Here is a 72089-nt window from a genome sequence, read left to right as displayed (position 1 = left end):
AGTAACAGTCAGTATCTGGCGTGGCCACCAGCTGCATTAAGTACTGCAGTGCATCTCCTCCTCATGGACTGCACCAGATTTGCCAGTTCTTACTGTGTACTGCAGTAGTTACCCCACCAAGGCACCTGCAAGTTCCCGGACATTTCTGGGAGGGAATTGCCCTAGCCCTCACAATCCGTTCCAACAGGTCCCAGACGTGCTCAAGGAAATTGCTGGCCATCGCAGAACACTGACATTCCTGTCTTGCAGGAAATCACGCACAGAACAAGCAGTATGGCTGGTGGCATTGTCATGCTGAAGGGTCATGTCAGGATGAGCCTGCAGGAAGGGTACCACATTAGGGAGGAGGATGTCTTCCCAGTAACGCACAGTGTTAGGATTGCCTGCAATGACAACAAGCTCAGTCAGATGATGCTGTGACACACCACCCCAGACCATGACGGACACTCCACCTCCAAAACAATCCCGCTCCAGAGTACAGACCTCGGTGTAACACTCGTTCCTTCGACAATAAACGCAAATCCGACCATCACCGCTGGTGAGACAAAACCGCAGTTTGTCAATGAAGAGCACTTTTTTCCAGTCCTGTCTGGTCCAGCCACCATGGGTTTGTGCCCATTGGTGACGTTGTTGCCGGTGATGTCTTGTGAGGACCTGCCTTACAACAGGCCTACAAGCCCTCAGTCCAGCCTCTCTCAGCGCTGATGGAGGGATTGTGCGTTCCTGGTGTAACTCGGGCAGTTGTTGTTGCCGCCATCCTGTACCTGTCCCGCAGGTGTGATGTTCAGATGTACAGATCCTGTGCAGGTGTTGTTACACGTGGTTTGCCACTGCGAAGACAATCAGCTATCCTTCCTGTCTCCCTGTAACGCTTTCTTAGGCGTCTCACAGTACAGACATTGCAGTTTATTGCACACTGGCCACATCTGCAGTCCTCATGCCTCCTTGAAGCATGCCTAAGGCACGTTCACGCAGATGGGCAGGGACCCTGGGCATCTTTCTTTTGGTGTTTATCAGAGTCAGTAGAAAGGCCTGTTTAGTTTTCATAACTGTGACCTTTATTTTATTTTACGAGGCAAGTCAGTTAAGAACAAATTCTTATTTTCAATGACGGCCTAGGAACAGTGGGTTAACTGCCTGTTCAGGGGCAGAACGACATATTTTGTACCTTGTCAGCTCGGGGATTTGAACTTGCAACCTTTCGGTTATTAGTCCAATGCTCTAACCACTAGGCTACCTTGCCGCCCCACCGTAATTGCTGTTAGTGTCTTAACGACCGTTCCACAGGTGCATGTTCATTATTTGTTTATGGCTCATTGAACAAGCATGGGAAACAGTGTTTAAACCCTTTTCAATTAAGATCTGTAAAGTTAATTGGATTTTTACGAATTATCTTTGAAAGACAGGGTCCTGAAAAAGGGACGTTTCTTTTTTTGCTGAGTTTATATGCTAACTACAATGTTTATTGACTTGATAATTCACGTCATTCTTAGCTAAGTGGTATAGTCGTTGTATGCTCTCAATGGACATGGTTAATTCTGGCAATCTACTCTGATTTCAGAGTACTCTCGTCTGAGTGTGCCAGAGCGCAGAATAACTTGAGTTTACGAATGCTCAATGGTTTAATATAGCCGACGTCAATAAACGTTGGGGGGAAAAAATGTAATTAAATTGTTGCCAGGAGCAGTTACCAACGCTGTGGATAACATGAAAACAGCTCTGCTAGGGCAAGTAAAATGGTCAGAGTGAGGGGTGCGCTCATTTGTGTCTGGAACTAGTAAGCTAGCCAACGTTAGCTTAGGTGCTTGACTGCCGTTTTGAGGTCAGAACGCTCGGACAACCCTAAACCTCAGCCAGAGCGTCCAGTGTGGGCCCTCTGAACATTCCGAGAGCGAAACACTCTGGATTTATGAACGCCCAGAGTGCACTCTAGATTGAATTTATGAACACACCTGAAAACATAAAATGTCTAGCTAGTCATTTGTTATGCCAACAAGCGGTTGCATAGCAACAGCATCAACTTCCAGTATATAGGCAAAGCGCTAGTAAACTCAACTGAAAGGATACCCTTCGTTTACAGTATAGTAAAATAATCTAAAAGTATATAGTAAGTTAGTATGGGTATTCGAACACTGCTCAGGAGTAGCTAAATGTGTTTGTTAATTAACGGTCACTTACTGCGAGACCGGCAGTTATTTGCTTGACAATCACCGGCTAACAGAATTTCATGACCACCACAGCACTAAGTGGGCCAACATTCCACAGGCCACAATCAACAGCCTGATCAACTCTATACGGAAGATGTGTCAGGCTGCAATGAGGCAAATGGTGGCCACACCAGACACTAACTGGTCTTCTGATCCACGTCCCTACCTTTTCTTATGGCATCTGTGACCAACAGATGCATATCTGTATTCCCAAGTCATGTGAAATCCATAGATTAGTGTTTAAAATGTATTTCAATTGACCTTTTTCCATATATGAACTGTAACTCAGTAAAATCATTGAAAGTGTGGCATGTTGCAATTATTTTTGTTTAGTATCATTTGGACCATGCACAGGCTATACACTCATTTTGGAGTAGAATGTCATTTAAAAAAAAAAAAGACACCACCACCACCCCCCTCCAAGCGTGTGAAATTTAGGGTGTTTCAGATTTGGTCCAGACTAACAAAATGTGTTCGTTTGGGGGAGGAGCTCATTACAATAATAGCCAGTGTATATAATAATACCCAACTTTCCAGAAGGACAGGTCCACTGCCATAATTCTGTTACCGAATGTAAATCCACTTCACCTACTGTAGTTCAATAACCAAAATATATGCATTTTTTTCCAAGCTCAAGGTGTCATGTCATAGCTGACACCCAATTCTTTCTGCAGATATCTTTGAATCTTGATTCAGAGCAGATATTTGATATATTTTGGGAAAATGTGGTCAAATAAAAAAAAAATAAACTGAGGAAGATTTTACTATAATTCTGTTACCAAACTTCGCATCTGCAGTTCTTCCAGTAAATGTGTATTTGTAAAATGTTGTGTGTAAATTCTTCAAAGAAACTTTGAAAATCAACAGGTTTTGTTTGGCATACATTTCAAAGTGAAAAATCTGAATCAATGCGTAATGCAGCCATGTGTCACTCAAACACTAACAAAGTAGGCCCCATCTGTGAAAGATATCTGATCAACTTTTCAGTGTTAAGTGGAAGTGGTTTATTGGATTAGGCAGGCCATTTACAGTAAAGGAGGTTGAGCCTACCTGCTTGACGTCTTCCGCCTCTGGCCCAGTATCTGGTGTCTGTGTGGCTAGCATCGTGCCTCCAGGGATGAGTTTCTCTCACATCTCGCTGTGACATACACATAAGATATCCCCTGTGATTATACTGGCAAAAACAAGCTGAACCAAGAATAACTCGCTGAAAAATACATTGTCAGTCAGTTCTGCAATTCCCAGCACCCTTTCTTCTCAATGTAGGTGACACTTGACATACAGTGCTTTCAGAAAGTGTTCAGACCCCTTGACTTTTCCCACATTTTGTTGTTACAGCCTTATTCTAAAATGGATTACATCATTTCCCCCCCTCAATCTACACACAACACAATTGAAGCAAAAACAGGCTTAGACGTTTTCGCAAAATAAAATAAAATATCACATTTACATAAGTATTCAGACCCTTTACTCAGTACTTTGATGAAGCACCTTTGGTAGCATCAAGTCTTCTTGGGTATGGAACTACAAGCTTGGCACCTGTATTTGGGTAATTTCTCCCATTCTTCTCTGCAGATCCTCTCAAGTGCTGTCAGGTTGGATGGCAAGTGTTGCTACATAGCTATTTTCAGGTATTTCCAGAGATATTAGATCAGGTTCAAGTAAAGGCTCTGGCTGGGCCACTAAAGATCAATGAGACTTGTCCCGAAGCCACTCCTGGGATTTCTTGGCTGTGTGCTTAGGGTCGTTGTCCTGTTGGAAGGTGTACCTTTGATCCAGTCTAAGGTCCTGAGCACTCTGGAGCGGGTTTTCATCAATGATCTCTCTGTACTTTTCTCAGTTCAGTTATCCCTCAATCCTGACGAGTCTCAGTCCCTGCTGCTGAAAAACAACCCCACAGCATGATGCTGCCACCACCATGTTTCACCATAGGGATGGTATTGGCCAAGTGATGAGCAGTGCCTGGTTTCCTCCAGATGTGACACTTAGTATTCAGGCCAAAGAGTTCAATCTTGGTTTCATCAGACCAGAGAATATTGTTTCTCATGGTCAGTCTTTTAGGTGCCTTTTGGCAAACTCCAAGCGGGCTGTCATGTGCATTTTACTGAGGAGTGGCTTCCGTCTAGCCACTCTACCATAAGTGGAGTGCTGCAGAGATGGTTGTCCTCCTGGAAGGTTCTCCCATCTCCACAGAGGAACTCTGGAGCTTTGTCAGTGACCATCGAGTTCTTGGTCACCCCCTGACCAAGGCCCTTCTCCCCTGAATGTTCAGTTTGGCCAACTCTACGAAGAGTCTCGGTGGTTCCAAACTTCTTCCATTTAAGAATGATGGAGGCCACGGTGTTCTTGGGGACCTTCAATGCTGCATAATTGTTTTTGGTACCCTTCCCCAGATCGGTTCCTCGACACAATCCTGTCTCGGAGCGTAATGAACAATTCCTTCGACCTCATGGCTTGGTTTTGCTCTGACATGCACTGTCAACTGTGGGACCTTATATATAGACAGTGTGTGTTCCAAATCATGTTCAATCAATTTACCACAGGTGGACTCCAATCAAGTTGTAGAAACATCAAGGATGTTCAATGGAAACAGGATGCACCTGAGCTCAATTTCATAGTAAATGGTCTGAATACTTATGTAAATATATTTTATACATTCACAAAACTCTAAACCTGTTTTTGCTTTGTCATTATGGGGTACTGTAGATTGAGGGAAAACTTTTTTTTAGAATAAGGCTGTAATGTAACAAAATGTTGTAAAAGTGAATGGGCCTGAACACTTTCTGAACGCACTGTATTTAAAGTAAGCAAACAGACTAAAGGGCTGTGACATTTGTTGACATTAAAAATAATCTTACATCTGCATTTTCGGTTTAAACGGAAGTAGCCTATCAGTGAGTGGACACTTCAGAGTTTAGGCCTAGACATTAATCAGACGGTCTGCTGATGTTTTTGTTGATGGCAAGATATGTAGTCACAGAGCAAAATTGAGACGGGTTCACTTCCTGAAAGAACTGAAAAAACGGAACGTCCAGTAGTACTCGTACTCATGAGACCATTACCGTGTGTGTGCGCGTCAAAAGTTGTGGCTTGATCATTGGATTCCTTGCTGTGTCCATCTAGCTACGTTAACGACAGTAGTGCACAAAAACAACACTACTTTCTTATTCCTAAAACTCAATACCCAATGTTTACGTCTAGAAGTCAGCTTGAGAACGCCCGGTATTGTCGTCTTAAAAGGTATGTCAGTAAAAAGCTACACACACACACACACACACACACACACACACACACACACACACACACACACACACACACACACACACACACACACACACACACACACACACACACACACACACACACACACACACACATATTTGCCAAGAAATATAGATAAAACATAAGGAACATCGCGTATCTAAGTTAGCTACATACCGTGTGATTGAGTTGGGCTACCGGCGTCGTTAGTTAGTTATGTTTGAAAAGAAGCGATACAATACTTTTTCCCCCACCGCTTTGTTGTTCTTGTTTGACTCCTACATTCACAGCAACATTGTCTCATGCTGTCATTTCTTTCACACGTACATTCCCGAGTCTGACATGGAAAGAACAGTCGGCTCGGACGTGTCTTCGATCTTCAACCAACGTTAACTCAGATTCAGGTTCAACTCAATGAGATGCATCACGGGATATTCTTTTTTTTTTATTCTGTGGGTTTTATGGAGGACTACAACCCCAAAACGTGTATTGCCGCCACCAAATGGACGGGTTGAAACCAAAACAAGATAGAAAGAAAATTCATACGTAATAGTGAAACCAACTTAATCCAGCCAAATAAAAATAGTACACTAACAAAACTCCAATTTATTAATTCTTTCAAATCTTCATATCTTCTTTCTCAGGCTCTAGGACTTGAGGGAGTGGTATTCCTTGTGACAATATTCCATGTAAATCCTTCACCGAGGAATCTTTCAGCCCCAGGAACCTCTCCACCGCATCCACAATGATTTCTATCTTCTATCTTCCTTCTCTCCCCCTTGGCAGTGCCATTAATCCCCATACCTATAAAGACCACAAAATCCACCTTCTTAACCTTTAAAATATCAGGATCCTGCTGGTGAAAGGCAACCCCTGCAGCCTGCAGTGAAGGCCTGTCCACCACCATGGGCTTTTCAGGTGCATGATTCAAACCCTCAACCCATTTAACAGTTGCTGCATATGAAATGCTCTGGACAGCCCTGACTTTGGACTCCTCATTCTCTTTCATCCCTGTGGGGCATTTGAAAGATGTAGCTTCATGGTTCCCACCACAATTGCAACATGTCACATTTTCATCACTTTTATAACACATGATATGATCTTTTCCACAACTTGGACATCTCGACAGCTCCCTCCTGCAAACACTTGAAACACGACCAAATGCTTTACAATGATCACACTGCGTTGGTCTTTGGATACATGCTCTGACTCTGTAGTTAATATACCATAACTGCACATGAGTAGGGAGAGACTCCATATAAAAAAAAACTAAAGAACAGACAGACTCTTCACTTTTTCTTCATTCACCACATGATTCATCTATTCAACATCAACTTCTCACGATACGCCAGATATAATCACCTTGAGGGGTGCCCTGTTCCTAAGAGACACACACGACACTTCAAACTTATCGCAACACACATTTCTTCTGATCTCAAATGGATTCCTCAAGATTGGTAATTCGATCAGCTGATTCTCATTAACAAACCTTACTCCTACTAGATACCAAGTGACATTCTCATCACTGTATACTACTTTTCTCCATTTTATATTATTTTGGACAATTTTCCAATTCTCCTGGATTCTACCACCAATTCTCCTTGATTCTACCACCAATTCTCCTTGATTCTACCACCAATTCTCCTTGATTCTACCACCAATTCTCCTTGATTCTACCACCAATTCTCCTGGATTCTACCACCAATTTTCCTGGATTCTACCACCAATTCTCCTTGATTCTACCACCAATTCTCATTGATTCTACCACCAATTCTCCTTGATTCTACCACCAATTCTCCTTGATTCTAACATTCTCCTTGATTCAGAATCCACTTCATCATCCGCTTCCGCCATCTTTCGACACCTCAACAGGAATAATTTAATTCCGTCATGGGATGATCTACTGTACTTGTAGATCTTGCAGACTTGTTGCTGCAAAGATATCGGTGCTTGCAAGCAACTAGATGTGACTGACCGTCTACTGGACCAATAGTGCCCTATAAAATGCTTCTCATTCCTGTTCAGTGAGGTTTTGTTGGATAAATAGTCTGGTTGCAAAAGTCTTCCAGAACCACACATATGCGCTGGTAATTTCACTTGGCAATATAGGACAACTTTCTGCTCTAGCATACTCTTACCCCCAGTGGTGTAAACTACTTTGAAGTACTAGTAGTAGTTTTTTGGGGTATCTGAACATTCTACTACATTCCTAAAGAAAATATAGATTTTCCCTGACACCCAAAAGTATTTGTTATATTTTGAATGCACAGGCAGGAGAGAAATATGGTCAAATTCACACACCTATAAACATAATGCGTCGTCATCCCTACTGCCTCTGATCTGGCGGTCTCACTAAATACACATACTGTGTTTGTAAATGATGTCTAAGTGTTGGAGTGTGCCCCCTGGCTGTCTGTTAAAAACAGAAAATCATGCCATCTGATTTGCTTAATATAAGGAAATTGATGTATAGCATTTACTTGTACTTTTTACATTTACTCAAGTATGACAATTTAGAACTTTATCCACCACTACCTTTAAAACCAGATACTTTTAGACTTTTACTCAAGTAGTATTTTACTAGCCTTGGTACCAGTCTCTTTAGCTAAAATTTCACTCCCTGTAGTCCATATAATTTGGCAAGGACAAGGAGTGGAATGATAGCTAAAGAGACTGGTATCTTCTAAAGTATCTTTCCTTTTATTCAAGTATGACAACTGAGTACTTTTTCCACCCTTGTTTACCCCTTCAAATTCTTTAAAGGCTATATCTATCTGCCCAATAGGCCTAGACTAGGGCCCTATGCTATATGTATGTAATTTAATAAAGGATATGTCTGTCTGCCCAATAGGCCTAGACTAGGGCCCTATGCTATATGTATGTAATTTAATAAAGGCTATATCTGTCTGCCCAATAGGCCTAGACTAGGGCCCTATGCTATATGTATGTAATTTAATAAAGGCTATATCTGTCTGCCCAATAGGCCTAGACTAGGGCCCTATGCTATATGTATGTAATTTAATAAAGGCTATATCTGTCTGCCCAATAGGCCTAGACTAGGGCCCTATGCTATATGTATGTAATTTAATAAAGGATATGTCTGTCTGCCCAATAGGCCTAGACTAGGGCCCTATGCTATGTATGTCATTTAATAAAGGATATGTCTGTCTGCCCAATAGGCCTAGGCTAGGGCCCTATGCTATGTATGTCATTTAATAAAGGCTATATCTGTCTGCCCAATAGGCCTAGACTAGGGCCCTATGCTATATGTATGTCATTTAATAAAGGATATGTCTGTCTGCCCAATAGGCCTAGACTAGGGCCCTATGCTATATGTATGTCATTTAATAAAGGATATGTCTGTCTGCCCAATAGGCCTAGACTAGGGCCCTATGCTATGTATGTCATTTAATAAAGGATATGTCTGTCTGCCCAATAGGCCTAGGCTAGGGCCCTATGCTATATGTATGTCATTTAATAAAGGATATGTCTGTCTGCCCAATAGGCCTAGGCTAGGGCCCTATGCTATGTATGTCATTCAATAAAGGATATGTCTGTCTGCCCAATAGGCCTAGGCTAGGGCCCTATGCTATATGTATGTCATTCAATAAAGGATATGTCTGTCTGCCCAATAGGCCTAGACTAGGGCCCTATGCTATATGTAGGTAATTTAATAAAGGCTATATCTGTCTGCCCAATAGGCCTAGACTAGGGCCCTATGCTATATGTATGTCATTTAATAAAGGATATGTCTGTCTGCCCAATAGGCCTAGACTAGGGCCCTATGCTATATGTATGTCATTTAATAAAGGATATGTCTGTCTGCCCAATAGGCCTAGACTAGGGCCCTATGCTATGTATGTCATTTAATAAAGGATATGTCTGTCTGCCCAATAGGCCTAGGCTAGGGCCCTATGCTATGTATGTCATTTAATAAAGGATATGTCTGTCTGCCCAATAGGCCTAGGCTAGGGCCCTATGCTATGTATGTCATTCAATAAAGGATATGTCTGTCTGCCCAATAGGCCTAGGCTAGGGCCCTATGCTATATGTATGTCATTCAATAAAGGATATGTCTGTCTGCCCAATAGGCCTAGACTAGGGCCCTATGCTATATGTAGGTAATTTAATAAAGGCTATATCTGTCTGCCCAATAGGCCTAGACTAGGGCCCTATGCTATATGTATGTAATTTAATAAAGGCTATATCTGTCTGCCCAATAGGCCTAGACTAGGGCCCTATGCTATATGTATGTAATTTAATAAAGGATATGTCTGTCTGCCCAATAGGCCTAGACCAGGGCCCTATGCTATGTATGTCATTTAATAAAGGATATGTCTGTCTGCCCAATAGGCCTAGACTAGGGCCCTATGCTATGTAAGTCATTTAATAAAGGCTATGTCTGTCTGCCCAATAGGCCTAGGCTAGGGCCCTATGCTATGTATGTCATTTAATAAAGGCTATATCTGTCTGCCCAATAGGCCTAGGCTAGGGCCCTATGCTATGTATGTCATTTAATAAAGGATATGTCTGTCTGCCCAATAGGCCTAGGCTAGGGCCCTATGCTATATGTATGTCATTCAATAAAGGATATGTCTGTCTGCCCAATAGGCCTAGGCTAGGGCCCTATGCTATGTATGTCATTTAATAAAGGATATGTCTGTCTGCCCAATAGGCCTAGACTAGGGCCCTATGCTATGTATGTCATTTAATAAAGGATATGTCTGTCTGCCCAATAGGCCTAGGCTAGGGCCCTATGCTATGTATGTCATTTAATAAAGGATATGTCTGTCTGCCCAATAGGCCTAGGCTAGGGCCCTATGCTGTGTATGTCATTTAATAAAGGCTGTTTACCTTCTCCAAATGTTAGTTTCTTCACATTCTTTGGAGGTTAGCCTAATGCGTTGGTATTGTTCATGCTATCAGCAGCATCCAGGCCTACTTTTTTTGTTTTAGGTACAGCGTTACACATTGTCCTGTGTGTTTTTATTCTAAAGAAAGGATGTGTGTGCACTGTTCAGCAATAGAAAAATAGAGCATTAAGAATGCATGAGAGATAAATTAGATGGAGGGAATTCAAGTGATTTCTTTAACATGCTATTGTTCATCTGTACTCTAGGAAATGTGGCACAGCACTAGGATTTTTCTCTCTCTTGCTTTACCAAGGTTACTGCTGAATATACAGTTGAAGTCAGAAGTTTACATACACCTTGCCAAATACATTTAAACTCAGTTTTTCACAATTCCTGACATTTAATCCGAGTACAAATTCCCTGTCTTAGGTCAGTTAGGATCACCACTTTATTTTAAGAATGTGAAATGTCAGAATAATAGTAGAGAGAATGATTTATTTCAGCTTTTATTTCTTTCATCACATTCCCAGTGGGTCAGAAGTTAACATACACTCTTAGTATTTGGTAGCATTGACTTTAAATTGTTTAACTTGGGTCAAACATTTCAGGTAGCCTTCCACAAGCTTCCCACAATAAGTTGGGTCAATTTTGGCCCATTCCTCCTGACAGAGCTGGTGTAACTGAGTCAGGTATGTAGGCCTTCTTGCTTGCACACACTTCTTCAGTTCTGCCCACAACTTTTCTATAGGATTGAGGTCAGGGCTTTGTGATGGCCACTCCAATACCTTTGCTCTAGCCATTTTGCCACAACTTCAGAAGTATGCTTGGGGTCATTGTCCATTTGGACATAATTTTCCTCCCTCATGATGTCATCTATTTTGTGAAGTACACAAGTCCTTCCTGCAGCAAAGCACCACCACAACATGATGCTGCCACCCCCGTGCTTCACGGTTGGGATGGTGTTTTTCAGCTTGCAAGCCTCACCCTTTTTCCTCCAAACATAATGATGGTCAATATGGCCAGAGGACATTTCTCCAAAAAGTAAGATCTTTGTCCCCATGTGCAGTTGCAAACCGTAGTCTGGCTTTTGGAGCTGAGGCTTCTTCCTTGCTGAGCGGCTATTAAGGTTATGTCGATATAGGGACTCTTTTTACTGTGGATATAGATACTTTTGTACCTGTTTCCTCCAGCATCTTCACAGGGTCCTTTGCTGTTGTTCTGGGATTGATTTGCACTTTTTGCACCAAAGTACGTTCATCTCTAGGAGACAGAACGAGTCTCCTTCCTGAGCGGTATGACAGCTGCGTGGTCCCATGGTGTTTATACTTGCATACTATTGTTTGTACAGATGAACGTGGTACCTTCAGGCGTTTGGAAATTGCTCCCAAGGATTAACCAGACTTGTGGAGGTCTTGGCTGATTTCTTTTGATTTTTACCATGATGTCAACCAAAGAGGCACTAAATTTGATGGTAGGCCTTGCAATACATCCACAGGTACACCTCCAATTGACTCAAATTAAGTGAAATAATCTGTCTGTAAACAATTGTTGGAAAAATTACTTGTGTCTTGCACAAAGTAGATGTCCTAACCGACTTGCCGAAACTAGTTTGTTAACAAGAAATTTGTGGATTGGTTGAAAAATGATTTTAATGACTCCAACCTAAGTGTATGTAAACTTCCGACTTCAACTGTAAATGATTGAGCCTAGTGCCATGGTACTTACTGTTTTATTGAATGACACAAACAGTGTCTTAAGATGATAAAGGAAGTTTCTGTTTTGCAGTGATACTAACTACTTTGTTACCACATACAATGGTCCAGAGACAAATATCAAATAGATGCAAAGCTGGGCTTTGATGGTGTAGCGGCTAATGTATGTATTTACCCTTTGATGAGCAGTGACCTTGAGAAGAACAAATAGGCTTGTTACCATAGACTCTATTGTTACAACCAACCAGTGGGATAACATTTGCTTTGGTTTTGGTATCAGACAACACATAGTTCTCCCATAGCACAGATAGCTTTACAACTCATATCAATGTATGTAAGCTAGTAGAACTGTAAAAGAGTTATACAAATTGGAAAGAAAGACACAGAATTGTACTGTACCTTTATCAAAGGTTTTGGGTTTAGACCAATGATTTTTGGTTTTATGTAGATCATTGGCTTGGACCATGTACTGTGTCATGCCACCCATGCCACCCAGTGGAGACAGTCCCACATTACACAAAAACACAAGAGGTGTTCCAACCAGAAGATGTGGCGCGAGACATAGCAAGCTAATATTGTGTGTACATACAAACTTTTAAAGTGAAAATCTAATCTAGGTCCAACCGCAGCAGCTATTATACGTAGTTTATCAAGGCAAAAATGCCCCGTAGAAGACAGGTAAGACAAATATATGTCGGAAGATGGCTAGCTGGATAAGCTAACCAAGTCAAATACCGGTAAATTAGCTATCTAGAACAGTTAGCTATGCTAGCACAACGTTGCTGAAAGGCGCGTTTCTATTGGGTCGATTTGAAAGTATTTTACGTTGTTAGCTAACGTTATCTTGTATATAAACAAAATGCATAACCATTAGTTAGCTAGCCAAGATGGCCTCTTTTTACGCTTATAAGCTAGATAGCTGATGCTAATATTGCGATGTATTAACGTTACCAGCTAGCTAGGCTGTGTTTACGGTCATATTTTATCGTGGCGCGGGTAGCTACTAACTACTTAACTGTATATCTCAATTATTAGAATTTGATACATTAACGTTAAATAATCTAACGTTGGCAAAATGTTTATTAGCTACTGATGAAGTAGCGATAATTCTACTTTTAGCTCATTTAGATAATGCCAGAAGATACTGACCCTACCGTTACGCTTGTTAACACTGAGCTGCACTGAGGTCGGAACACAATCTTGCTTACATTAAAAGCCCATGTGTACTTGATCCGAAAATGTGGGGGAGGTTCTGTATGGAGGGTGTGGCTCAAATGCGCAGCCTCCGTAGGCATGCAGAGGCCAAATTGAGCTCCATACCGCATTGCTGTGTGCCTCCCAAATGTTGTAACAATGTTGAGGGCTCAATATATAGCTCCTCATTGACATGATTGGTTTACAGTAGGTGGGTCCTGTATAAACACAAACTCACTTCCTTGACTTCCTTCACAAAACAAGAAGTATGAATGTCCTGACTTCTGCAGAGGCCGTATCACTTTAAGTGCTGCACGGTCAATGCAGACCTCTGCTTGACCAAGCAGCGCCTTTTAGACACCATGGAGTCAGAGCGAGATATGGGTCGGAAAATGTACCTCAATGCAGGGTTGGGATATCCCACATTTAACTTTTCCACACTACTTCACCGAGAAGATTGAAATACTTATAGTTTCCACAGAAAACGTTTGTCCTCATGCTAGCTACCAGTAGTAGGATGTTAGTCGGCCTTGATTATGACTCTCAGTTCTATTACATTACACATACAAGTAATTGGCGGAAGGTGTCTTCTGTATGGGGGAGTTTTGTTAAGAGCCACAACACTTGGTCAGAACTTTGACACGCATGGCTGGTTTTGGAACAATAAGGACCTTTCATATTGCCAAGAAATAGTTTTCAAAAAACTAAATATTTAATTGATACACACCTTTTTATATGGTTAGGATTTCCACACAGCCATATTTCCATGTTTACAGTGCTTGTTTATGGAAAACAGAAGAAAGACACAGTGTGCTAATTTGTTGTTTGCATTTTTGAAACACCTGTGTGTAAACGGAAGACAGATGCCACAAATGTGTTGCCACTGAAAAATACTGTCGGCTGCAACTGTGTTAAAACTAGTTAAAACAGTGTACAGTAAGTGCTTATTTTGCATTTGTGAAATTATTTTGTTGTGATATGAACGTAAAGGGATTTATGTTTCTAGGACCGTACAGCAATTGAGAATCGATTCCCGTTTAGATGGAGTATTTGCCTGTTTTGACTTCCAGAGCCAATTCACCCTTTAAACAGAACATGTAAGGTCCTTGGACAAAGGATTAATGTTAGGCTCCTTTAGTCCAATATTGGGCTAAGGTGAAGCAACAAACAATGGATGTAATACAATAATTATACAATACAATAATTTTCACTAAATGTCAATAATGTGGTCGTCAAAATACATGATAAATCGTTTGAAAACAACGTGGCAGTTGTTAACCATGTCTTAAAATCCCAATACTGTACGTTATGATATTAACATGATATGAGCCTAAATTTAAAGCAAGCGCCGTGCTAAGAACGTTCAAATCGGTTGGACAGCCTTTTTTGTGAAACCCTCGAAATCAGTGTGTTCATATTTGCTCTTTGCGATGGGTATTCCTCAAGCTATCAGAGTAAAATTGATGTGATATTGTATTGCCAAGGAGTATGGGAAAGTCCTAAGGGTGTTTCAGGGTCATCGGACATCTTTTGACTGAAAATATCATTACAATGTAACCCAACTCAGGTCTAGGCCTACCAGAAGTAAGCAATTTTATAGACTGGTAGCCTTCTGTGTTACAGTTCTGACTTAGTGAGAAGTGGGCGTCTGTGTTAGGCTGTGAGTGTCTGTTGGTGGAGGTGCTGCTGTGTGAGTGTGTGGGCTTGCTGAGAAGTGTGTGTCTGTGTAAGGCTGTGTTGGTGGGGGGTGATGTGTGTGAGTGGGGATGGTGTGTGTGTGTCTAATTTGCATAAAGTAGTATGCTAGTTTCATAAAATGTTTCAAATGGTTACAAACTCAGTTTTGCATAAATAATGAAGATTTGTTAATAATATGACAAGCCTACCTTAAATGATCGATCTTAAATGACTGTAATTATGTATTCTGTACTGCCTAATTTGCATAATAGAGCATTTTAATTGAATCATTTGTTAATAATATGAACACCCTATCTTGAGATATTGAACAAAATGTGTAGAAGTTAAGAATCCTATCCTCATGAAATAAAGTATTATGTGTTCCTAATAAGCTTCTATATAACATGGAATACAAAATATAACACCAGAACCCCAGTTTCATTTAGTTCCCTAACACCCAACCAGTAGCCACAGAAACCATTACAGAATGGCACGTTGCGTTTAACAACAAAGGAGCTGATTGGCTGACACTGCCATTCCAAAATGGCTGTGGTGGCTACTGCTAGCTAGCATGAGGACAGCAAGTGTAGTTTTCCAGGAAAACTAGCAGTATTTCAATCTTGTCAGTGTGGATAAAGGTACATTTTGGAGTACAGTGGCATATCGCATTCCTGCATCGAGGTACGCTTTCCGGCTCCCTGTGTTAATGTATCCACGGTTGCGTTTCGACCTCAGGGCAGCTCAGTGTAAACAAGCTTAACGGTAGGGTGAGTATCTTCTAGCAAGCTAACTTATAGCTAACGTTAGAGCCACCATGGAAAGTAAATGGCTAGCTATCTTCTGTTCTAGCATTAACTTTACTAATCCTGCTTTATTTCATTTTCTCACAGAGAGTGCATGTGGGGAGCGGCTCTGATGGGACTGAAGATTCAGACTCTTCTGCTGAGCAGGAACAGACGAACAGTTCGGAGAGTGATGGAAACATACCCAAGAGAACACGCCTCACAAGAGCATCTCTGCGCCTCAGCCAAAGCTCACAAGGTAAATCCATGGGATGGATGCTTTAGCTGTGAATCAAAACCTACATTGCAATTGAAATAGTTTTGCTAGCTAACAGTGAGACAGTCACCTGTCGAGACCTTGTGGGGGCTAAGAATTGCTAAAAGATTCCATTATTGTATCCTACATTGTAGGGTGTCCACCCACCAGGGTTCTGTTAGGAAAAAGTCTGGCAGGACATGTGACCAGGAAAATTAAAAGTTACCGGACAATGAAGACATGTACCAGACCCATATGCATGGGTGGGTAACCTGATTAGAGGGTCCACCCACTGTGCTCAGAATGACAGAATGACAGAAAGAGCTCAGAAAGAGCTCAGATTTTCCGACCTGAAGATGGCTGACGTCATGATTTGACCCCAAATTTTTCAGAGTACTGCAGCAGCAGCTCTTGCACTGTCTGACAGATTTTCCTCTCAAAGGCTCTGTATCTGTATGCTGTACAAGTCTAATAAATAACATGGGCTACATATTGAATATACTGTATAAACTCTGCAATTTAATTCCACTAAATTATGCAAATTCACTTTGACCGATAAGCATGACCAGTCAAATTACATCGACTGGTCTTTCCATCAATGACTAGGCTAAAAAGTATTATTTCGCAATGGGACTTTTTCTTCTTCTTCTCCTGGTTATTACCGGCTAACAGAAACTCTGACACCCACTCCGCACAGAGTGGAAGAAATTGCGATTTGGTGATGAAATTTGTTGTAAAATACATTTTACCAAGAGAAATATGATTCTTCATGTTCTGAATTGTTCAGTGGGGTCTTTCTCTAACATATCATTAACATTATATACAAAACTTCAGATTTCGTAACCTAACACATCCGATAATAAGCACCGAGCTCTGTTGACAGAGTGCCACCGCATTCTCCTATCGACTTTTGTGGATTTTACATGTTGTGGTGGTGTCTGCATAGTTGTATGCGCGGGTCGCAAAATTAATATGATATGAGCTAGATTAAATGTGAAAGGATTTGAAAATAAAAAGCTTGCGGTACGCTCCGTTGACAATTTACAAAAATACGCTTGTTTTTGTGAATGGAATTTCGCATTAATATTAAAAGCGTATACTACAATATGAACATACTGCATGCCATGTCTCAAAATCAATATCTAACTTACCTCTATATTCTTTTATGTTCTTCGGATTTGAGAAGAAAGACGAGTTCAACAGTGAGCCTGTCAGTTAGCGTTACATCCAGACCGCTCACCGCATGTTGATTTTGTCCACCCACACCAGACGCGATCAGGACACGCAGGTTGAAATATCAAAATGAACTCTGAACCAACTATATTAATTTGGAGACAGGTCGAAAAGCATAAAATATTTACGCCAATTTAGCTAGCTAGCTTGTTGTTGATAGCTAATTTGTCCTGGGATATAAACGTTGAGTTGTTATTTTGCCTGAAATGCACAAGCTCCGACAATTAGTCCACACATAAAATGGTCATCTGAATCGTTTCTAGTCATTTGACCCCAACCAACCTCACTACTAACTGGACCCTTATGATCACTCGACTAAGCATGCCTCTCCTTAATGTCAATATGCCTTGTCCATTGCTGTTCTAGTTAGTGTTTATTGGCTTATTTCACTGTAGAGCCTCTAGCCCTGCTCACTATACATTATCCAACCTTTCAATTCCACCACCCACACATGCGATGACATCACCTGGTTTCAATTATGTTTATAGAGACAAAATCTCTCTAATCATCACTCAATACCTAGGTTTACCTCCACTGTATTCACATCCTACCATACCTTTGTCTGTACATTATTCCGTGAAGCTATTTTATCGCCCCCAGAAACCTCCTTTTACTCTCTGTTCCAGACGTTCGAGGCGACCAATTCTCATAGCTTTTTTTTCTCATAGCTGATCCCCTGGTGATGTAGAGGTGAATCCAGGCCCTGCAGTGCCTAGCTCCACTCCTATTCCCCAGGCGCTCTCTTTTGATTACTTCTGTAACCGTAAAAGCCTTGGTTTCATGCATGTTAACATTAGAAGCCTCCTCCCTAAGTTTGTTTTATTCACTGCTTTAGCACACTCTGCCAACCCGGATGTTCTAGCCGTGTCTGAATCCTGGCTTACAAAGACCACCAAAGATTCTGACATTATCATCCCTAACTACAACATTTTCAGACAAGATAGAACGGCCAAAGGGGGCGGTGTTGCAATCTACTGCAAAGATAGCCTGCAGAGTTCTGTCCAACTGTCCAGGTCTGTACCCAAACAATTTGAACTTTTACTTTTAAAAATCCACCTCTCAAAAAACAAGTCTCTCAACGTTGCTGCCTGCTATAGACCACCCTCTGCCCCCAGCTGTGCTCTGGACACCATATGTGAACTGATTGCCCCCCCATCTATCTTCAGAGCTCATGCTGCTAGGCGACCTAAACTGGAACATGCTTAACACCCCAGCCATCCTACAATCTAAGCTTGATGCCCTCAATCTCACACAAATTATCAATGAACCTACCAGGTACCACCCCAAAGCCGTAAACACGGGCACCCTCATAGATATCATCCTAACCAACCTGCCCTCTAAATACACCTCTGCTGTTTTCAACCAAGATCTCAGCGATCACTGCCTCATTGCCTGCATCCGTAATGGGTCAGCAGTCAAACGACCTCCACTCATCACTGTCAAACGCTCCCTGAAACACTTCAGCGAGCAGGCCCCTACCCCGGTCAACAGCACTGAACCCCCCCACAGAAACTCGCCCAAGCCTTCCCCATTTCTCCTTCTCCCAAATACAGTCAGCTGATGTTCTGAAAGAGCGACAAAATCTGTACCCCTACAAATCAGCCGGGCTAGACAATCTGGACACTTTCTTTCTAAAATTATCTTCCGAAATTGTTGCCACCTCTATTACTAGCCTGTTCAACCTCTCTTTCGTGTTGTCTGAGATTCCCATAGATTGGAAAGCAGCTGTGGTCATCCCCCTCTTCAAAGGGGGGGACACTCTTGACCCAAACTGCTACAGACCTATATCTATCCTACCCTGCCTTTCTAAGGTCTTCGAAAGCCAAGTCAACAAACAGATTACCGACCATTTCTTATCCCACCATACCTTCTCCGCTATGCAATCTGGTTTCCAAGCTGGTCATGGGTGCACCTCAGCCACGCCCAAGGTCCTAAACGATATCTTAACTGCCATCGAGGAGAAACAATACTGTGCAGCCGTATACATTGACCTGGCCAAGTTGACACCATTCTGTATACTTCTGGCCCTTCATTGGACACTGTGTTAACAACCCTCCAGGCACGCTTCAATGCCATACAACTCTCCTTCTGTGGCCTCCAATTGCTCTTAAATACAAGTAAAAATAAATGCATGCTTTTCAACCGATCGCTGCCTGCACCTGCCCGCCTGTCCAACATCACTACTCTGGACGGCTGTGACTTAGAATATGTGGACAACTACAAATACCTAGGTGTCTGGTTAGACTGTAAACTCTCCTTCTAGACTTTCATCAAACATCTCCAATCCAAAGTTAAATCTAGAATTGGCTTCCTCTTTCGCAACAAAGCATCCTTCACTCATGCTGCCAAACATACCTGTGTAAAACTGACCATCCTACCAATCCTCGTCTTCGGAGATGTCATTTACAAAATAGCCTCCAATACCCTACTCAATAAATTAGATGCAGTCTATCACAGTGCCATCCGATTTGTCACCCAAAGCCCCATTTAATTCCCACCACTGCGACCTGTATGCTCTCGTTGGCTGGCCCTCGCTTCATACTCGTCGCCAAACCCACTGGCTCCAGGTCATCTACAAGACCCTGCTAGGTAAAGTCCCCCCTTATCTCAGCTCGCTGGTCACCATAGCAGCACCCACCTGTAGCATGCGCTCCAGCAGGTATATCTCTCTAGTCAACCCAAAAACCAATTATTCCTTTGACTGCCCCTCCTTCCACTTCTCTGCTGCCAATGACTGGAACGAACTACAAAACTCTCTGAAACTGGAAACACTTATCTCCCTTACCAGCTTTAAGCACCAGCTGTCAGAGCAGCTCACAGATTACTGCACCTGTACATAGCCCATCTGTAATTTAAATGTAATTTAGCCCAAACATCTACCTCTTTCCCTACTGTATTTATTTATTTAGCTCCTTTGCACCCCATGATTTCTATCTCTACTTTGCACATTCTTCCACTGCAAATCTACCATTCCAGTGTTTTACTCGCTATATTGTATTTACCTTGCCACCATGGCCTTTTTTGCCTTTACCTCCCTTATCTCACCTCACTTGCTCACATTGTATATAGACTTATTTTCTACTGTATTATTGACTGTATGTTTGTTTTACTCCATGTGTAACTCTGTGTTGTTGTATGTGTCGAACTGCTTTGCTTTATCTTGGCCAGGTCGTAATTGTAAATGAGAACTTGCTCTCAACTTGCCTACCTGGTTAAATAAAGGTGAAATAAATAAACATTCTAGTCCTCCTTCCAGGCTTTTTCTTCTTTGGACATTATATGGCAATTGGCATCTAACTTTCATAATAAGGTGTTTTACCACAACCGACCGACCTCCATTCATCTTTCAATCACCCACGTGGGTATATCCAATGAGATGGCATGTGGGTATATGCTTCTAAAAGCCAATGAGGAGATGGGAGAGGCAGGACTTGCAGTGCGTTCTGCTCCACAAATAGAACCAACTTCTATTTTAGCGCTTGGCAACGCAGACGCTCGTTGGCGCGCGTGCGCAGTGTGGCTGCAATGATTGAATAACATGTATGTGTACATTTATTTTGCAACGCATGTGACTTGAGCAGCCTGTTCAGCATGACAATTCTAACAAAGAATCCAGTCTAACTGGCGCAATGATATTTTCCAGATTTTTTACAGCTTTTTTTCTCTGGCCTCCATTCAATTATTCACCTACGTTTTGGCCATCCTACAAGGGTTAAAACTAAAGTAACTTTTGAACAGATTATGATAGACATGGAGCATTGGTTTTCTTAGAGGTGTATCTACACATTTAACATGTTATTTTACCCATTGGTCCCATCATTTTATGTTTTTATTGGACACCCTATACATTGCCTTGTAGCTAAATGTTGTGCCATTTCTCCCAACCTACCCATGTAGACACACTTGATGTGAAGCAAGACGAGTCTCCACCGTTGACGCCTACAGGCAACGCCCCGTCGTCTGAGTCTGAGCTGGACATCTCCAGCCCCAATGCCTCCCACGATGAGAGCCTGGCCAAAGACCCTGCCCTCAGAGACTCTGACAAGGACCTCTCCCACCGGCCCAAGCGCCGTCGCTGCCACGAGACCTACAATTTTAACATGAAGTGTCCCACGCCGGGATGCAACTCATTGGGTAAGATAAGTCACCGTTTGGTTAGTGGCGCCACTGCTAGTTTGCTGGATGCTCAACAAGACTTGTTATGATTCTAGTCAATTAAATGTATTCTCTGTAAACTCATTGCTTTTCTTCCTCTCTTTGTTTCTCGCAGGACATCTAACAGGGAAACATGAACGGCATTTTGCGGTATCAGGATGCCCACTTTACCACAACCTCTCTGCTGATGAATGCAAGGTATATGTCAAAACAATATTTTCCATTGGTTATGTGTTTTTTTGAGGTACATTAACTTCATTGTCTCCTACGATGAGAGCCACAGAGAATCAAATCCCCAATAAATGTATTCTTCCTTTTTATTGACAGGTGAAAGCAACCACTCGTGAGAAACACGAAGAAGAGGCAAAGGTGCAGGAGGAAAGCAACAGACACGCCACACGACACCAGGTAAAATTAATATTGAATACTTTTTAAGGTGATACATTTTATCATGTTGGAAGTGAAAAAAAATCGCAATGAATTTCTGTTGTGTCCACCAGACGCCCACTTCAAGACAGACTAGATACAAAGAGCAGGTGACTGAGATGAGGAAAGGGAGGAACTCTGGGTTGTCTAAGGAGCAGAAGGAGAAATACATGGTGAGACATATTCAAATGACTAAAGGGACAATTATGTTTTCTATGGAGATCTTACATTTTGGTGTCTTGGAATTTGAAACGTATTTCAAAAGTCGTTTTTGTGATGTTGTCATGTAGACTTGGTTTATTGACACAATCAACACTCCATCACCCAACCGTTTTATTTCTCCATCTCGTCCACAGGAGCATCGACAGAGCCACGGCAACACTAGAGAACCTCTTCTGGAGAACATCACAAGTGAATATGACCTGGAGCTCTTCAGAAAAGCCCAGGCACGTGCATCTGAAGATCTGGTAAGAGAAAAACCTCGGTGCACCTACCTCCTTCATTCATAATGAACCAATAGTGATATAGATTGTATTATAGATAAGGTCAATTTGGTTGTTTAGAAGAATTTCATATTTCACCTCTCTTGTTTCGCACTTATTGAAAACGCCACAGGAGAGGCTGCGGATCCAGGGCCAGATCACGGAGGGCAGCAACATGATCAAGACCATCCTGTTCGGCCGCTACGAGCTGGACACCTGGTACCACTCGCCCTACCCCGAGGAATACGCCCGCCTGGGACGCCTCTACGTCTGCGAGTTCTGCCTCAAGTACATGAAGAGCCAGACCATTCTGAGACGACACATGGTAAGACAAGGAAGAGCCAGGCTTATCACCTCTTAGGCTTGTGTTACACAAAGCAACTGTCACGCAATTTTAGTTGCAGTTGCAGGTTACGAGTGACATCTTCTCAAGCCCTGCTGGTGCACAAAACAACTCAAATGCAATTGAAATAGCATGCAACAGCCAATCAAATTTAAGCTGCTTTTGTCATATGTTTGGGAGTTCTAAACTTACCCAATGTCATCTGCTGCGTTACATTGTGAATTCACAAATTATTTGTTCATCCAACCGTTTGGTTTTTGTATAAGGATCGAGTTAGATAAGCTGGCTGTACAATTTAGCTAGCTAGCCAAAATAAAATTGCCAGCACATTTCAGCACCGCTACGAGCTAACCAAGCTAGCAACGAGCTATGCCAACTAATGCAGTTCATGTTGGACAATTTCAGTTGAATCTGGTCAGAGAGAGGTCTGGGTTAACATAAGAAATTATGTTTAACATGCCAAACCATGTACATAAATCTTTACTAGCCATGATGACAATATTTATCTATACAGCTCACGTTGGGCTTAATGTCTATTCTGTATTGGTTCCCGCAGCACTGGCAGCTGTGTTGACATAAAAACATAGGGTTCGAACTTTGGAATGGATCATGTGACAAAATGATTTGTTTTGATTGGCTGTTTCTTGCAACTAGTTGCACAAAGTTGAATTGTTTGCAACTGGACGCAACCAAGTCGGAGATGAATTGCTTATCAGTAGCAGTAGCAGTGTTGCACGAATCAATCGTAATGCAACATAGTTGCAAGCAACTAAAGCTGCGTCCAAGTTGCAACGTGTAACTACACCCTTAAGGCATGAACAGATCACCAAGACTGTCGGCTGCGGTACACCTCTGCCCAGAATGTCAGTCAATGCTTTTTTTTGTGTACACATTAGTGATGCATGTGTTGATTCATAACTCGCAGTCTCTGAGGTTATATCCGTATGCCGGGCGGGTTTAGGGTCATGATATATTGTGTGTATTAAAGGTGGGTGGGTAGGTTAAATAAAGAGAGAACAACGCATTAAAAAATCCCAAATGTATAATTCTTGTGCAATTTATATCTATAGGCTACATTTAGTTTTTTCTTTTGTAATTTTTATCTGGAGTTCGTCCATATGCCCTAAAGTTTAGGCTTAACTGAATGCGTGCCAAATAATCGCCATTTGCCAAATTCTTTTGGGAACTTGGGCAGAAAAAGTTAACATCGATCCAAGATTAAAAGTTACACCAAATGTACATTTTGACTCTGGAACAGAAGTAGAGAAATATAATATATTTATTTCCGAATCTTGAGAGAATAAATGCGCTGTTAGAGAATGTATCTAAAGATTCTATCTTTATCAGCATCATAAAAGCTGCTAGTATTTCAACCACATAAGTTATACATCCAACCCGAACTAAAATCTTATCGGAAATATGTTGGAGTGTTTTCACTGCTTTTTAATTCCCTTTAAACTGGTCAAACTAAATGCAGACATCTTGACGTCAAAGTATGCTGGTACAAAAAAACGACACCAAAAATATGCTTCTCGTCGGAACATTGTGTCTGAAGTTGGTGCTGAGCTAATCGGAGGACTTGGGCAAGGAGAAAAATGTCTAGCTCTTCAGTCAGGCACTCCCCGTATTCGTAGTACTATTTTCAGGGCCAATGGAATATATGTGGCGAGGCAGTATTTGCCGCAGCACTAGTTTAATAAAATATATTGATGGAAAGCGTTAAAAATAGGGGCAAAGTATATTATTATTTTTTTACCAATTTGCCTCATGGATTGTGAACTCGCTCACAATGTCTGTCCTTCATATCAGAGTCCTGCTGCAGGCTTTTTGAGTATGTTTAAATGCACACTAATAATGAAATACTCTGCTTATCTTAATCGGCATGAGGTCAAAATCAAAGTAAGCATACGCCAATTAAAACATCTGGTTTTCTGAGCAGTCTTTCGAATGATTAGGACATGTAAACACCTTAACCGATGTCCAGCGGTGTATTTGATCAGTGCATGTGCTACAGTAGCACCAGCTGAGCAAGCCTCCCTCTTTAGTGCGAGTAAAGTCATTTTGGAACAACTGAATGAATGCGTCTTAGAAGTCGTTTTCACATATAAAGTTGGTATGTCCAAACTCTTGTGTTAAAATGTTTATTTTGATTTGGCGATTTTCAGAGTGCCATCAGGTAGCCTGATTTCAGATGTTGCCTTGTAAACAGGATTTTTTTAGGAAAATCGTTCTTGCAAGGTATGTAAGTGTTTTTAATCAAACTATTATATTAATCTGACTATCCACAATAATCAGATTATTACATTTACATTTACATTTAAGTCATTTAGCAGACGCTCTTATCCAGAGCGACTTACAAATTGGTGCATTCACCTTATGACATCCAGTGGAACAGTCACTTACAATAGTGCATCTAAATCTTAAAGGGGGGGGGGGGAGAGGGAATACTTATCCTATCCTAGGTATTCCTTAAAGAGGTGGGGTTTCAGGTGTCTCCGGAAGGTGGTGATTGACTCCGCTGTCCTGGCGTCGTGAGGGAGTTTGTTCCACCATTGGGGGGCCAGAGCAGCAAACAGTTTTGACTGGGCTGAGCGGGAGCTGTACTTCCTCAGTGATAGGGAGGCGAGCAGGCCAGAGGTGGATGAACGCAGTGCCCTTGTTTGGGTGTAGGGCCTGATCAGAGCCTGGAGGTACTGAGGTGCCGTTCCCCTCACAGCTCTGTAGGCAAGCACCATGGTCTTGTAGCGGATGCGAGCTTCAACTGGAAGCCAGTGGAGAGAACGGAGGAGCGGGGTGACGTGAGAGAACTTGGGAAGGTTGAACACCAGACGGGCTGCGGCGTTCTGGATGAGTTGAAGGGGTTTAATGGCACAGGCAGGGAGCCCAGCCAACAGCGAGTTGCAGTAATCCAGACGGGAGATGACAAGTGCCTGGATTAGGACCTGCGCCGCTTCCTGTGTGAGGCAGGGTCGTACTCTGCGGATGTTGTAGAGCATGAACCTACAGGAACGGGCCACCGCCTTGATGTTGGTTGAGAACGACAGGGTGTTGTCCAGGATCACACCAAGGTTCTTAGCGCTCTGGGAGGAGGACACAATGGAGTTGTCAACCGTGATGGCGAGATCATGGAACGGGCAGTCCTTCCCGGGAGGAAGAGCAGCTCCGTCTTGCCGAGGTTCAGCTTGAGGTGGTGATCCGTCATCCACACTGATATGTCTGCCAGACATGCAGAGATGCGATTCGCCACCTGGTCGTCAGAAGGGGGAAAGGAGAAGATTAGTTGTGTGTCGTCTGCATAGCAATGATAGGAGAGACCATGTGAGGTTATGACAGAGCCAAGTGACTTGGTGTATAGCGAGAATAGGAGAGGGCCTAGAACAGAGCCCTGGGGGACACCAGTGGTGAGAGCGCGTGGTGAGGAGACAGATTCTCGCCACGCCACCTGGTAGGAGCGACCTGTCAGGTAGGACGCAATCCAAGCGTGAGCCGCGCCGGAGATGCCCAACTTGGAGAGGGTGGAGAGGAGGATCTGATGGTTCACAGTATCGAAGGCAGCCGATAGATCTAGAAGGATGAGAGCAGAGGAGAGAGAGTTAGCTTTAGCAGTGCGGAGCGCCTCCGTGATACAGAGGAGAGCAGTCTCAGTTGAATGACTAGTCTTGAAACCTGACTGATTTGGATCAAGAAGGTCATTCAGAGAGAGATAGCGGGAGAGCTGGCCAAGGACGGCACGTTCAAGAGTTTTGGAGAGAAAAGAAAGAAGGGATACTGGTCTGTAATTGTTGACATCGGAGGGATCGAGTGTAGGTTTTTTCAGAAGGGGTGCAACTCTCGCTCTCTTGAAGACGGAAGGTAAATTATTATTATTGTGTGCATGTAACTGCACTCTGCGTGTCTTGACCAATCAGATTCACAGAAATCGCAGGTTGCGCGGATCGTGTACAAAGCGTGCTCTCCACTTTCCTCCGGTATTTATTTAGCAAAGCTTGATAACACATCATTCCCGACAGACACAAGCAAAAACTCTTTCATAAATGTAGCAGTTTATACACCTAAACATTAGCGATCTGACATGCTGTATTGCATAAAAACAAAGACTATTTTTCAGACGGATCAACTGTAGGCTACTAACAACAGCTGCTGTATAGTCTACCCCAGGGTTTCCCAAAATTGGGCCTAGGCACCTCCACAAGGCCAGGAGCTTTTTTAAAACCATATGACCTGATAAGTAAAAACTCTGGTCCCATCATTTTCAACCTTTTTACAACAGATTAATCACATCATACCGTTTAAGTTCCAGGGTTTTACCTGGGTAGGTTATCAGATCAGGAAATTCTACAGGCCCCAGAATATTTTTTTCACCACCTCACTCTGGGACATGTGGTGCCACCTCTGACTATTTTCCTCCCTTGAGCTAGATGGCAGCTCTCCACCATTGATATCACTGATGTGTGAGGAAAAAAGGTAGTGAACATGGAGAACGAACTGTTTGCGAAATCCATTTTCCAAAATGTAAGGCTCCCGAGTGGCGCAGCTCCCGAATGGCTACAGACCCTAGTTCGATCCCGGGCTGTATCACAACCCGGCGCACAATTGGCCCAGCGTCGTTCCGTGTTAGGGGAGGCTTCGGCCGGTGTAGGCCGTCATTGTAAAATAAGAATTTGTTCTTAACTGACTTGCCTAGTTAATGGTTAAAATAAATAAAAATGTGTTAGTCAAGCACAACCACTATTTCAGAGTTAGCTCCTAAACCAAGGTGTCATTACTTAGAAGGTATTTAGCTACAGCGTTTAGTCAACAGTAGTAGGCACGAGCGCATTGAAAAGCAAGGAAACGTGCGGTGTTGTGGTAGTTCAGTGTGCACCTCTGCCTGGATGGAAAGGCCAAGAGAGTTGTTCAGCTAATACGACCTTCACAGAAAGTTATGTTAGACGGTGAAAGATTAGTAGGCCGATGTTAATGAACCAATTCTTGATCTGTCCTCTTGATATAGCTGTATGGTCAACAGTAGATTGCCAATGATGTGATAATAGCCAGTTCACCAATGACAAGGCATGTTGAATGAATGGTAGCCTAGTAGTCCGACCTAACTTGATGGAATAGGTCAGGAATGGAAATCTGGAACAAGTTCATATAGGCCTAGTTCAGTTGTTTCATAATATTCCAAATAGCCTACAGTAAGCTAGACTACTACATTGCATCCAGTAATTGAATTATTCCGAAGGTAGCAACACATCTGCCACGCTGATCCTTAACACTGGAGCTCCCCGGGGGTGTGTGCTCAGTCCCCTCCTGTACTCACTGTTCACCCACGACTGCAAGGCCAGGCACGACTCCAACACCATCATTAAGTTTGCAGACGACACAACAGTGGTAGGCGTGATCACCGACAACGACGAGACAGCCTATAGGGAGGAGGTCAGAGACCTGGCCGGGTGCTGCCAAAATAACAACCTATCCCTCAACATAACCAAGACTAAGGAGATGATTGTGGACTACAGGAAAAGGAGCACCGAGCACGTCCCCATTCTCATCGACGGGGCTGTAGTGGAGCAGGTTGAGAGCTTCAAATTCCTTGGTGTCCACATCAACAACAAACTAAAATGGTCCAAACACACCAAGACAGTCGTGAAGAGGGCACAACAAAGCCTATTCCCCCTCAGGAAACTAAAAAGATTTGGCATGGGTCCTGAAATTCTGACCGGTTGCATCACTGCATGGTACGGCAATTGCTCGGCCTCCGACCGTAAGGCACTTCAGAGGGTAGTGCGTACGGCCCAGTACATCACTGGGGCAAAGCTGCCTGCCATCCAGGACCTCTACACCAGGTGGTGTCAGAGGAAGGCCCTAAAAATTGTCAAAGACCCCAGTCATACACTGTTCTCTCTACTATCGCATGGCAAGCGGTACCGGAGTGCCAAGTCTAGGACAAAAAGGCTTCTTAACAGCCCAAAACCTACATGTACATACTACCTCAATAATCCTGACTAACCGTTCTCTGTATATAGCCTTGCAAATGTCTTTTTACTGTTGTTTTATTTCTTCACACACACACACACACACACACACACACACACACACACACACACACACACACACACACACACACACACACACACACACACACACACACACACACACACACACACACACACACACACACACACCTGTTGTATTCGGCGCACGTGACAAATAAACTTTGATTTGATTTGAAAATAAATAATTAAGTCAGTTTACATTTTCACTAGACTACAGGCGTGTCATTGAGACCACCTCAATATCATTTAGGATCAAACACAAAACGTCTGTGCTGGCTAAATATGATAGAATTTAAGGCTCTAGATTTCAGGAAATGGCAGTTTACAGGCTTTTCAAAAATGCAAAATGCTCCAATTTCCTGAGGGGGAAGTAGAGTGACCCCTCCTGTCCTACCCAACCTTATGCCTACATCAGCACCACCTTGTCATAAAATCCCAGGGAGAGCTCTGATTTTACATCTAAACATATTTCTAGTTTGCTACTGAAGAGCAGCTAATTACCAAGTACCCATAACAGTCTATAGTCTACCATTCACATTGAGGCAGTCTTCTGCCAACATCATTATTAGGCTAAAAAGGGTGCATTGCCTATGATTTGACCAGTGGGGGTGTCGCAAGTGCACCGTTGTGGGGTCCGGTGGTGCCGCCGCCGCACTGAAGTGGTACTCATAAAAAATCATCAAGGTTGGCATGTCTGCTGATGTCATTTGAACATTTTGCATGGTTGATCTTTCCCCCTTTTTTTGGTTATTGTATTCTCTCACTGGTTTCTAAACCTCTGCTGCGTGAAAGAAGCAGACTTTACCGATGTCAACTAGATTTAATAATTAATTTTGTTGATGTAGGGTAACAAGTGATGACAAGTGACGCTGCAAGTATCTAATTATAGACACGTTTATCAAGTAGCCTACCAAAATGTTGAAAATTATAAGCAGAAACATAGGCCTATCCAAATTAATAATCATAATAATCCCGCACCCCCTGTCAATAAGTTGTTCTGGCATCTCTGACTATACAGCACATTATATTTGTGGGTTAGGGTCAGGTGCTGCGGGCCTGAGCTTTTCACTTTATCACATATAGTTGGGCGGTTGCGAATGGGATATTGGCAATTGCTGGAGATCAAAAAGCTGACCCACTAATACATATAGAAAGTATTCACACCCCTTGACTTTTCCCAAAATGTAGTGTTATAGACTGAATTTTAAATGGATTATATTAAGGGATTTTTGGTCACTTTCCTACACACAATAACCCATAATGTCTAAGTAGAATTATGTTTTTAGTTTATTTTTACAAATGAGTAAAACATGAAAAGCTGAAATATCTTCTCAGTAAGTATTCAACCCATTTGTTATAGCAAGCCTAAATAAGTTCAAGAGTACAAATGTGTTTAAGTCACATAATAAGTGGCAGAGACTCACTCTGTGTGCAATAAATCTTTAAGGTCCCTCAGTCGAGCGTTGAATTTCAAACACAGATTCACAAAGACCAGGGAGGTTTTTTCCAATACCTCGCAAAGAAGGGCACCTATAAATAAATAAAAAAACAGACATTGAATATCCCTTTGAGCATGGTGAAGTTATTCATTACACTTTAGATGGTATATCAATACACCCCGTCACAACAAAGATACAGGTGTCCTTCCTAACTCAGTTACCGGTGAGGAAGGAAACCACTCAGGGATTTTACCAATGGTAACAGAGTTTAATGGCTGTGATAGGAGAAAACTGAAGATGGCTCAACAACATTGTAGTTATTCCACAATACTAACCTAATTGACAGTGAAAAGAAGGAAGCCTGTACAGAATACAAATATGCCAAAACGTTCTGTTCTGTTTGCTACAAGGCACTAAAGTAATACTTCAAAAAATGTGTCTTTTTGTTCTGAAAACAAAGTGTTCTGTTTGAGGCAAAGTGGCAGAGTTACAAATTTGACTTATATCTGCTTCAAAATCGATGGCAAGATCAGAAAATGGTTGTCTAGGAATTATCAACAAACAATGTGACAGAGCTTGAAGCTCTCAGAGACTTACCCAGAAAGACTCACAGCTGTAATCGCTGCCAAGGTGATTCTATTGACTATTTATCTCATCAAGATATATTCATGTTTTATTTTTTATGCTTTTTTTTTTACAAATATAAGAATTTGACTTCCACTTTGATATTGCAGAGTATTTTGGGGAGATTGTTGACAAAAAATGACAAATCAATTTGAATCCCACTTTGTAACACAAGAAAATCTGGAAAAAGTGAATTGGTGTGAATACTTTCTGAAGGCACTTTAGTGCTGTACATTGGGGTTCAGCATGGTTAAAATACTCCAGGCCAGAAGGTGGCAGTAGCGTTGCTTTCGCGTTGTTTACATGTCAAATATGATCATTTCCCCCCATCGTTTTACTGCGTACACTGAACAAAAATATGAACGTAACGCGCAACAATTGAACTATTTTACTGAGTTACAGTTCATATAAGGATATCAGTCCATTCAAATAAATAAATTAGGCCCTAATCTATGGATTTCACATTACTGGGCAGGGGGGCAGCTATCGGTGGGCCTGGGAGGGCATAGGCCCACCCACTAGGGAGCCAGGCCCAGCCAATCGGAATGAGTTTTTCCCAACAAAAGGGCTTTATTACGGACAGGAATACTCCTCAGTTTCATCAGCTGTCCGGGTGGCTGGTCTCAGATGATCCCGCAGGTGAAGAATCCAGATGTGGAAGTCCTGGGCTGGCGTGGTTAGACGTGGTCTGCAGGGGCGAGGCCGGTTGGACGCACTCCCAAATTCTCTAAAACGACGTTGGAGGTGGCATATGGTAGAGAAATGAACATTTAATTATCTGGCAACAGCTCGACCCCTCAAAACTTGAGACATCTTTGGCATTGTGTTTTGTGACAACTGCCTTTTATTGGCCTATTATTGTCCCCAGCACAAGGTGCACCTGTGTAATGACCATGCTGTTTAATCAGAGATGTATGTAAACACATTTGAGCACAACATTTTAGAGGAATCTGCTTTGTGCGTATTAAAGGTATTTTATTTCAGCTCATGAAACATTTGACCAACACTTTATTTACATGTTGCGTTTATATATTCGTTCAGTATACATCACTCCTGTACATCATTGATTTAAATTATTATAAGGCTGTAAATATCAGACTAGGTCAGTGGATAATTGGATTTGAATTAGCAAATCAATGGTGTTGTCTCCCTGTGTGTTTGTTAGGCCAAGTGTGTGTGGAAGCATCCACCCGGAGATGAGGTCTACAGGAAGGGAGCCATCTCTGTCTTTGAAGTGGACGGCAAGAAGAACAAGGTGAGGGGCCTATACATTTTCTCTAACCCTGGACTCATAATTTACTTTGTCTGTTTTTTCCTCAAAATAGGTGTACTGGTCTAAAGAGCAAAGAAATATTCATGGTTTAAAATTATTTTTAAAGTAACGTCTCACACTTCTTCAGCCTATGGTCCCTAACCCCAGGGGTGCCTGGCTGTCCTATAAAACAAGCTTTATTATCACTGGCAAGCTCTTTAGGGAATTTAAAAGGTGTGGTTTCCTTTTCCAGATCTACTGCCAGAACCTGTGTCTACTCGCCAAGCTCTTCCTGGATCACAAGACGCTGTACTACGACGTGGAACCCTTTCTGTTCTACGTTATGACCGAGGCAGACAACACAGGCTGCCATCTGGTGGGATACTTCTCTAAGGTAAATAACATTTAAATAAGACCAAGGCACCCATCCACTGTACTCCTTCCACAATGATAGTGGTTGCCTGTATATATTCAGAGCCATATCCCTGTAATGCTTAGAGAAGATCACATGTCAAGTGTTATTGAAGTGTTGTGGTTGACCTGTCTCATCTAAAGCCTATTATTTTGGGGTGTTGCTATAGGTCAACAAGTGCTCACAGTCAGTATCTAAATAATGTGTGTGAAATGCTTGATAGTGTATGTGATGTAAACAGAGGGGTTTACTTTCTTGGGGACCTGAATCAAGCTGTCCGCTCAAGAGGAAGCTTCTCACTGTAACCAGTGCCTGAAATCTGGTTCAAGTTATACATTTTTATTTTACTAGGCAAGTCAGTTAAGAACAAATTCTTATTTTCAATGACGGCCTAGGAACAGTGGGTTAACTGCCTGTTCAGGGGCAGAACGACAGATTTGTACCTTGTCAGCTCGGGGATTCGAACTTGCAACCTTTCAGTTACAACCTTTCAGTTACTAGTCCAACACTCTAACCACTAGGCTACCCTGGCGCCCCATTAATGAACCTACCAGTAGAACGTTCTTCTAAAGCTGTATCTTTACCCATTGGGTGCAGTGATCACAGTATAGTGATTATATCCAGGATAGCCACATTTCCAAAAGTTGGGCCTAAAATAGTGAATAAGAGATTGTACAAAAGATGTTGCTGTGACTCATGTGGATGATGTAAAAAATATGATGTGAAAAATATTTTTTAAACGTCACATTATTGATGAACATGCACCTGTTTAGAAATATACTTTTAGAACTGTTAAGACCCCATGGATCGATGAAGAATTTAAAAACTGTATGGTTGAAAGAGATGGGACAAAAGGAGTGGCTAATAAGTCTAGCTGCACATCTGACTGGCTGACTTATTGCAAATGGAAAAATGATGTGACTTAACTCAACAAAATAAGAAGGAACTATATTATGAAGCCAAGATCAATGCTATAAAGAATGATAGAAAAAAACTTTGCAGAAAGACATTCAACTCCATCTTTCATCGAATCAAATGGCTTATTCATCACAAAACTGTTTGATGTTGCCAATTATTGTAATGATGACTTCATTGGCAAAGTGGGCAAACTTCGCCAGGAAATGCCAATCACGAACAGTGAGCCATCGTATTCATGCAGAAAAAACAAATAATGAAAGAAAAGCATTGTAAGCTTTAATTTTAAGTTAGTGTGGGAAAATTATTGTTATCAATCAATAATGACAAACCTCCTGGCATTGACAACTTAGATGGAAAGCTACTGAGGATGGTGGCTGACTATAGCCACTCCTATCTGTCATGTCTTTAATATGAGCCTAGAGAAAAGTGTTTGTCCTCAGGCCTGGAGGGAAGCCAAAGGCATTCCGCTACCCAAGAGTGATAAAGCGGCCTTTACTGGTTCTAATAGTAGATCTATTAGCTTGCTACCAGCTCTTAGCAAACTGTTGGGAAAAAATGTGTTTGACCACATACAATGCTATTTCTCTGTAAATAAATTAACAACAGACTTTCAGCATGCTTATAGAGAAGGGCACTCAACATGTACTACACTGACACAAATGACTGATGATTGGTTGAAAGAAATTGATTGTGGGAGCTGTACTGTTAGATTTCAGTGCAGCCTTTGGTATTATTGACTATAACCTGTGTTGAGAACTTATGTTTTATGGCTATTCAACATCAGCTCTAAATGCACGGTACGGCAAGCTATCTAATATAACTCAGAGGGTTTTCTTTAATGGAAGCTTCACAAATGTCAAACATGTGTAAGTCGCTCTGGATAAGAGCGTCTGCTAAATGACTTAAATGTAAATGTAAATGTAAAGTGTGGTGTACTGCAGGGCAGCTCTCTAGGCCCTCTACTATTTTCTAGTTTTACCAATGACCTGCGACTGGCATTGAACAAAGCATGTGTGTCCATGTATGCTTATGATTCAACCGTATATGCATCAGCAACCACAGCTAATGAAGTCACTGAAACCCTTAGCAAAGAGTTGCAGTCAGTTTTGGAATGGGTGACCAGTAACATCTCTAAAACTAAGAGCATTGTATTTGGTACAAATCATTCCCTAAGTTCTAGACCTCACCTGAATCCAGTAATTAATGGTGTGGCTGTTGAACAAGTTGAGGAGACTAAATTACTTGGTGTTTCCTTGGATTGTAAACTGTCATAGTGAAAACATATAGAGTCAATGGTTGTGAAGATGGGGGAGAGGTCTGTCTGTAATAAATAGATGCTCTGCTCTTTTGACACCACACTCCACAAAGCAAGTCCTGCAGGTTCTAGTTTAATTATTATTATTGTCCAGTCATATGGTCAACTGCTGCAAACAAAGACCTAGTTAAGCTGCAGCTGGACCAGAACAGTGCAGCACGTCTTGCTCTTCATTGTAATCAGAGGGCTAATATGAATACTATGCATGCCAGTCTCTCTTGGCTAAGAGGAGGAAAGACTGACTGCATCACTTCTTGTTTTTCTTTTAATAAGAAACATTGTGTTGGAACTTCCAAATTGTTTGCATAGTCAACTTACACACAGCACTGACACACACTTACCCCACCAGACATGCCACCAGGGGTCTTTTCACACTCCCCTGGTCCAGAACAAGTTCATGGAAATGTACAGTATTATACAGAGCCATGAGTGCATGGAACTCCCTTCTGTCACATATAGCGCAAGTGAACAGCAAACCTGGTTTCAAAAAACAAATAAAGCAACACCTCACTGCACAATGCCTCTCCCCCATGTGACTTACTGGTTGTGTGTATCCACTGACATGTGACCTACTGGTTGTGTGTATGTACTGACATGTGACCTACTGGTTGTGTGTATGTACTGAAATGTGACCTACTTGTTGTGTGTATGTACTGACATGTGACCTACTTGTTGTGTGTATGTACTGAAATGTGATCTACTTGTTGTGTGTATGTACTGACATGTGACCTACTTGTTGTGTGTATGTACTGAAATATGATCTACTTGTTGTGTGTATGTACTGACATGTGACCTACTTGTTGTGTGTATGTACTTAAATGTGACCTACTTGTTGTGTGTATGTACTGAAATGTGACCTACTTGTTGTGTGTATGTACTGACATGTGACCTACTTGTTGTGTGTATGTACTGAAATTTGACCTACTTGTTGTGTGTATGTACTGACATGCATGTAGAACTGATAGATACACACACACTACATGGTCATGTTTTTAAATTTATGTCAATTGTAAAGTCTTCTGTCGGTAATGTTTTTTACGTTATGTGTCGGACCCCAGTAAGACTAGTTTTTGCCATTAGCATAAGCTAATGGGGATCCCGATAAATCTTTCTCCCATGACGTTTTGATACGGTTTATGCTAGAGCTTTATTGTTTTTTTATTACGAAGTCTCTGTCATTACTTTAGTTTTAAAGATGAGACTCATACACATATTCTCTGTTCTTACAGGAAAAGAACTCTTTCCTCAACTACAACGTCTCTTGCATCCTGACCATGCCCCAGTACATGAGACAGGGCTATGGGAAGATGCTGATTGACTTCAGTAAGTCGCTCTAGGCAATTTGTTTTACCTCTGTTCTCTCTTATTAACTACAGCCTGGTGGAATTTCTAGATTATTTTATTAAGAATGAAAACAAAGGGTATTAGTGATTTAAATACACAGTCAACACTGAAAGGGCTGACACAAAATTCAGCTGCTTCAATATGCCCTGAAAGCAAGTTATTTGTATTTACATTACATGGCTATTAGGGCTGGGCAATATGGCCTAAAAGTCAGATATCTATTTTTTTTTTCAAACATAAGGGTGTTTCATGATATAGCTAACAAAAAATATATAATAATAATAATAATCTCAAAATAAGCTTTTTGTACAATTATCGGTAAAATACACTGCATTTCAATCAGTCAGCAATAATCTAATGAATTCAGGCCTTGTAAAAATTATACATAGGCTAAATATAAGATTTCCACAACCCATAAGACCCACTAATAATAACGTTATTTTAACAAAATATTTAAACCTGCTTTTTTTGCAATAATTACTTATTTGCTTTCAAGTATGTCTATGAAAATGCTATTTAAAAAACAAAATATATATATATATATTTCTTTTACAAATGTACACCACTACCGTTCAAAGTTTAGGGTCACTTAGAAATGTCCTTGTTTTTGAAATAAAAGCATGTTTTTTGTCAATTAAAATGACATCAAATTGATCAGCAATACAGTGTAGATATTGTTAATATTGTAAATGACTATTGTAGCTGGAAACGGCAGATTTTTTATGGAATATCTACACAGGCGTACAGAGGCCCATTATCAGCAACCATCACTCTTGTGTTCCAATGGCACTTGGATTAGGTAATCCAAGTTTATAATTTAAAAGGCTAATTGATCATTAGAAAACCCTTTTGCAATTATGTTAGCACAGCTAAAAACTGTTGTTCTGATTAAAGAAGCAATAAAACTGGCCTTATTTAGACTAGTTGAGTATCTGGAGCATCAGCATTTGTGGGTTCGCTTACAGGCTCAAAATGGCCAATAACAAAGCACTTTCTTCTGAAACTTGTCAGTCTATTCTTGTTCTGAGAAATGAAGGCTATTCCATGTGAGAAATTACCAAGAAACTGAAGATCTCGTACAATGCTGTGCACTACTCCCTTCACAGAGCAGCGCAAACTGGCACTAACCAGAATAGAAAGAGGAGTGGGAGGCCCCGGTGCACAACTGAGCAAGAGGACACGTACATTAGAGAGTCTAGTTTGAGAAACCGACGCCTCACAAGTCCTCAATAGGCAGGTTCATTAAATAGTACCTGCAAAACACCAGTCTCAATGTCAACAGTGAAGAGGCGACTCCGGGATGCTGGCCTTCTAGCAGAGTTGCAAAGAAAAAGCCATATCTCAGACTGGCCAATAAAAAGAAAAGCTTAAAATGGGCAAAAGAACATAGACACTGGACAGAGGAAGATTGGAAAAAAGTGTGATGGACAGACAAATCTAAGTTTCAGGTGTACAGATCACAAAGAAGAACATTCGTGAGACGCAGAAAAAATGAAAAGATGCTGGAGGAGTGCTTGATGACATCTGCCAAGCATGGTGGAGGCAATGTGCTGGTCTGGTGGTGCTTTGGTGGTAGTAAAGTGGGAGATTTGTACAGGGTAAAAGGGATCTTGAAGAAGGAAGGTTATCACTCCATTTTGCAACGCCATGCCATACCCTGTGGATGGCGCTTAATTGGAGCCAATTTCCTCCTATAACTGGACAATGACCCAAAGCACAGCTCCAAACTATGCAATAACTATTTAGAGAAGAAGCAGTCAGCTGGTATTCTTTCTAGAATGGAGTGGCCAGCACAGTCACCGGATCTCAACCCTATTGAGCTGTTGTGGGAGCAGCTTGACTGTATGGTACGTAAGAAGTGCCCATCAAGCCAAACCAATTTGTGGGAGGTGCTTCAGGAAGCATGGGGTGAAATCTCTTCAGATAACCTCAACAAATTCACAACTAGAATGCCAAGGGTCTGCAAGGCTGCAAATTGCTGCAAATGGAGGATTCGTTGATGAAAGCAAAGTTTTTGAAGGACACACTTATTATTTCAATTAAAAATCATTATTTATAGCCTTGTCAACTTCTTGACTATAATTCCTATTCATTTTGCAACTCATTTCATGTATATTTTCATGGAAAACAAGGACATTTCTAAGTGACTCCAAACTTTTTTGAACGGTCGTGTACAACCCCCAAATTCCCCACTAATAATGTCCAACTTCTTGTAGCAGGCATTTTAGAACATTTTGAAGACGGACTGGGTGTGTTCATAACTGTCTATCTTGTTAGTTATCCAATACATCCAAGTTGGCTAGATTTTAAATATAAATGTTAGCGGGCATTACAGGTCTCGTAAACACTCTCTCAAGCATGAGACCACATGCTAGTGAATAGCCAGCTAATCTTTATATTTAAAGTCTAGCCAACTTGGATCTATTAGCTAGCTAACATGGTAGAACAGTTGAACTGCTATGAACACACCCTGTCCGTCTCCAACTGTTTGAACAGCATGCCAGCCTGTCCACTTTGATTGGATGTTGAAATCAAGTAGCCTACTTGGATAAGAAGACGCTTATTTCTCAGAATGAGAATGAGGTGCCAATTCCTTATTTAAATGGGTCTTTTTATGCTCATTTATAAAACAACTAGACAGTTGGCACAAGTATGTGGCAAAAATGGTTCTATCGGACTGTACGTGGTACAGCAAGGCTTTAGCAGGTTCTGCTCTCCGTACATTACTGGATTGGAGACAAAAAAAGTTATAGTTAGATAGGTTAAGTTCTCCTCTATTACTGTAAATGTGTGCCTCAATGTGTTTCGGGATCCATGTGATCGATTATGTTGGACCAAACCTCAAATGCAAATAGTGAGTTGAAACTGCTTGTTGTCAGAGAGGAAGAATGGATGTTTCTACTGTGAGTGGCAGCGGCAGGGGCTTGGTGTGTGATTGGCACGGTGCACAAAGCCCAGAAGGAGCAAGAGAGACCAGACTAAAAAGACAACATGAACAAGTGGACATAAACGCTCATGAAAACGTCTCAAACATTCTTGCGATACAGGCTAAAACATAAATGACATTTCATCAAATTCATTTGGTGTACCGCCCAGCTCTCGTAGCTATTGCAGTAGAGTAAAACTACAGTTCATTTTGAGGTTTTTGCCTTTCTCCACTGGGTCTCATTGCTATTTTAGCGCAGTCCATCTCATTGTTTATTTGAACTGCTACTGACCACCCTGCCTACCCTTTCTATAGGTTACCTGCTGTCCAAGGTGGAGGAGAAGGTGGGCTCCCCGGAGCGGCCCCTCTCGGACCTGGGCCTCATCAGCTACCGCAGCTACTGGAAGGAGGTGCTGCTGCGCTACATGTACAACTTCCAGGGCAAGGAAATCTCCATCAAAGGTGATAGAGAGGACTTTTACATAGAACTGAATTTTTCACACAAAAAATGTGTGTGCTTAATGCCACGCTTTAATGTGTTATGACGATTTGGAAAGAATGTACAATTAGTTTAGGGTCAAAATGAAGCTGTCAAATGATGTTGCTTGTTCAGGTTACACACATACACACACACACACTTTACACACACTCGCACACATACATCATCTCCAAAGTGTTCCTTTTCAATTGTTACTATGTTACTATATCCTTCTTATATTTCTTCTGTTACAAACATTATAGTTTGGGCCTGTCCAAATAGGGCAATTCTCCTCTCATAACTCATTTGTCTCTAGGCGCATCCATCTGCTTAACATACACTAAGCACTTTAAACCTGGGAAGACTACCGGTACCCTTGATTTTGCACAGTTTTTAGCAATTATTTGCTGTAACTTGTGCATATGTAGTATTTATCTGTTTCATGTGGTGGTTGTCATCTGTGTCATGTTGTCTGTAAATGTTGGTGATTTAATGTTGTTAATTATGTGGCTTCAGGTTAGCCTAAATTTAATTTGAACACGTTAGCAGATTTTCTACCAAGCATTTGAATGGTTAGGAATAGCATATGAAATGGTACACGCTTGGCAGGATTCTCTTTTTTGAATGAGTGTGTGAAGAGCTGTGTGTTATGTTTGTGTGTTCAGAGATCAGCCAGGAGACAGCCGTGAACCCAGTGGACATTGTCAGCACCCTGCAGTCCCTGCAGATGCTCAAGTACTGGAAGGGAAAGCACCTCGTCTTGAAGAGACAGGTACTGTATGTGTCCCCTTCATGAAGAAGATGTGTGTCATGACAATATCAACATCGGTTAACCCTTTGTACTCAAAATGGGTGACTTGGTCACTGATAAGTGTTTAAATTGGAACGCAGTGGCTGTACAGTAACATACTATAAATTACGTATTGGGTCTCCGCTTTACAACAACATATAGCTTTAAACTGACAAATGTTTTAAATGGGACATGAGTGTATTGAAATGACTGTGCACACTTTGAAGAGGTGTGGCCATTTGGAGACACCAGTTAGACCTGTCACTCAAACCCTTGTATGTTTTATTTTTCTATTTCAGTTGAGAACAAGTTCTCATTTACAACTGCGACCTGGCATATTGTATTTTTTGTCTTGTCATGTTGTATCCACCCCAAGTTTTGGCATGAATATTCTTGTTATATTATTGAACTATTTGCATATTTCGTTATCGACAAATGGTTTCAAAAAGTACAGTAAAGGTCAAATGCACATAAAATCAACAGTGTAATGTTTGAATGTGGTTCTGTCTCCGGTGAACTGTCCTCACCTTTGTTCCCATTCAACAGGCACTAGACTAGACACTTAACCTGGGAAGGAGAAGTCCTGTGGACATTTGAGCTATCCTTGGTTTTGCACTTCGGAAAGTATTCAGACCCCTTGACTTTTTCCACATTTTGTTACGTTACAGCCTTATTCTAAAATTGATTAAATAAAACAAATTTCTTAGCAATCTACACACAACAGGTTTTAGAAATGTTTACTAATTTGTTCAAAACAAAAAAAACAGACATAACTTATTTACATAAGTATTGAGACTCAAAATTGAGCTCAGGTGCTTCCTGTTTCCATTGATCATCCCAGAGATTTTTCTTCAACTTGGAGTCCACCTGTGGTAAATTCAATTGATTGGACATGATATGGAAAGGCACACACCTGTCTATATAAGGTCTCACAGTTGACAGTGCATGTCAGAGCAAAAACCAAGCCATTAGGTTGATGGAATTGTCCGTAGAGCTCCGAGACTGGATTGTGTCGAGACACAGATTTGGGGAAGGGTATCAAAAAATGTCTGCAACGTTGAAGGTTCCCAAGAACACTGGCCTCCGTCGTTATTAAATGGAACAAGTTTGGAACCACCAATAATTGTCCTAGAGCAGGCTGCCCGGCCAAACTGAGCAATCGGGGTAGAAGGGCCCTGGTCAGGGAGGTGACCAAGAACCCAATGATCACTCTGTGGAGATGGGAGAACCTTACAGAAGGACAACCATCTGTGTAGCTCTCCACCAATCAGGGCTTTATGGTGGAGTGGCCAGACAGAAGCCACTCCTCAATAAAAAGCACATGACAGCCCGCTTGGAGTTTGCTAAAAGGCACCTAAAGGACTTTTAGACCATGAGAAACAAGATCGAACTCTTTGGCCTGAATGAAAACCTGCTCCAGAGCACTCAGACTGGGGTGAATGTTCACCTTCCAACAGGACAACGACCCTAAGCACACAGCCAAGACAACGCGGGAGTGGCTGAATGTCCTTGAGTGGCCCAGCCAGAGCCTGGACATGAACCCAATCTAACATCTCTGAAGAGACCTGAAAATAGCTGCAGGAACGCTCCCCATCCAACCTGACAGAGCTTGAGAGGATCTGCAGAGAAGAATGGGAGAAACTCTCAAAATCAGGTGTGCCAAGCATGTAGTGTCGTATCCAAGAAGACTCGAGGCTGTAATCGCTGCCAAATGTGCTTCAACAAAGTAAGTAAAGGGTCTGAATACTTATGTAAATGTGATTTTTCATTGTTTATTTGATTTAAAAAATAAATAAAAAATTAGCAAAACATTTATGAAAACAGTTTTTGCTTTGTCATTATGGGGTATTTGTGTGTCGATTGATGAGGGAAGAAAACAATTTGTCAATTTTAGAAGGCTGTAAACGTAACAAAATGTGGGAAAAGTGAAGGGGTCTGAATACTTTCCGAAGTCACTGTATTTGCTGTAGCTTGTGCGTATATAGCCCTATCTGTTTTATGTGGTTGTCATCCATGTCATGTTGTCTGGGAATGTGGATGACTTAATGTTGTCTTAGACTCAGTGCTCTTGAATCTGATGCAAATTCCTGTAAAAGGCCAATAAATTCTATGAATTGAACTCCCCCTTACAGGATCTGATCGACGAGTGGAAATCCAAGGAGACCAAAAGAGGCAGCAACAACAAAACCATTGACCCCAGTTCGTTAAAATGGACCCCGCCCAAAGGGACATAGGCTAAAATAAACTCTTCTTTCTTCTACCACTCCTGCCAGGATAGGAGTCCTATCATCTATCAATGCCACAGTGTTCTTTCCTCTATCCCTCTATCCACCCTGTATAGCTGCCCTTTACTAGGTTTTTCTTGTCTGGAGGAACTCTCGTCCCCTGTTTTACATTTCGACTCGTATTTATATTTTAGAAATTTGTCGCCATGTCACCATTCAATCAATTCTTGGCTTAAATATTGTTAAACAATGAAAGTTGGAGAATTCTAGTTGACGACTTTTGTTTTAAACGATCCACCTACATCAAGATAAGCTACGAATGTATTTACACCTTGTCGAAGCCTTGTACCGAAAGCTCAGACTCTAGTGGATCACATAATGAATGTTTTGCTTCTTTGTCCTCATAAAAAAAACACATACTTCTGACCTGCTGCAGCATTCCTGGCCTTTTATTCCATTCAACACAGTGGCAGTTGTTTGCAGAGACAAGTGCTTTTTTGGGGTTAGAATACACAATAATCATCGGCATGAACTTGGATACCTTAAAGACAGCATTTTTTCTTAAAAGTATGAGATACTGTTGTTTCTTTTTTTATGCGTTGATATCAACATTGTATAGATCATTGTAAACAATCAAATCTGAATCTTTTTTATTAGCTGTAGTCATACAGGAGTTGGTCCCATGCCTCTTGTGAATCTGCCAAGTGAAGAAGTACAAATAGTATAGAATACCAGTTAAAATGTTTGGTTTGCATTTAGTCATCATAAATACAGGTTTTATATGTATATTTAACAGTTTCAAATGTTTTACTGTGCAAACTACATTACAATGTTAAAGTGGTCTCAGGTTTTAACCATAACATCAATGTAGAAGAAATACCTGGTTGTGTGTGTGATCCTTCGGCGATATCGATCGCAGTGCTTGTAGCATCTGGAATGATTCTTGTGAACGATTCTGCAGCGACAAAAAGGCATTCGTTCATGGCGCACGACTGGAATTGTCGGTACCTGTTTTATTGTTTAAACCTTTTGGTGTTACTTCTCTGTGCTGTGTTTTTGTCATTCTTTTTTTGTATTTTTAATAAAATGACCTTGAGATTTTATACAGAGTTTAATTATTCTTACCCCCACTCGATGCTCTTCTTCCCATAAGTCCAACAAACATCTCCCCTTTATTTCCTGTTGAAGACAAAATCAGGAAAGATTCATTTAAAAAAGGAGATGCATTGTTCAATTTAAAACCCATTTTAAATCCATGTAATGCAGAAGAATTGCTCATACTGTTGGTCTGCTGACAGGATTTAGACACTGAATAATCTAATAGTGTGTGAGCGGTGGACCACAGAGTTCTGTTTAGGCCACCACTATATTCCAAAAAAGAGTTTGTCATTACTCCAGTGTTCTATACTTACGTCTTCTATTCACTCCAATAGGCTGCGGCTGATCATCTGTAATAAAAGATATAATACATACTGAACATAAATACAGTACACACCATAAAATGTGTATTCTAGTCTACCTTAATCCTGTAATAAGATCCCTTTTACAGATTTGCACAGGAAGAACGTTAGTGTTACCTGAGCGTTTGCCCATGAGCCCGTAGAACTGATGGGCTTTAGATCTCTTAATCAGACTAGCCACTTGGCTGGCCAACCTCTTCTCCAGTGGCTCATTGTGGGGAAAAGATTAAAGACAATATTATTATTTTGTTGTTGTTGATTAATTTGCCTGATTTCTTTTCTCCACAATTGTGACAATTATTGCGATATGATAACGTGTTTGGTTCAAATCATGAATAGATCAACTATATGAATTTCACTTACCTGCCAGTCTTTGGATACCCAGTGTTCCTTGTCAACACTAAAATACAATCCTTGACATGTATACACCAGGGAATACAGGGTAACTATTACCAGCTGAAATTTCCAAATATCCATTGAGTGTAATGATACCAGACAAAACTGTATTCAAATAAGCCTATTTTACTTCAGAAATAAATATTTTAATTAAATAATAATCGTTTGCTGTTGAGTGAGCTCAGAAAATATCTATTTGTTCAGCTGGATAGAGGGCTGTGTCTATTCCTTCTCTGACTGATCCTCCACTGACTGAATATAATGTGCATTTTATACTACAGTACCCCATACAGCCTCATGTCCCCTCCCCCTCAATGCCATCAAATCCCCAAGCTCATACGACTATTACGCAGTATCTAAGATACTGGCACTTTTTTTACGTCATGCAAATTTTGCACGAAATAGATTTTTGCAAACCTATATGTATATAATTGAGTGTAAAAAAAATGGTGAGGTAAATGCAACAAGCTGTACTCCAGTTTGATCACTTGGGCTGATGATATGCATAATGCTCTATCTAATTTACAAAACATGTAATTGCACTACTTATCCATGGTTTTAAAAGTTATACCTGGTGCTCAACTCGTTTTCCTTGGGTTTGATTGTATTGGGAACTGCGTTAAAATTGTGTAATTGATTTGCCTCATATTTCCTATAATGCACTGTCTTGAAAGCGCTCTTATCTGATCTGTATGTATGCAATTCACAGTTAAATATTTGCTTTTTTTAAATGGATTCTGTTATTTCCATGTTTGTCATAACCGGATCTCGAAATTTGCCAGAAAAAAACAGCCTCATTTGTGACCTTTTGATCTTTCTCTTTGATGCGAGGGGGCATGAAAGCAGGCACCTGACGTATTTGAACAATGACTTGTTAATAATGCCTTCTATTCCGCAGTCAGGGGTTACCTGTTCACCAATTGACTTAGTGAATCATGCCTGTCTGTACAGGAGGACAGCCCAATATAGTCCTCATAAGGTCAAAAAACCACGTAAAAAACAAACTAAGTGGATTTGCTACACGGCTCGTTCATTTTTGTGTCTGTCTTGAGAAAGCAGTGTGCACCATGGTATACTATCCTGAGTGATAGGGGGGATACATCTCTGTGAAATTGCCTCATGTTGGCCGAAGTCAGATGAACAAAGCACCAGAAAATCTGACACTCTCAAATGGGTTCTTCAATTATAAGCCACATTTTAGTGACCTAGAGTACTTCAGGCTTATCTTGAGAGATATGGCTATAGCAAGCAGATGGTATTTCCTAACAGCACTGAGGGTAGTGTGATACCCAGCTGAGAGAGATGCTCTAGAACCACAATGTCATGCTGTGCTGCAACAGCTGATTTGGTTTATATATATATATATATATATATATATATATATATATACACACACACACACACAGTAGGGAGAACAAGTATTTGATACACTGCTGATTATGCAGGTTTTCCTACTTACAAAGCATGTAGGGGTCTGTAATTTATATCATAGGTACACTTCAACTGTGAGAGACGGAATCAAATAAAAATTCAAATGCAAATTAATTACTTAAAAATCATACAATGTGATTTTCTGGATTTTTGTTTTAGATTCCGTCTCTCACAGTTGAAGTGTACCTTTGATAAAAATTACAGACCTGTACATGCTTTGTAAGTAGGAAAACCTGCAAAATAGGCAGTGTATCAAATACTTGTTCTCCCTACTGTGTGTGTGTGTATATATATATATATATATATATATATATATATATACACACACACTACATGACCAGAGGTATGTGGACACCTGCTCGTCGAACATCTCATTCTAAAATCATGGGCATTAATATAAAGTTGGTCCCACCTTTGCTGCAATAACTGCCTCCACCCTTCTAGGAAGGCTTTCCACTATATGTTGTTACATTGCTGCTAGGCCTGGCTCACAGTCGGTGTTCCAATTCATCCCAAAGGTGTTCAGTGGAGTTGAGGTCAGGGATCTGTGCAAGCCAGTCAAGTGATTTCGGCAAACCATTTCTGTATGAACCTCGCTTTATGCACTCGGACATTGTCATGCTGAAATAGGAAAGGGACTTCTCTAAACTGTTGCCACAAAATTGAAAGCACAAAATCGTCTAGTATGTCATTGTATACTGAAGAGTTAAGATTTCCCTTCACTGGAACTAAGGGGCCGAGCCCGAACCATGAAAAACAGCCCCAGACCATTATTTCTCCTACACCAAACTTTACAGTTGGCGCTATGCATTGGGGCAGGTAGTGTTCTCCTGACATCCGTCAATCCCAGATTCGTCTGTCGGACTGCCAGATGGTGAAGCGTGATAAATCACTCCAGAGAATGTGTTTCCACTGCTCCAGAGACCAATGGTGGCAAGCTTTACACCACTCTAGCCAACACTTGGCATTGCACATAGTTAGGCTTCTCAGCCATGGAAATCCATTTCATTAAACTTCCAACGAACAGTTGTTGTGCTGACGTTGCTTCCAGAGGCAGTTTGGAACTCAGTAGTGAGTGTTGCAATCAGGGACAGACTATTTTTACACGCTATGCGCTGCAGCACTCGGCGGTCCCATTCTGTGAGTTGTGGCCTACCACTTTTCAGCTGAGCCGTTGTTGCTCCAAGACGTTTCTACTTCACAATAACAGCACTTACAGTAGACCGGGGCAGCTCTAGCAGGGCAGAAATTTAACAAACTGACCAGTTGGAAAGGTAGCATCCTGTGACAGTGCCACGTTGAAAGTCCTTGAGCTCTTCAGTAAGGCCATTCTACTGCCAATGTTTGTATGGGGAATCCATGGCTGTTTGCTCAATGTTATACACCTGTCAGCAACGGTTGTGGCTGAAATAACAGAATCCACTAATTTGAAGGGGTGTCCAAATACTTTGTATACATATTGTACAGTTGTAGTCAGAAGTTTACATACACTTAGGTTGGAGTCATTAAAACTCGTTTTTCAACTAGTTTTCAACTAGTTTTCGGTTAGGACATCTACTTCGTGCATCTACTTCGTGCATGACACAAGTAATTTTTCCAACAATCGTTTACAGACAGATTATTTCACTGTATCACAATTCCAGCGGGTCAGAAGTTTACATACACTAAGTTGACTGTGCCTTTAAACAGCTTGGAAAATTCCAGAAAATGATGTCATGGCTTTAGAAGCTAATTGACATCATTTGAGTCAATTGGAAGTGTACCTGTGGATGTATTTCAAGGCCTACCTTCAAACTCAGTGCCTCTGTGCTTGACATCATGGGAAAATCAAAAGAAATCAGCCAAGACCTCAGAAAAAAATTGTAGACCTCCACAAGTCTGGTTCATCCTTGGGAGTAATTTCCAAACACCTGAAGGTACCACGTTCATCTGTACAAACAATAGTACACAAGTATAAACACCATGGGAGCACGCAGCTGTCATACCACTCAAGAAGGAGACGTGTTCTGTCCCATAGAGATGAACGTACTTTGGTGCGAAAAGTGCAAATCAATCCCAGAACAGCAAAGGACCTTGCGAAGATGCCTGAGGAAACAGGTACAAAAGTAACTATGTCCACAGTAAAACGAGTCCTATATCGAAAACCTGAAAAGCCACTCAGCAAGGATGAAACCACTGCTCCAAAACCGCCATAAAAACGCCTGACTCCGGTTTGCAACTGCACATGTGGACAAAGATCATACTTTTTGGAGAAATGTCCTCTGGTCTGATGAAACTGTTTGGCCATAATGACCATCGTTATGTTTGAGGAGGAGGCTTGGGGGAGGCTTGCAAATCAAAGAACACCATCCCAACCGTGAAGCACGGGGGTGGCAGCATCATGTTGTGGGGTGCTTTGCTGCAGGAGGGACTGGTGCACTTCACAAAATAGATGGCATCATGAGGCAGGAAAATTATGTGGATATATTGAAGCAACATCTCAAGACAGTCAGGAAGTTAAAGCTTGGTTGCAAATGGGTTATCCAAATGGACAATGACCCCAAGCATACTTCCAAAGTTGTGGCAAAATAGCTTAAGGACAACAAAGTCAAGGTATTTGAGTGGTCATCACAAAGCCCTGACCTCAATCCTAAAGAACATTTGTGGGCAGAACTGAAAAGGCGTGTGCAAGCAAGGAGGCCTACAAGCCTGACTCAGTTACACCAGCTCTGTCAGGAGGAAGGGGACAAAATTGACCTAATTGTGGGAAGCTTGTGGAAGGCTACCCGAAACGTTCGACCCAATTTAAACAATTTAAAGGCAATGTTACCAAATACTAATTGAGTGTATGTTAACTTCTAACCCACTGGGAATATGATAAATGAAATAAAAGATGAACTAAATCATTCTCTCTACTATTATTCTGACATTTCACATTCTTAAAATAAAGTGTTGATCCTAACTGACCTAAAACGGAACTTTTACTCAGATTAAATGTCAGGAATTGTGAAAAACAGTAACAGTATATGTAGGTGTTTATTTTTATATATTAGTGACAAAGTGACTAAATGTTTTGCAAAGGCCATCCATTTATCTCTAGAGGTTAATTATGGTGTAATGGAGCCTTTTAGATGATATTTGGTTAGTCCCTATAAAATGCTTGCTTTTTTACTTCAATCATATAACCTTTTATTATGAGCAGTATATTTCTTTCAGCATAATCTGGACATAAAAAGTATTCGAGGAGCAATTACTTGTCAATTGGGTGTTCTAAGGACATCCTCTTGAAATCTGGGTGACACACACATCAAATGCTTTGAACTCTGCACAGGTGCTCCACAAAGCAAGATAAACATATGGCAATTTGAGCCGAAAGGCAATTACACCAGAACAGCCCTTGTGTCGTGTGCCCACAGACTAAAAGACGGCTGACGTTGAGTGGCGAATCAAAAGGAATCAGACGTCCTTCATTTGCATGTGAAATGGCTTCATACAATGGGCTCCTTATAATGACTACACCAATATTTTTTCCATGTTACACAGCATAAACCAGGGGCAGTTGAACAACCCAAGCCCAAGAGGACAGCCTGCCACTGGGCTTTTTGTTGTTGTCTTGACATGGATCACTGCATCTCTTCTGTCCATTGCTTTTGAAGATATTGTATCATTACAATTTTTGAAAGTCAATAAAATGTCAACATGGTAATTGGCCATTTGCTGCGTTGTCTCAGTGTCATGGTATTTGCATGTCATCTCATCAAGCAGTAGGGGGCTGACATTTTCCAACAGGTGCACCACTGTGGAGTACTCTATGAGCATGGCCACAGCATGTCCAGAGTCCAGTCATGTCCCTACAAGAACCATATTCAAAATGTCCTGAATACACAGCTGTCCAACAGATATTCAATGGGAGAATGGAATCTCACTCTATTCATAGCTGCAAAACATGTCAATGAATACGGATGGATTCAGGGCTATTGAGGATGACTCTATAGAGAAATGACCTGATTTCAAGTAGAATGTATTTCCTTTGGACCTCTTGAACCCAGTTACATAGCTGCAATAATGTTATTTTTTTTGCCTTAGATTACTTTCTTGGTAGTCTGCAACTTGCCCAAGACTAGAAAAAAGCTTCATATGCTTGAAATGTGGGAGTATTCTACAGTACCTGTTTTGATATGCAGGTAGCCTAGTGGTTAGAGCATTGGGCCAGTAACTGAATGGTTGTGAGATCAAATCCCAGAGCTGATAAGGTAAAAATCTGTCGTTCTGCCCCTGAACAAGGCCGTCATTGAAAATAAGAATTTGTTCTTAACTGACTTGCCTAGTGAAATAAAGGTTCAAAAAAGATGAAGTATCTCTGCACTGACCAAGTACAGGAGGAATAGTCTGTGCTCTCATGGAATTAGTTATCTTTCCAATAAGATTGGTTTTGTACCTGATTGGTTGCGTCATTCACGAGACATGCGACATTGATTTTTATCCGGTAATGGCCTCCTGAGTCCTCTGGAGGTCGGCAAACATCAAATCTGAGCCCACTTTGCAGTAATGTGACTTGTTCGTTCCTGACTTAAATTTAACTCTTTGTTTTATTTGAATGATGTGGGGGTTGTACACTCAATGATTACTTTGAGGATTTAATTTTAACCAATCAATGGAATAGTCCCAGAAGGGCACACTCTGCCCAACCTGCACGCTGGTTGCCAAGGTATGATCGACTAAACCTGTACTTACATCTAGATGACACGAGAAGGCGCACTATACATTCACTAAAGCAGAGGCCTTAAAGATGCTGTGTTATCAGATGGCCACAGATAGTAAAATATTGCGAGTTTAGTCAGGCCTGCTGTCGTCACCATAACTTTATCTGATAGAGTTGCTTTAATGTCCCCTAAGGCACACCGCATTTATTCCTCTTTGATTATCTACACATGGAACTAAGTGGGGATGGCTTAGTGGAATACGAGGTGACCAGTTGAGATTTGAACGGTTTCTTTGAGAAATGTGTCAGTATAATATTTGAAAACGGTATGATATACAGTAGCGAGAATATGCAATGCCTGGCCGTCATAACTGCTTTTTTGTAGTTCAAGAGTAGGCTACAACTTTTTAACATTTTATTTAATGTTAGGTTGTTAACAAGTACAAATCTAAACATTATTCCACTAGGAAACACACTTGTATGTTTCGTTTTAAAATGCCACACAGGATTAAAACCTATCTAATTGGCTGTTGTGGAAGGTAGCCTTCTGTTCAGAAGGCCTGATATTATTCAAGAGGTCTTGGATAAAGTTCCTGTTCTAGTAGCGCTAAATTAGTAGCGAGCTGACCTGAGCCCTAGGACCATGCCCCAGGACTACCTGACATGATGACTCCTTGCTGTCCCCAGTCCACCTGGCCATGCTGCTGCTCCAGTTTCAACTGTTCTGCCTGACTATTATTCGACCATGCTGGTCATTTATGAACATTTGAACATCTTGGCCATGTTCTGTTATAATCTCCACCCGGCACAGCCAGAAGAGGACGGGCCACCCCACATATGCTCTCTCTAATTCTCTCTTTCTTTCTCTCTCGGAGGACCTGAGCCCTAGGACCGTGCCCCAGGACTACCTGACATGATGACTCCTTGCTGTCCCCGGTTCACCTGACTGTGCTGCTGCTCCAGTTTCAACTGTTCTGCCCTGTTATTATTCGACCATGCTGGTCATTTATGAACATTTGAACATCTTGGCCATGTTCTGTTATCTCCACCCGGCACAGCCAGAAGAGGACTGGCCACCCCACATAGCCTGGTTCCTCTCTAGGTTTCTTCCTAGGTTTTGGCCTTTCTAGGGAGTTTTTCCTAGCCACCTTGCTTCTACACCTGCATTGCTTGCTGTTTGGGGTTTTAGGCTGGGTTTCTGTACAGCACTTTGAGATATCAGCTGATGTACGAAGGGCTATATAAATAAATTTGATTTGATTTGATCTGTAGACAGAAGCTCTGAGGGATTTCCAGTCTGACTCAAAACTAAGAGGATCCTAAACCAATACATTTTTGTATACCAGACTGCATTGGGACTGTAAATTGGCCCTAAGCAAAGATATATGATTAGTTTATTCCCCCTAAATCATAACCTTAACAGTTAGAGCTGAGAATGGCAAACTGATCTTGGATTCCGGAGTTCTAAATTGAGCAGCTGCTGAAAAATGAGCTCCTGTATTTATTGAGATTTAAATGTTTTTTTAGAGTGAAGTACATCGAAAAAATCAAGAGAAAACTGCAAGACTCAATAGAAGACAAAACAAGGAACAAACTAAACAAGACAGGCTTTTGAAAAATTAACAATTTTTTTCATAAAATTGTACAGTTATCTTAGCTAGGTGAATTGCTAGCAGAATTGTTTACTTGTTGCTAAGCAGTTGCTAGGGACTCTCCTGGAAGAAGCTAGCTAGCTTACAAAGAATAACAACAAAAAATATCTAGTTAATAGAAGAAAGGAAGACAAAATAAGGACAAAAGAAGGACAGAAGAAAAAGGAAAAGAAAGAGGACAACAAAGTGAAATAGTCAGCACTTCTATTGCAACTTCGTATTTCGTCGTCCTAACGTAGTCTACACTGCTATCTGCCCAGCAGCTAGCCAGCTAGCAAACGTCCACCGTCTACCGAATAGCAGCACTGTAGAAACTATTACACTCAACTGAACGACTTGATTAGTGTAGTGTTAGCTAGCTACATAGTTGTCTTTGCTGTCTTCGTATCCAAGATAATTGTGTAGTTTAGAGCGTGTAGTCTTAGAGTGATTATCTTAATTTACCGAGGTTAGCTAGCCAGCTATTTGTCGTCCTTAACGTAGGAGACACTGCTAGCTAGCCAACAGCTAGCCAACGTCTACTGAATAGAACTTCCGCACTCAACAACCCGGTCGCATTCCGCTTCGCTCCACAGGTAGTATCACATTTTTCATTTCATTTCATTACAGCACAACGGTTTGATTTGTTTGATCGTAGCTAGCTACATAGCTAGCTACATAGCCGTCTGTGTATCAAAGATAATTGTGTAGTCTAGAGCGATTTTCTAGGTTAGCTAGCCAGCTATTGTCGTTCTTTTAACGCAACGTAACGTAATCAACACTGCTAGCTAGCCAGCTAGCCCCGAATAGCAGCACTGTAGAAACTACTACACTCAACGGAACGACTTGATTAGTGTAGTGTCAACAACGCAGCCACTGTCAGCTAGCCTACAAAGTCAACAACGCAGCCACTGCCAGCTAGCCTACTTCAGCAGTACTGTATCATTTTTAATAATTTTAGTCAATAAGATTCTTGCTACGTAAGCTTAACTTTCTGAACATTCGAGACGTGTAGTCCACTTGTCATTCCAATCTCCTTGCATTAGCGTAGCCTCTTCTGTAGCCTGTCAACTATGTGTCTGTCTATCCCTGTTCTCTCCTCTCTGCACAGACCATACAAACGCTCCACACCGCGTGGCCGCTGCCACCCTAATCTGGTGGTCCCAGCGCGCACGACCCACGTGGAGTTCCAGGTCTCCGGTAGCCTCTGGAACTGCCGATCTGCAGCCAACAAAGCAGAGTTCATCTCAGCCTATGCCTCCCTCCAGTCCCTCGACTTCTTGGCACTGACAGAAACATGGATCACCACAGATAACACTGCTACTCCTACTGCTCTCTCTTCGTCCGCCCACGTGTTCTCGCACACCCCGAGTGCTTCTGGTCAGCGGGGTGGTGGCATAGGGATCCTTATCTCTCCCATGTGGTCATTCTCTCTTTCTCCCCTTACCCATCTGTCTATCGCCTCCTTTGAATTTCATGCTGTCACAGTTACCAGCCCTTTCAAGCTTAACATCCTTATCATTTATCGCCCTCCAGGTCCCCTCGGAGAGTTCATCAATGAGCTTGATGCCTTGATAAGCTCCTTTCCTGAGGATGGCTCACCTCTCACAGTTCTGGGCGACTTTAACCTCCCCACGTCTACCTTTGACTCATTCCTCTCTGCCTCCTTCTTTCCACTCCTCTCCTCTTTTGACCTCACCCTCTCACCTTCCCCCCTACTCACAAGGCAGGCAATACGCTCGACCTCATCTTTACTAGATGCTGTTCTTCCACTAACCTCATTGCAACTCCCCTCCAAGTCTCCGACCACTACCTTGTATCCTTTTCCCTCTCGCTCTCATCCAACACTTCCCACACTGCCCCTACTCGGATGGTATCGCGCCGTCCCAACCTTCGCTCTCTCTCCCCCGCTACTCTCTCCTCTTCCATCCTATCATCTCTTCCCTCTGCTCAAACCTTCTCCAACCTATCTCCTGATTCTGCCTCCTCAACCCTCCTCTCCTCCCTTTCTGCATCCTTTGACTCTCTATGTCCCCTATCTTCCAGGCCGGCTCGGTCCTCCCCTCCCGCTCCATGGCTTGACGACTCAATGCGAGCTCACAGAACAGGGCTCCGGAAGGCCGAGCGGAAATGGAGGAAAACTCGCCTCCCTGCGGACCTGGCATCCTTTCACTCCCTCCTCTCTACATTTTCCTCCTCTGTCTCTGCTGCTAAAGCCACTTTCTACCACTCTAAATTCCAAGCATCTGCCTCTAACCCTAGGAAGCTCTTTGCCACCTTCTCCTCCCTCCTGAATCCTCCTCCCCCCCCCCCCTCCTCCCTCTCTGCAGATGACTTCGTCAACCATTTTGAAAAGAAGATCGACGACATCCGATCCTCGTTTGCTAAGTCAAACAACACCGCTGGTTCTGCTCACACTGCCCTACCCTGTGCTCTGACCTATTTCTCCCCTCTCTCTCCAGATGAAATCTCGCGTCTTGTGACGGCCGGCCGCCCAACAACCTGCCCGCTCGACCCTATCCCCTCCTCTCTTCTCCAGACCATTTCCGGAGACCTTCTCCCTTACCTCAACTCGCTCATCAACTTATCCCTGACCGCTTATCCCTCTCCACTGGCTTCCAGTTGAAGCTCGCATCCGCTACAAGACCATGGTGCTTGCCTACGGAGCTGTGAGGGGAACGGCACCTCAGTACCTCCAGGCTCTGATCAGGCCCTACACCCAAATAAGGGCACTGCGTTCATCCACCTCTGGCCTGCTCGCCTCCCTACCACTGAGGAAGTACAGTTCCCGCTCAGCTCAGTCAAAACTGTTCGCTGCTCTGGCTCCCCAATGGTGGAACAAACTCCCTCACGACGCCAGGACAGCGGAGTCAATCACCACCTTCCGGAGACACCTGAAACCCCACCTCTTTAAGGAATACCTAGGATAGGATAAAGTAATCCTTCTCACCCCCCCCTTAAAATATTTAGATGCACTATTGTAAAGTGGTTGTTCCACTGGATGTCATAAGGTGAATGCACCAATTTGTAAGTCGCTCTGGATAAGAGCGTCTGCTAAATGACTTAAATGTAATGTAAAATGGATCACAAAAGCACCAGTTGAATCTGCACTATAGATATACACTCCGTATACAAAATATTAAGAACACGTGTTCGTTCTTGCCATAGACTGACCAAGTGAATCCAGGTGAAAGTGATGATCCTTTATTGATGCCTCTTGTTCAACTCAATACTTGTTCTTAATGTTTTGTACACTCAGTGTATATTACTCCATACCACCTTTATTGCACAACATTTTGACCCGAAGCCTATCTTAGTCATCACGACAAACTGTTGATCTGTTTGACACAATAACGTTTCACTGCCTTTCACCTTTTGATTCTGTCAGGTCTTCTATGAGTAGTGGGTTTGGAGTCAGGCGCAGAGAGCAGAGGGTAAAGGACAATCGTATTTATTCCGGTACAAAACGGTCACGCCAAAAACACTAGACGAATAAAACTGATCGGCCCAAAAACAGGACCCAAACAGTCCGGAGAAAATAAAATATAAACGCACATCCACAAACTAACAGAGGAACAAGCCCGCGGGCATAACCGGATGAAATAGCCCTAACCAAAACCCAAACAAGAAACAGGTGTAACCAATAAGACAAAACTAACAGAAAAGGAAAAGGGGATCGCTGGCAGCAAGTAGACCGGTGACGACACCAGCTGAGCGCCGCCTAAACAGGAAGAGGAGCCACCATCGCTGTGGGAATCGTGACAGATTCTTTATGCAGAAAGGTTTTCACTGTTATTTTTGGTGTAGTCAATGTATATGTATGTGAATGTTGTAAATAGACAGTATGGACAGTATATGAATAGAAAAGGTGTGTACAGCAGTAGTTGTATAAGATAAGCCTTGACTAGAATACAGTATATGCATGTAAAGTGGGTAAAACAGTATGTAAACATTATTATAGTGTGCAGGAGTCTCTATGGTGCAGGGTAGAGTACCTGGTGGTAGCCGGTTAGTAACAGTCTCTAAGGTGCAGGGTAGAGTACCTGGTGGTAGCCAGTTAGTAACAGTCTCTAAGGTGCAGGATAGAGTACCTCGTGGTAGCCGGTTACTATCAGTCTCTAAGGTGCAGGGTAGAGTACCTGGTGGTAGCCGGTTAGTAACAGTCTCCAAGGTGCAGGTTAGAGTACCTGGTGGTAACCGGTTAGTAACAGTCTCTAAGGTGCAGGGTAGAGTACCTGGTGGTAGCCGGTTAGTAATAGTTTCTAAGGTGCAGGGTAGAGTACCTGGTGGTAGCCGGGTAGTAACAGTCTATAAGGTGCAGGGTAGAGTACCTGGTGGTAGCCGGTTAGTAACAGTCTTTAAGGTGCAGGGTAGAGTACCTGGTGGTAGCCGGTTAGTAACAGTCTCTAAGGTGCAGGGTAGAGTACCTGGTGGTAGCCGGTTAGTAACAGTCTCTAAGGTGCAGGGTAGAGTACCTGGTGGTAGCCGGTTAGTAACAGTCTCCAAGGTGCAGGGTAGAGTACCTGGTGGTAGCCGGTTAGTAACAGTCTCCAAGGTGCAGGGTAGAGTACCTGGTGGTAGCCGGTTAGTAACAGTCTCTTAGGTGCAGGGTAGAGTACCTGGTGGTAGCCAGTTGGTAACAGTCTCTCCTGTGCAGATTAGAGTACCTGGTGGTAGCCGGTTAGTAACAGTCTCTAAGGTGCAGGGTAGAGTACCTCGTGGTAGCCGGTTAGTAACAGTCTCTAAGGTGCAGGGTAACCTGGTGGTAGCCGGTTAGTAACAGTCTCTAAGGTGCATGGTAGAGTACCTGGTGGTAGCCAGTTAGTAACATTCTCTAAGGTGCAGGGTAGAGTACCTGGTGGTAGCAAGTTAGTAACAGTCTCTACTGTGCAGGGTAGAGTACCTGGTGGTAGCCGTCTAGTGATGACTGTTTAATGGCCTGGAGATAGAAGCTGTTTATCACTCTTTTTGTCTCAGCTTTGATATTGTCGTACCTTCTCCGTCTTCTCGACGGTAGCAGGGTGACCAGGCCGTGTCTCGGGTGGCTGAGCTCCTTGACGATATTCTTGGCCTTCCTGTGACATTAGGTGCTGTAGATGTCCTGGAGGGCAGGCAGTGTGCCCTTGATGATGCGTTGGGCTGACCGCACCATCCTCTAGATAGCCCTGCGATCGCAGTGCAGTACAGGGCGGCGCAGTTGCAGCCCGACAGAATGCGCTCGATGGTGCATCTGTAGACGTTTGTGAGTGTCACACGGGCCAAGTCAAATTTCTTCAGCCTCCTTTGGTCGAAGAGGCGCTGTTGCACCAGTGGAGGTTGGTGGCAGGAGCTATAGGAGGACAAGCTCATTGTATCAGCGAATATAGGCCACAGTGATTAAAAAAACAGTCCCATAGCTGTGATTTCATATCCCAAAGACAAGGCGTAGAACCAATTTCTAAAAACCTTATAAAAAGCCTTAGTCTTTGAAGTTATTTAATCGTAGCTTGGCATGATGAATGCATTGCAAATACCCAGTTCTCAACGTGGGAGAAAATGTACCATGACAGCTGACAGATAGAGCTACAGTATCAATTTCACTTTTGCAATACGGTTAATAGTCTATTAACTTGTCGATAAGACAACAAATGATATGTTGGATTCAGGTGTCCATCTCAATCCAAAATAAAACGTAAATAAATCAAATAATAGGATTAAGCCAGTGGCTCAGATCTACATCTACTTTAAATGTTGACATCTGGTTGTGTTGTCAACCGAACACAGTTCAATATTACTTTGGTAAGACAGAAAATACTCTGATGCTAAAGCTATTTTACAAACATTTTACAAAATGTATCAGCATTTATTCAACCTTAAAACAAGTAACAATAAATGTCTTCTTATGTAATCATAGAAAGCCTGTATGTTCAGTGTCGCGGGTCTGTGGAAATCATCACCATTGCTATAATAATCTGCATAGAATCTCAAACCGCATTCATCACTTGCACCATGTATTTAATGATATCTTGCAGTGTTTTTATTTGTTTCTTTTTAAATGCAGTATTGATAAATGTATTATTTAATCGTCGCAAATGTGACAGACAATTTATGTACCAACAACACTATTTTGAATGTGTTTAGATTGAGTTTGTTGGCCAGTCTTTCCATGAATGAATAAATAAAGGTGAAATAAAAATACAAATACATTTAGAAATTAATTAGATCTATAACTGCATTTATTCATTTCTCCAGAAGGGGGCAGTCTTGTCTAAATTCTAAACCTATAAAATGCCATGACCTGACATTTGAATTCATATTTCTAAAACAAGCCTGTTTGACTGGACTATAGTTGTTTGAATAGGTCTTAGTCTATGTGGCTTTCTTTCATTCATTGTCATACATTGTAAAGAATTGAACACAACATTATTCAAAAGCAGGCTACAAAACAATGACATCTTCTGTATGTGATTAAACTGAATAGGAGGGATGAGTAAGAATGAGGCATGTATTTAAATATAACTCCTTTGTTTGTTTGTGGTTGTGACCCTTTTTGGTGATCTCCAACCCCGAGACATCATAATGTCAAGATATTTCCAACTCCACCTTTCTCAGAGCTTTACAAAACCGACATTGCACACTTTATGAACCAGCCAGGTCTCAACTTCAAACCAATGTATACTATAATGATTTAACTTCATGAAGACAAACAACCTGTTATCTTGCTTTTCCGATCATGTAATGACTGTTCATGACACAAAACACTCTCTAGTATAAACCACCACATAGATTTGATGTCTATCCTAGACCTCCGGATACAGTTACCTTTTCCATCAATGAAAGTTGTGTAGTACCTCCGATGTTATCACCACACGTTCATCGCTTTCTTGTTATATAACAATCTGACACAGACGGACATTTTCAAGAGAAAGTAACGTCCTTCACAATGGTAGGCGTTGGACTAAGTCTGCTTTCGGACTATAAATTATCATCAGTTTTCACTGTTGGAGTTGGCCTTAATGCCTCACTCGGCTCTCTTGTTCCTCAAGTTGTTTTTCTCATTTAGTGCCCTGTGGTACTTTTGTGTGGTTTCTCTAGAGAGCCATAAATTTGGCCTTTGAGGCTCTCTGTGTCAGGGTGAAGCCCCACTGTCTGACACTGCAGGCTGGGCCAAACTGGGGCTTTGTGTGGGCTCCCGCTCCCATGTGGCATTGGGGATATGAACCACTCTGGGAATCTGTGGCTCTAGGTACAGAACTAGGATCAGTTTACCCATCCCAAAGCCACTAGGAAAGAGCCAAACTGGCCTGAGATCAGTGTCTGTAGGGGAAACTTACAGAAGTGAATACAGAGGCATTGGCAGAACATTCTGGAATGGCTGTTGTATTTGCCAGAGAGAGTTTCATTTCCATAAGCTTACCGTACTTCAACATGTTAAATGCTTTTGTAGGCCTTACTACGCTCCCTTGACATTCTCTTGAGGAGTTACGGGTGTTTTGTTATGCTTGACGGTCCTATTTGACACAACTAACACAATGATCAGCTTCCAAACCAAACAATCTGTAAAGAGCGGCCGTCATGGTGAAGGTAACCCCTGGCAACCACTCTCAGACAGGAGCTGGTCTTGCGGACGCCGTATCTTACATGTTGTTTGGTAGTGATGTTAGGTGCATGCAGCCTCACTGGAGCGATACAAACACAACAAACACAAACACAGCAGTATCCTCAGTGACTGATTTTGAGCTCTCTGTCGGAGCCAGGGAAGTATCCACTCTTAGAAAAAAAGGGTTCCAAAAGGTTTCTTCGGCTTTCCCCACAGGGGAACCCTTTTTGGTTCCAGGTAGAATTATTTTGGGTTCCACGTAGAACCCTCTGTGGAAAGGGTTCTACATGGAACTCAAAATGGTTCTGCCTGGAACCAAAAGTGTTCTACCTGTAACCAAAAAGGGTTCTTCAAAGGGTTCTCCCATGGGGACAGCCAAAGAACCCTTTTAGGTTCTAGATAGCATCTTCTAAGTGTGTAGACCGATAGGCTTTGAAGTTGTCCAAATATTTGGAGACGCTTCAGGCCTACTTATAGCTCTCGCTGTATGCCTAAAGGCCTACCTAACACTATGATGTGTGTGAGAGTTTTCAAGAGGGATTGGGACAACCCACAAACAGTTGCTTGGAAATGGCTTGTATTTATTTGAGCTCACATCGATGTGAAGTGTTTCAGGGTATGAAACAGTTCTACTCATAAGCTTGAAACTAGATTCAAAATAGTTCAAACGGGTCGATATAATAATAGCAGCTGTAACCTAGTTATCTCATCTCATCTTATCTCCTCTCATCTAATCCCGTCTCATCTCTTTGTTTGAGTCGTCTGTGTACATATATTTTGGCCTGATTAAGTGGTATGTCTCTTGGTTTAATAGCTCGGTAAGACCACTTGGTCTCCGGGGCCCATAATTGGACCTCTCAGAGATGTGCTTATTGCCACATTTCTTGTGGCTTCTTCCTCTCACAGGCAGCCAATGGGCTCAGCTTCATTTGGTCAAATGGGCTTACTTTGTCTCTGAGCCAATCACATTCATTCTTTCAGAAACCCTCAGGAGTTCAAAAGCCAAGTGCATAATTACGCCTTAAATCAATCTGCAAATTTAGTGGTCTTTGAGCAGCAAACAGTTGGCCCAGATTCATCCACTCACCAGGAATGGCCATCTAGGCTTTTAGAGTCACAACAAGTTCTGTGTCTTGGAGAAAATTGCTGTCGAATTGGAGCAGATATGGAACGTGAAAGAGATTAATGTCACATGCATTTTACATTAGAGGATCAGTGTGATCCATTTCCTCAACCTCAATTGGTATCATCCTTGTGTCTTTGTGGTTGTGATGGGGTCTAGAGCCACACAGACAGTGTCCCAGAGCCTCTTCATTTTACCATTGTGTGTGTGTGCATGCATGTGCGTGTGTGTGTTTTTTAAAAACCTTTCTTCATGGCCTGACTTCAGTTATCCTCTGCGTGTCTGTTTGAGAGAGAAACAGGAGACATGGAGTGTAGTTGGGGCGGTGTCGCTTAAAACAGTTAGGTCTCATCTCTCTGCTCTCTGTGCTCACCTTAACAACAGCTCCTATCCACACACACTTTGATGCCCTTGGCTTTACGAACCTAGCTTCAAAACACATCTCTCCCTATCTCTCTCTCTCTCTCTCTCTCTCTCTCTCTCTCTCTCTCTCTCTCTCTCTCTCTCCCATCCTCCTCTTCTCCCTGCTTTATTTGCAGGCAGCTTTAGCGCCAGACACCCTGAGGCAGCAGTAGCGCCAGAGAGTCTTCCCACCTCTGTTTTTGTGGTGGGAGATGACATGTGGAAGCTTTGAAGGGTAGGAAGAGGGAGGGAGAGAGGAGGAACACATCACTCTTTAGCAGAGGGACTGTAATGTCATGTGGCCTGCAGTCCGCCCAGATTCCCTGGCTGTCTATGTGGGCAGGGAGGAATGGCGACAGGAAGCAACCCCCCCCTCCCTTTTTCTCATTCCCTCACTCCTTCTCCGGTCTCCCCCCTGCTCTCTGTTTCCTCTCTCTCTCCCTTAAAGTTTTGGGCAACATTATAGCTGTGTGTGAATCTGATTTTAGACGAACGGTTGTAAAGATGTTTTTTTTTTCAGTTTTGTCATAGGCTTGTCACTCATATCTCAATGGTGTGTGAAAGTGTAGGTGTGAATGGGCAGAACAGACAAAACATGTTGAATGCAGATCCTTAGGTATTACACAGACCTGAAGAGGGTGGAATAAATCAATAGTAAAAAGTGGAGCAAGTTTGTATTTGTTGTCACACACACTGAGTGTACAACACATTATTTAAGATGTGACATAGACTGACCAGGTGAATCCAGGTGAAAGCTATGATTACTTATTGATGTCACTTGTTAGATCCACTTCAGTCAGTGTAGGTGAAGGGGAGGAGCTCTTGATACTAGCCATCCCGGATCCGGAATCGTGAATACAGCCTCAAGCTCATTACCATAACGCAACGTTAACTATTCATGAAAATCGCAAAAGAAATTAAATAAATATGCTAGCTCTCAAGCTTAGCCTTTTGTTAACAACACTGTCATCTCAGATTTTCAAAATATGCTTTTCAACCATAGCAAAACAAGCATTTGTGTAAGAATATTGATAGCTAGCGTAGCATTTAGCGTAGCATTTAGCGTAGCATTCAGCGGGCAACATTTTCACAAAAACAAGAAAAGCATTCAAATAAAATCATTTACCTTTGAAGAACTTCAGATGTTTTCAATGAGGAGACTCTCAGTTAGATAGTAAATGTTCAGTTTTTCCAAAAATATTATTTGTGTAGGAGAAATCGCTCCGTTTTGTTCATCACGTTTGGCTACCAAAAAAAAATGAAAATTCAGTCATCAAAAAGCTGATTGCTGGTATTTTGGCCCATTCCTCCATGCAGATCTCCTCTAGAGCAGTGATGTTTTGGGGCTTTTGCTGGGCAACATAGTCTTTCAACTCCCTCCAAAAATGTTCTATGGGGTTGAGATCTGGAGACTGGCTAGACCACTCCAGGACCTTGAAATGCTTCTTACGAAGCCACTCCTTCGTTGCCCGGGCGGTGTGTTTGGGATTATTGTCTTGCTGAAAGACCCAGCCACGTTTCATATTCAATGCCCTTGCTGATGGAAGGAGGTTTTCACTCAAAATCTCACGATACATGGCCCCATTCATTCTTTCCTTTACACGGATCAGTCGTCCTGGTCCCTTTGCAGAAAAACAGCCCCAAAGCATGATGTTTCCACCCCCATGCTTTACAGTAGGTATGGTGTTCTTTGGATGCAACTTTTATCCTCCAAACACGACGACGTTTTTACCAAAAAGTTATATTTTGGTTTCATCTGACCATATGAAATTCTCCCAATCTTCTTCTGGATCATCCAAATGCTCTCTAGCAAACTTCAGACAGGCCTGGACATGTACTGGCTCAAGCAGGGGGACACGTCTGGCACTGCAGGATTTGAGTCCCTGGCGGCGTAGTGTGTTACTGATGGTAGGCTTTGTTACTTTGGTCCCAGCTCTCTGCAGGTCATTCACTAGGTCCTCCCGTGTGGTTCTGGGATTTTTGCTCACCGTTCTTGTGATAATTTTGACCCCACGGGGTGAGATCCTGCGTGGAGCCCCAGACCGAGGGAGATTATCAGTGGTCTTGTATGTCTTCCATTTCCTAATAATTGCTCCCACAGTTGATTTCTTCAAACCAAGCTGCTTACCTATTGCAGATTCAGTCTTCCCAGCCTGGTGCAGGTCTACAATTTTGTTTCTCGTGTCCTTTGACAGCTCTTTGGTCTTGGCCATAGTGGAGTTTGGAGTGTGACAGTTTGAGGTTGTGGACAGGTGTCGTTTATACTGATAACAAGTTCAAACAGGTGCCATTAATACAGGTAACGAGTGGAGGACAGAGGAGCCTCTCAAAGAAGAAGTTACAGGTCTGTGAGAGCCAGAAATCTTGCTTGTTTGTTGGTGAACAAATACTTATTTTCCACCATAATTTGCAAATAAATTCATTAAAAATCCTACAATATGATTTTCTGGATTTTTTTTCTTCTCATTTTGTCTGTCATAGTTGAAGTGTACCTATGATGAAAATTACAGGCCTCTCTCATCTTTTTAAGTGGGAGAACTTGCACAATTGGTGGCTGACTAAATACTGTATGTGTGCCCTTCAATGGGCAAGACAAAATATTTAAGTTCCTTTGAACAGGGTATGGTAGTAGGTGCCAGGCGCATCGGTTTGTGTCAGGAACTGCACTGCTGCTAGGTTTCTCATGCTCAACAGTTTCCTGTGTGTATCCAGAATGGTCCACCACCCAAAAGACATCCAGACACAACTGTTAGAAGCATTGGAGTCAACATGAGCCAGCATCCCGTGGAACGCTTTCCAAACTTTGTATAGTCCATGGCCTGACAAATTGAGGCTGTTCTGAGGTCAAAAAGGGGTGGAGGGTTAGGGTGCTTGTTCTTAATGCTTTGTACACTCAGTGTATGGAGGTGGGCACACCAACACCACCTGATTGTTCTATAACAGGCCATTGTTGATGAGCCATCTAAAATAAATGTCTGCGAGAGAAAAATGAATTGCCTTATGCGAACCCAAACTTGTAAAAATGTATATAAAACAATATACAGTACAGTGGCTTGTGAAAGTATTCACCCCCTTGGCATTTTTCCTATTTTGTTGCCTTACATCCTATATTGATATAGATTTTTGAGGGATTTGTATCATTTGATTTACACAACTTTGAAGATGCAAATATTTCCATTGTGAAACAAACAAAAAATAAGACAAAAAACGGGAAACTTGAGGGTGTATAACTTTTCACCCCCCCAAAGGCAATACTTTGTAGAGCCACCTTTTGCAGCAATTACAGCTGCACGTCTCTTGGGGTATGTCTCTATAAGCTTGGCACATCTAGCTACTGGGATTTCTGCAAATTCCTCAAGGCAAAACTGCTCCAGCTCCTTCAAATTGGATGGGTTCCGCTGGTGTACAGCAATCTTCAAGTCATACCACAGATTCTCATTTGGATTGAGGTCTGGGCTTTGACTAGTCCATACCAAGACAATTAAATGTTTCCCCTTAAACCACTCAAGTGTTGCTTTCGCAGTATGCTTAGGGTCATTGTCCTGCTGGAAGGTGAACCTTCGTCCCGGTCTCAAATCTCTGGAAGACTGAAACAGGTTTCCTTCAATAATTTCCATGTGTTTAGCACCATCCATCATGCCTTCAATTCTGACCAGTGTCCCAGTCCCTGCAGATGAAAAACATCCCCACAGCATGATGCTGTTGGATGGTGTTCTCGGGGTGATGAGAGGTGTTGGGTTTGCGCTAGTCATAGCATTTTCCTTGATGGCTAAGTCTCCCACATGCCTTTTGGCGAACACCAAACATGTTTGCTTTATTTTTTTCTGGACACTCTTCCATAAAGCCCAGCTCTGTGGAGTGTACGACTCCAATCTCCGCTGTGGAGCTTTGCAGCTCCTTCAGGGTTATCTTTGATCTCTTTGTTGCCTCTATGATTAATGCCCTTCTTGCCTTTTTCGTGAGTTTTAGTGGGCGGCCCTCTCTTGGCAGGTTTGTTGTGGTGCCATATTCTTTCTGTGGGATGTTCAAAGTTTCTGATATTTTTTTATAACGCAACCCTGATTTGTACTTCTCCATTACTTTGTCCGTGACCTGTTTGGAGAGCTCCTTGGTGTTCATAGTGCTGCTTGCTTGGTGATGCCCCTTGCTTAGTGGTTTTGCAGACTCTGGGGCCTTTCAGAACAGGTGTATATATATACTGAGATCATGTGACAGATCATGTGATACTTAGATTGCACACAGGTGGACTTTATTTAACTAATTATGTGACTTCTGAAGGTAATTGATTGCACCATATCTTATTTAGGGGCTTCATCGCAAAGGGAGTGAATACATATGAATAAAAACATTTAATAACATTTTTTTTTTCACTTCACCAATTTGGACTATTTTGTGTTTGTCCATTACATGAAATCCAAATCAAAATTTAAATTACAGGTTGTAATGCAACAAAATAGGAAAAATGCCAAGGGGGGTGAATACTTTTGCAAGGCACTGTATATTCCATGTATAATTGTCACGCCTTGGTCATTGTATCTTGTGTTTTTGTTATATGTTTGGGTAGGCCAGGGTGTGACATGGGTTTATATGTTGTATTTCGTATTGGGGTTTGATTTAATTGGGAGTGTGTATTATTAGGGGTGTGTCTAGTTAGACTTGGCTGCCTGAGGCGATTCCTAATTGGAGTCAGCTGATTCTCGTCTCGGATTGGGAACCGTATTTAGGCAGCCTGAGTGCGCGTTGTATTTCGTGGGTGATTGTACCTGTCTCTGTGTTAGTCACCAGATAGGCTGTATTAGTTTCACTCGTTTGTTGTTTTCGTATTTTCAGTTATTTCATGTACCGCTATTTTCTTCATTAAAAGTCATGAGTAACCTATACGCTGCATTTCGGTCTGACTCTCTTCAAACAGCAGACGAAATTCATTACAGAATCACCCACCACCATTCACAGACCGAGCAGCGTGTGAACTGGCAGGAGCTAAAGGAGGACGATATGGACGGCAGAAGCAGGGATTATACGACGTGGGAAGAAATCGACAGGTGGGCGGCCGACCCAGAGCGAGTGCAGGAGCCCGCCTGGGATTCCCTACAGCAATGCGAAGAGGGCTATACACGTATGGAATCGAGAAGGAAAGCATTGCTATACAGAGCGAAAACTGAAGGTAACAGGGGAAAGCGCAGAGAGAGAGTGGCTGAGTCAGGAAACAGACCTGAGCCTACTCTCCCTGTTAATCGTGAAGAGCAGTTGCAATGGGAGAGAATGCATCATTTGGAGATTTGGACATGGGAGGAGGAATTAGACGGTCAAGGACCCTGGGAGCAGCCGGGAGAATATCGCCGTCCCAAGGAGGAAATAGGGGCAGCTAAAGCGGAGAGGCGAATGTATGAGGAGGCAGCACGGCGACGCGGTTGGAAACCGGAAAGTCACCCCCCAAAAAATATTGGGGGGGGCTAAAAGGGAGAATAGTTATGCCAGGTAGGAAACCTGCGCATACTCCCTGTGCTCACCGTTGGGCTAGAGAGACCGGGCAGGCACCGTGTTATGCTATGGAGCGCACGGTGTTTCCAGTGCGGGTGCAGAGCCAGCTGCGACACATACCAGCCCTTCCTATTGGCCGGGCTAGAGTGGGCATCGAGCCAGGTAAGCTTGGGCAGGCTCGGTGCTCTAGAGCTCCAGTGCGCCTGCACGGTCCGGTCTATCCAGAGCCACCTCTACACACCAGTCCTCCGGTAGCAGCTCCCCGCACCAGGCTTCCTGTGCGTGTCCTCGCGCCAGTACCACCAGTTCCAGCACCACGCACCAGGCCTCCAGTGCGCCTCGCCTGTTCAGCGCAGCCAGTGCTTTTCTCCCCTCCTGCGCTGCCGGAGTCTCCCGCCTGTTTAGCGCAACCAGAGCTGTTCTCTTCTCCTGCGCTATCGGAGTCTCCCGCCTGTTTAGCGCAGCCAGAGCCTTTCTCCTCTCTTGCGCTGCCGGAGTCTCCTGTCTGTCCAGCGCCACCAGTGCTCCCAGTCGGCCCAGCGCGCCCAGTGCGCATCGCCTGTTCAGCACAGCCAGTGCTTTTCTCCCCTCCTGTGCTATCGGAGTCTCCAGCCTGTTCAGCGCAGCCAGAGCCTTTCTCCTCTCCTGCGCTGCCGGAGTCTCCTGTCTGTCCAGCGCCACCAGTGCTACCAGTCGGCCCAGCGCGTCCAGTGCGCCTCGCCTGTTCAGCGCAACCAGAGCTTTTCTCCTCTCCTGCACTGTTGGAGTCTCCCGCCTGTTCAGCTCAGCCAGAGCCTTTCTCCTCTCCTGCGCTGCCGGAGTCTCCTGTCTGCCCAGCGCCGCCAGTCGGCCCAGCGTCACCAGTCTGCCAGGATCCGCCAGAAGTGCCAGTCTGCCAGGATCCGCCAGAAGTGCCAGTCTGCCAAGATCTTCTAGATCGGCCAGACAACCTGAATCATCCAGGTCCACCAGCCAGCCAGGATTTACCGGAGCCTACTACCTGCCTGAGCTTCCTCTCAGTACTGAGCTTCCTTTCAGTACTAGGCTTCCTCTCTGTACTGGGCTCCCTCTCAGTACCGGGCTTCCCCTCAGTACTGGGCTGCTTCGGTCCCGGGCTGCCCCTCTGTCCCGGGCTGCCCCTCTGTCCCGGGCTGCCCCTCTGTCCCGAGCTGCCCTGCTGTCCCGAGCTGCCCCTCTATCCCGAGTTGCCCCTCTATCCCGAGCTGCCCCTCTGTCCCGAGCTGCCCCTCTGTCCCGAGCTGCCCCTCTGTCCCGAGCTGCCCCTCGGTCCCGAGCTGCCCCTCAGTTATGTGGGGATCAGGGTGAGGACTATTAGGCCATGGTCGGCGGAGAAGGTGGATTATCCTAGGACGCGAAGGGGAGGAACTAGGACATTTATGGAGTGGGGTCCACGTCCCGAGCCAGAACCGCCACCATGGACAGACGCCCACCCGGACCCTCCCTATGCTCTTGAGGTGCGTCCCGGAGTCCGCACCTTAGGGGGGGGGGGGGGTTCTGTCACGCCTTGGTCATTGTATCTTGTGTTTTTGTTATATGTTTGGGTAGGCCAGGGTGTGACATGGGTTTATATGTTGTATTTCGTATTGGGGTTTGTTTTAATTGGGAGTGTGTATTATTAGGGGTGTGTCTAGTTAGGCTTGGCTGCCTGAGGCGATTCCTAATTGGAGTCAGCTGATTCTCGTCTCGGATTGGGAACCGTATTTAGGCAGCCTGAGTGCGCGTTGTATTTCGTGGGTGATTGTACCTGTCTCTGTTAGTCACCAGATAGGCTGTATTAGTTTCACTCGTTTGTTGTTTTCGTATTTTCAGTTATTTCATGTACCGCTATTTTCTTCATTAAAAGTCATGAGTAACCTACACGCTGCATTTCGGTCTGACTCTCTTCAAACAGCAGACGAATATCATTACAATAATAATGCACACAAAACAAGAAAGAGGATGATGATCGCATAGCTCATCTCTTTGGCTATAGCTTTCAGGTCTCCTCACCCATCTTTATAGTTTATCACTGTTTATCTTTCTATGTTCAGAGCTAGAGTAGATCTTTGTGTTGGGCATAAAACAGCAGGGATTACAGAGCAGACAGACAGACAAGGACCATCCGGACACGATCATCAAGCACAATTGCTGCTTTGCTCCGGTGGTTTTCAGTATGGGGGTTTGAATACAGAATTACACACCATTAAGGTAGCGCCAGAGATATCTACCAGTCATGGAAATAAAATGATGAAAGGGAAATGAAAGTCTGTTGAGTGTTTGATGTACTTGTTTTAAGTTACTTCTTCGACCACACCTGGATGTTTTAATGTGGGAAATGGCATGTTTCAAATGGCTGTTACTCTACAAACCGATTTTGGAAAGTGAGATCCAGAGCACCCCTATCCACGCTTATTAGGTTATTGTCCGTTGACAGAGACTAAACCGAGGCTGCTACAGGACCCAGACGTTGCTGTGTCAAGTGTGTGTTTATGTGTGTGTTTCAAGTTTCAGGTTTTATTATTTGTATGTACAGGATACCTATGCTACACACTGCCCAATGAAATGTTGACTTGCAGGTTCCTTCTCGACAATTAAACCTCAATAGGAAATAATAGAAGACAAGAACACGAACACAAAGTAAATGGCTCAGTAGAATAGAATGAAAATTAAAGCAAAAGTATAACACAGGAAGGTACAATTTATAGTCCAATATTTACCCCGTTTTGGGGAAGCGGGATTGAGAGGCAAGTGTTTAAACTGGGCAGTATTAGCAATAGTAAATAAGAGTTTGGTAGCAGCAGTTGTGATGTGTGTGTAGCATGAATGTGTGTATAGTGACTGAGTGACTGAGTGCATGTGTGCTAAGGTGCTGAGAGTCAGTGCAGGTGGTCGGTCTTGTTCAATATGTGTGCGTGTCTGTCTGTCTGTTTACTAACCCATCTCCAGGCACTTGCCTTTAAACATCCAACGAGGTCGATTCCCACGCCGCAATCAATGAGTAGCCTCAAGAGAAACCCAGCAAACCGATCTCTCTAAGAGCACTTCATACCAGCTATCGAACAAAGTGCCTGTCCAGACTCCTTATCTATCTCACTCAGCTGATCTCACCCCTACAGTGGTCTTTGCTACATCACTGATATCATTACAGCCTGGGTTGATATTTCAGCCCTTACCACAGACAGAACGGGGAGAGATTACAGGGTAAAGCAGTCATTACACAAACCATTAGTGCGACAGCGTGTTATTATACAGTAGACGTCAGGTGAGATGTCAGACCCACTAGGCTGTCTGTGTCACTCCAGGCTTTGCATGCTCAGCACTCTCACCACAGAGGGTTAGCCTTGTGTTCTTTGGCTGAGTTCTCATGGGAATTGACAATGGCATTTGATCTTAGACTGTCAATTATTCCAAATATGACTTTTTATGATACTTTCTCATCACAAGATGTATTTATTCTGTTAATGTAGCACTTAATGCCAACAATCCTGAGCTGATAGTTACTTCCAGAGAATCCCTATGCTGAAGATGTAGGTATTTTGACATTCTTACAGTAATAACTGGAAACATGTTACAGAGTTTTGCAACATGTTACAGAGTTTTGCAACATGTTGAAATTTCACTTTTAGATTTCAAACCCCTAACAACTCTTCCCTAAAGTGTGTTAAAAGCATCAGGAAAATGTCCACTGCCACAAATGTGAATGAGCACATAAATTACACCGCCCCTTTTTTCCTCATCTTTCTTCTTGTTGTGTCTACATTTTCCATGGCTGGCCTCCCAACTGCTGAGAGTGCTGTTCCTTGAAACCGCAGTGTATTTTGAAACAAGGTCGAGAGAAAGCCAGTGGCTCCAAAAGCAGGCACAAGCCTCCCAGTGTTCCAGTGTTCAGGCTGGGGCTTGGCACTCGCCCTGACCAGAGGGGTCCAGGCTGAAGCGGCGCTTGCTGCGTTTGTGAGTGTTTGAGTGTGTGTGTGTGTGTGTGTGTGTGTGTGTGTGTGTGTGTGTGTGTGTGTGTGTGTGTGTGTGTGTGTGTGTGTGTGTGTGTGTGTGTGTGTGTGTGTGTGTGTGTGTGTGTGTGTGTGTGTGTGTGTGTGTGTGTGTGTGTGTGTGTGTGCGTGTGTGCGTGTGTGTGCGTGTGTGCGCGTGTGTGTGTGTGTGCGTGTGTGGACATGTTTAACTATTCTTGTGGGGACCAGAAGTCCCTACAAGAATAGTAAACAAACAAAATATTGACCAACTGGGGACATTTTGTTGGTCCACACAAGGTCAAATGCTATTTCTAGGGGGTTAAGGTTAGGATTAGTTGTAGAATTAGGTTTAGGAGCTAGTGTTAGTTTAAGGGTTAGGGTTAGGAGCCATGGTTAGGGTTAGGTTTTTGGGTTAAGGTTAGGGTTAGGTTAAGAGTCTGCGTTAGGGTTAGGTTTAGGGATAGGGGAAAATAGGATTTTGAATGGGACTGAATTGTGTGTCCAAGACTGTGTGTGTGTGCGTGTGTGAGAGAGAGAGAGACACACTACAATTACACACTACAATTACTTAGGTTTAAAAATAAGCTCAACTGGACACCTTAATGAGGCAGTGAATGAGCTGAGAGAGAAAGCACGCAGGGCATTCTATGCCATTAAAAAGCTAATTCAAATTGAAATACCTATTAAAATGTGGCTAAAACGAATCGAATATGTCATTGAACCAATTGCACTTTATGGCAGCGAGGTGTGGGGTCCGCTTGCAAAACAAGATTTCATCAAATGGGACAAACACCCCATTGAAACCCTGCATGCAGAGTTCTGTACGATTCTCCTACATGTCCAGGGGAAAACTACAAACAATATATGCAGGGCAGAATTAGGCCAATATCCACTAATAATAAAAACTCAAAAAAGAGCCATTAGGTTTTGGAAACATCTAAAATACAGTGACCCCTCTCCCATATCATTACCAAGCCCTGCAATGCCAAGAGCTGAGCAAAGAAAATAGTCCCCTCATCCAGCTGGTCCTGGGGCTTAGTTCACAAACCTGTTCTACTAACACTCTGAAGCCTCAGTCCCCTCATCCAGCTGGTCCTGAGTTCACAAACCTGTTCTACTAACACTCTGAAGCCTCAGTCCCCTCATCCAGCTGGTCCTGAGTTCACAAACCTGTTCTACTAACACTCTAAAGCCTCAGTCCCCTCATCCAGCTGGTCCTGAGTTCATAAACCTGTTCTACTAACACTCTGAAGCCTCAGTCCCCTCATCCAGCTGGTCCTGAGTTCACAAACCTGTTCTACTAACACTCTGAAGCCTCAGTCCCCTCATCCAGCTGGTCCTGAGTTTACAAACCTGTTCTACCAACACTCTGAAGCCTCGGTCCCCTCATCCAGCTGGTCCTGAGTTCACAAACCTGTTCTACTAACACTCTGAAGCCTCAGTCCCCTCATCCAGCTGGTCCTGAGTTCACAAACCTGTTCTACTAACACTCTGAAGCCTCAGTCCCCTCATCCAGCTGGTCCTGAGTTCACAAACCTGTTCTACTAACACTCTGAAGCCTCAGTCCCCTCATCCAGCTGGTCCTGAGTTCACAA

The 72089-nt window shown here is 42.7% G+C and overlaps 3 protein-coding genes across 4 annotated transcripts in view; 1 reads left to right on the top strand and 2 right to left on the bottom strand.

Moving 5' to 3' along the window:
• Positions 1-5925, bottom strand: part of LOC124039912 (pleckstrin homology domain-containing family M member 1-like) — a 26998-nt gene extending 21073 nt beyond the window's left edge. The window contains exons 1-2 of the mRNA XM_046356464.1: positions 5646-5925; positions 3258-3345 (exon numbers count right to left, since the gene is read on the bottom strand). Of these exons, the coding sequence (XP_046212420.1) occupies positions 3258-3311 (54 nt within the window). The 5' untranslated portion in view covers positions 3312-3345; positions 5646-5925. The remainder of the gene's footprint in view (positions 1-3257; positions 3346-5645) is intronic.
• A 6625-nt stretch (positions 5926-12550) lies between these two features.
• LOC124039910 (histone acetyltransferase KAT7-like) lies at positions 12551-43445 on the top strand. Of its 2 annotated transcripts, none has more exons than XM_046356462.1 (14): positions 12551-12711; positions 15795-15945; positions 21073-21309; positions 21446-21528; positions 21658-21738; positions 21831-21929; positions 22113-22223; positions 22372-22563; positions 31848-31937; positions 32188-32328; positions 35809-35902; positions 39165-39311; positions 39993-40099; positions 42250-43445. In XM_046356462.1, exons 1-14 carry the CDS (start codon positions 12694-12696, stop codon positions 42349-42351), a joined length of 1653 nt encoding a protein of 550 aa, XP_046212418.1. In that variant the 5' UTR covers positions 12551-12693; the 3' UTR covers positions 42352-43445. The 2 variants fall into 2 exon arrangements, with proteins under 2 accessions (XP_046212418.1, XP_046212417.1); XM_046356461.1 differs by having other exon boundaries at positions 22360-22563.
• Positions 42779-44439, bottom strand: LOC124039911. Its single transcript, XM_046356463.1, has 6 exons — positions 44166-44439; positions 43920-44010; positions 43755-43790; positions 43468-43521; positions 43223-43297; positions 42779-43039 (listed from the first exon to the last, which is right to left on the bottom strand). The coding sequence occupies exons 1-6, from the start codon at positions 44277-44279 to the stop codon at positions 42996-42998; spliced, it is 414 nt and encodes a 137-aa protein (XP_046212419.1). The 5' UTR covers positions 44280-44439; the 3' UTR covers positions 42779-42995.
• Positions 44440-72089: the final 27650 nt, after the last annotated feature.

This window comes from Oncorhynchus gorbuscha, linkage group LG07, assembly GCF_021184085.1.
Source record: "Oncorhynchus gorbuscha isolate QuinsamMale2020 ecotype Even-year linkage group LG07, OgorEven_v1.0, whole genome shotgun sequence".
Lineage (NCBI taxonomy): Eukaryota > Metazoa > Chordata > Actinopteri > Salmoniformes > Salmonidae > Oncorhynchus > Oncorhynchus gorbuscha.
The sequence above is the reverse complement of the archived record's forward strand: the minus strand, read 5'-3'. Positions and strand labels throughout refer to the sequence as shown.

What these genes read in the sequence shown, in the direction of transcription:
- LOC124039910 (XM_046356461.1), top strand. An exon ending in GACACGCCACACGACACCAG is followed by an intron (nt 21,739 to 21,830) that starts GTAAAATTAATA and finishes TGTGTCCACCAG; the next exon opens with ACGCCCACTTCAAGACAGAC. An exon ending in TGGACGGCAAGAAGAACAAG is followed by an intron (nt 31,938 to 32,187) that starts GTGAGGGGCCTA and finishes TTCCTTTTCCAG; the next exon opens with ATCTACTGCCAGAACCTGTG.
- LOC124039911 (XM_046356463.1), bottom strand. Translation starts at nt 44,279, where the DNA reads ATGGATATTTGGAAATTTCAGCTGGTAATAGTTACCCTGTATTCCCTG. An exon ending in GGGTATCCAAAGACTGGCAG is followed by an intron (nt 44,011 to 44,165) that starts GTAAGTGAAATT and finishes CCCCACAATGAG; the next exon opens with CCACTGGAGAAGAGGTTGGC. An exon ending in AGGATCACACACACAACCAG is followed by an intron (nt 43,040 to 43,222) that starts GTATTTCTTCTA and finishes TTCACTTGGCAG; the next exon opens with ATTCACAAGAGGCATGGGAC.